The sequence below is a fragment of the Argopecten irradians genome, chromosome 15 (genome assembly GCF_041381155.1).
Source record: "Argopecten irradians isolate NY chromosome 15, Ai_NY, whole genome shotgun sequence".
NCBI classification, from domain to species: domain Eukaryota; kingdom Metazoa; phylum Mollusca; class Bivalvia; order Pectinida; family Pectinidae; genus Argopecten; species Argopecten irradians.
Window position 1 is genome coordinate 15,752,029 of NC_091148.1, and position 72,089 is coordinate 15,824,117.

At 34.1% G+C, this 72,089-nt stretch overlaps 2 protein-coding genes across 2 annotated transcripts; one reads left to right on the forward strand and one right to left on the reverse strand.

Moving 5' to 3' along the window:
* The first annotated feature begins 8,100 nt into the window (after window positions 1–8,100).
* On the forward strand, window positions 8,101–43,054 carry LOC138308621 (zinc metalloproteinase nas-4-like). Its single transcript, XM_069249663.1, has 10 exons — window positions 8,101–8,422; window positions 31,886–32,022; window positions 33,119–33,164; window positions 34,702–34,807; window positions 35,383–35,501; window positions 36,198–36,218; window positions 36,342–36,474; window positions 39,825–39,912; window positions 40,490–40,693; window positions 42,822–43,054. Exons 1-10 carry the CDS (start codon window positions 8,101–8,103, stop codon window positions 43,008–43,010), a joined length of 1,365 nt encoding a protein of 454 aa, XP_069105764.1. The 3' UTR covers window positions 43,011–43,054.
* Window positions 43,055–55,858: 12,804 nt separating this feature from the next.
* Window positions 55,859–60,664, reverse strand: LOC138309769 (uncharacterized). Its single transcript, XM_069250981.1, has 4 exons — window positions 60,551–60,664; window positions 58,484–58,770; window positions 57,048–57,188; window positions 55,859–56,058 (listed from the first exon to the last, which is right to left on the reverse strand). The coding sequence occupies exons 2-4, from the start codon at window positions 58,766–58,768 to the stop codon at window positions 56,011–56,013; spliced, it is 474 nt and encodes a 157-aa protein (XP_069107082.1). The 5' UTR covers window positions 58,769–58,770; window positions 60,551–60,664; the 3' UTR covers window positions 55,859–56,010.
* Between the last annotated feature and the right edge of the window lie 11,425 nt (window positions 60,665–72,089).

Here is a 72,089-nt window from a genome sequence, read left to right on the forward strand (position 1 = left end):
TTCGTAATGACTTCTTCACCAACTTTACATGGACATCAAGCTTACATCTCTCATTTCTTTATTACAAACTAAGACATTCACAATAAATAACCACAGCAGGCTACCGACTTAATGTAACGACAGCCGTATTTCTTATAGACATAGAAAACAAATAATAGAGAACAGGGCAGAACAAAATCTTACTAATACGTAAAAAAAGAGAGAAGAAACAACTCTCTTCCACAGAAACATGCTTCCATAGAAATTTTTAATTGGGAATATTGTACCCTTTCTTCAACATCACTACACAAATATCGTCCTGATAACCGGATTTTAATACCATCAGAGAATGTGTTGTTGATCGAGTAAAATTGTTGTACAGTCATTAGATGTGTAATGTACAACCAACAAAAGCTCAAGAACAAGGGAAACATGTCTTTTACATCAATCCCCATTGTTCATGGAACCAACGGTTGGCTAAATAAAAAATTAAGTTATTGTTATGCAAACATTGGTTTCACATTAAAATGATTTTCGCTTAAGCCAGGCTTTATTGTGTTTGGTACCTTTAAAGTTGTTTCAATATCATTAGTCCATTCTATTGTTCCTACTTATCGGATATGAATGTGTACTTACTGTACGACACTTTGGTGCCATCAACAGGTCTTGGAATCGCCTGATTTTTTGATCGTCGAATGTTTCGTCCAATGAATGAGTCGCACATCTGAAAAATACGGTTTTTTTTTTACTTTCAACTTTTCATTTATTGGATTTGGCTTTCTTTGTTATGCAAATATACAATATCTTATTGTCGGATTTTCTTTAACATTTACGCCGATAAGAAATGTTATACATTCGCACAAGATTAGCAACTAACGGATGCTAGAGAGGTTTAGTTAATCTAACCTAGATATTAGACATAGGAAATAGCCAACTAGAACTGATTTAGGAGAATTTTTCTAATGTTGTTGTTTTGACATTTGAATTGTAAATACGTTATACTATGGTTATCCATTTCCAATTGGGCAGCGACAAAACAACTTGTCTGCTTCAAACACTTGGGTTTTTTTTTTATTTTTTTTTTTTTGTATTTGATGACATGTAATGCTTTCCAGCTGTGTGAAACGGCAGGACTACACAAGAATATACTTGTCACAAACTTAATAAAAGTTATTTCTAGAAAAATTAAAAAAATTAAAAGTAAATACCACATTTTCATCGTTAGAGTTACAATATTATTTTGAATATACCTTCTTCTAGTTCTGATCCTAAATATGTTGGCTCTCCTCGGGCCGCTTCTTGCACTCTTCTTGTTATGATCCGGATAAACACACACATTAGTATCACGTGATCATCGGTCATCTGGGCCGCTTTGCATCTCTCTCTTTTGTCCCACGAGAGCTTTAAAACAAAGGAAAATAGAATTACGTTTGTAGTTTTACTGTTCATCTATTTAAGGTGGTGTCGTCTGTACCATACCCCGAAAGTGTTCTCGTAGTTCGTTAAAATTTCTTACACTTGTTTTCTATTAAGGTTATAGCCATGGTATTGCTGTCACAGTTTCGTAAGAAATTGAACCTGACGTGTTTTTTTTAAGTGGATTTTGCAATTGGCAATATTAAAACATTTTTTTTACATATTGATGGACGCTGAAAAACAAATCACAGTATTTCTGAAATGAACGGCTGTATTAATGCTAGTATTTCTAAAAACGAATAAAAAAAATATCATAACTTTTATATGGGATTAGGTTTAAAAAAAAAAATGTATTTTTAACTTGTAAACATGTAATTATTCACGTTATTTCAGCTCTATGGTCCTCTTACAAGATCATAATAGCTTACAGTTATGATATAATGCCTCTTCATAGATATAGTGATTAGGTATTTTTAAAACGGCAAATATGACTTTCCAATGTAATCTGTATTTTTTTATACAGTTCGGTTTTTGAAACAATAAATATAACTTTTACAACGTCCCACTTGACCTTGTTTCTTGTTTGATAAATCACCAAGGTTTTGTATTGAATATACCCTCAAGGGGTACATGTGTAATCTGCATCTGGGTGGCAAATTTTTATTAAATCGGAGTAATGGTAATTTTAAGGATCTGGTACCAGCTGTTTAAAATGTGATTACACTAAGGTTAGTTTAACCATTATTCTCCAATTCATGATGTTAATCATTATTTCGACAATATTCTGCTATTTTTGTATGAGTACTTTTTATTTATTTATTTCAATTCTGTACCCGTTCGAAAACATAGGTGAAAATGTAATTACAGAAAAATTCAGACTGAAAATTTTGTTACTAAGCCTATTTACCGTTAAAACAACTGGGGATTTGATACTGATAATCATTCTATTTCACAGGACATTCACTTGTAGGCAGATTACCGATATTCACGTTATTTTTATCCCCATGTATGTTGTTTACACAGACTTAACACAGTTTGTGTGGGAAACCAAAATGAAGGTGTTGATTTTCTGTTTTGTTTTTATTTTTCCAATTCGCACGAACCGAACTTTCTTTTGAGATAATGTTATAAACTGAAGATAAAGGCATTATCATGCACCTTTACAAACCGAAAATATGGGCTATTTGTGCTCTAGAATATGTTGCTAAATTTATGAATTTAACATGATCAAACGAATACAACATGAACTATATATTCGTAGTATAAAACATATCCGCATTTTCCACAATCATGAAATCACAAAAAAGTCTTCAAAAATGTTTCAAAACAGTAAGGATGTTCTACTTACAGTATTGAAAAAATTGTAGTGGTGGCCATAATTTATGCTGTAGCATGTCTTGCTATGATAGTTTTTGTGATATTGGTTTTTGTAAATATCCTATATTGCCGTGTGTCTTGATTATATTGTGTACATGAGGAATAAGAATGAAGGTCAGGTAACATTTCGAGCATTCTCGATATTCCAGGGGTTACTATCACTGTTGTTATATCCACCCCTGGACTATAACGTAGCAAAACTGAAGGCAACAGAACACACATGCAATTCGGTTCTTTGTTCTTCAACAAAAGAATATAATAACGGTATATCATATGTCTTTAAAGTTGGTCGTTAAACAAAGCCTTTTACTGGGCTATAATTGGTCAGGGTTTGTTTTCCCTGAACTGCCTTCAGTTTCACTATGACATAGCCCAAACATAATTTCTATGGGTACATTTCCGCGAACAGTATTCTTTTAGTTGTTTACAAACCTTAAGTAATTTTGTTTGAAATTGCATTATAAATTTTTTGCTCCAAAATCATTTCCATTATTTCGCTAAAGCCTTACTACCAGTAGCTTTGTACACATCAATCTAATAGTGACCTCAGCATGTCCCTAAGGTTAGTCTAACTTCAGCGTGTTGCCTACGTAAATCTTCGGTGTGGTTGATTCTCTCGGAAAATATAAACTAAATATTGAAATCCCGAATGTTCCCGATACTAGGCTAGAGAGTTCATCCAGCGGTGACCCGAACTGAGCATTGTTAGATCTTTTATTGATTGAAGCGTAACGTAGAGCATCATAGTGGAGAGAAAAACTATTAAGTCTTAATTTTTATTAGATCGTTCTATATATTCAACATATTTTCGTGTGCGACTAATTTCGCGCATTCTTCTGGTTATCTAGGCATCGCTAAATCATTTACAGCGGAATAAGTGTATATAACCATAGATCGCAAGAATGAATCTCGCATTAAAACGTTCAAGGAGAGAGAAATTGAATAGGCATTATTACTGGATGCCATTTTTTTTTAAGATTTTTTTAATTGAAATTGAATTTACAGTGTATTTTCATTTTGTTTTGGAATGAAATGACAAACGTCGTTTGACAGAAAAAACCCGTGAAATTAAATCAATAAGAAAAATAGCTTGTTTTACAGTATATCTTTCCATGATATTATCATTACCAGTTATAAGCGCTTTTAATTGGTAATACTTACTGAATCCGCCACTTGAGATCCGAATAGGCACAATACCTTTCGGCCATAGAGTGATGGAGCTCGGGTTAAATTCGGGTCTTCTGCTATCCTTCTGTCCCCGTCTGAAAAGGAATATTTATTGCTTATCTTCATACACATCAAACATTATATTGTCAACGAACAAACCAGTCGTCCCACTTCCTTCCTACTAAGACATATGCATGCCAAGTACATTAGCTATTGACCTATCATTTCATTATATCGCCAAATAAAATTAATCAAATATGACGCCATACAATTACTGTAAGCGTTATATTTTAGCGGATCTCTGATGAAAAAAATACTGCTCTAAGATTCGACATCGCTAAATGTGTTTTCTGTACATTGTTTTGTTACCATATTGGCGACTGCGCAAATTCATTGGTGCACTAACCAGTTCAATATCGATTTTGCGCTAGGACGGCGTGATTAAGTTTTAAAATCTATAAGATAGGTAGTGGGCCTTTAAGAGGGTAACTTACAGATCATTTTGGATGCTATTGGAGTTGGCTGATTCTTCCAGATCATGTCACCTTCCATTATTAGCGAATCCTTTGGTGCTGCTATGGTAGGTGAATTGAATATCTCGTCACCTAAAACATACCAACATAAAAAACACATCATTTTTAGTAGATTATCTTAAATGTAATATTGCTGAGTGAATTTGAGACTAGAATTTTGGTCCTATTTAATATTACTTGCTGTCAGATGTTCTGATATATCTTTTCATTATGCATAATGAGAAACATATTCAACACATGTTTTGCACTAAGAATAGGGCCGAATGCGCCCGCCGGGGTTGCAAATTCCACTCTGCAATTTTTTTTTGACAAGTTAATTTTAATTTGAAAAAATATTGTGGATATTATGTTATAATAATTTCCCATATGCTAAAAAACACCGTGTAATGCTTGTGCAGCCTCGGTATCTTAAATTTAGATAATTAAGTTGACATCTCTTTATTCATAGCCCCTCTTTATTATCGAATAATACAATGTGGAAATTGATAACAATCGAAAAATATCGTCACAACCAGTTATTTTACAATCTTGAACATTTTTCGCAATTTTTGATAAAAATAAGAATATAGAATTTTAGTCTTTGATCTAATTTTCGGAGATTTACATCCCAGCAAAACTATTCCCCCCGCCAAACTATCACCCCGCGAAAACTTTTCATCTCGCGAACAAAACTATCATCCCGTGAAATTGTCACCCTGCGAAAACTATCACCCCGCCCGAACGAAACAAGAGGACATATACGAGATTGCTAAAAGTCACTTTAAAAAAACAAAATTGTTTTGTATTCCATTAACATACAGTTGTAACACTTCCCGAATATGACGACCTTACTATCTTTTTTAATTAAGGTGTCTAATACGTAAACCCTACCCCACCCACCTCTAAGTGCGAGCTCGAGACTCTCATCGAATGTGTAGCTCTGTACTGACAAAACATATTTTCCTCCGGGTACTACTGCTTTTCTTTTAATCTTTTAACCCGCGAACGTTCCTATATTTCCGGAGATGGTCGAATAGGTGTAATAAAACAAATTAATACAAATAAAAGTCCCCGGTTTTTAAACAATGATTATCAGATGATAAATTACTTTAATAATAAAACATACTAATAGCATTCAGCCATTTCCCGGTCAATTGATCATGGCGCCCCTCCTCCTATCTGGAAGCTTGCAGCTGGAATGAAATATGAACGGTGACAGCTATAAATTACCTGATCTCAAAAATGTCCTTAGCCAATGAATCTCGATTTTCCCCCACAAAAAAACACACGTAAAAAACAGTAGAAAAAAAGAAAAAAAAAAACACCTCTAGACACAAAAACTGGTTAACTTTGTCAGCAATTTCTGCTGTTTCAGAATTATTTGTACAATTTTTGCTGTATTTCACATGTCCTGCTGTGTCTCAACTACGCACAGTGCCTAGATATTGTTTCTAAGTAAATCTTAAGCTCGCGAGCGTGCTTTAAATTTGATGAATTTGGGGGTCAATAGGGTGACATCAAATCATACTTAGCCCTTTTGTGAATATTTTGAAGTGATTGTAAGTTTTGTATCTAAAAATGAACCCTATTATCAACCTGTTCACACGTTAAACTTAATAATGATTACACTACAGTATTAACTGTTCCATATGTAATATTTTATTTTTAATGATCGTATGTATTCTTACATAATAAGCTACATTTTTAGAATAATGTTATATCTTTAAAACTAGCTATTAAGTATGCAGCATATTTATATGTGTCTAGGGAGACATCTACGGTATTTAATGTTTTTCAATTCATGTTATGAATTAAATTAATTATGTATAAAAATAATATTTATAACTCTTGCGTTGCATAACAAAACACCCGGAAACAGTGAGTAACCTCTGAAATATTTTTTCGTTATTCTTTTTCTGTATCAATGGAAATGAAACCTTAAGTGTGTCATGGCGAAGTTGACCCTTTTATAATTCACTGTGGTAGTATTCATTCTTGTCTACAGGTATTCTATCATACCACGTTACAAAAAAAAAAATACAAACATTCACACTTCAGTTAAATATCAAAGGGATAAATGTAGTTTAAATAGATACACCCAGATCTTATCATAAACGTTCTTTTACATTATATAGTTAATGATTTCCGAAATTTTATTGCTATTGTTTAATTGAATTAGTAGGACCATTAAAACAATTTGCCTATTCTACATTTAGATTATTGAATACAAAAATAAGACCATATTTTCATTATGTCTGTCATGTCCCCATCATTCAATTAGACCGCGTTCTTCATAAAACTCTGTTACAAACGTACTGAATAACACATTTCTTATTCGCGAGAACCAAATTTTTGCTTGATTTTCCTAAAATAGATCAAACGCGTAATATATTTTTAGTGAATACCGTATTGACCGGTTATTTCGCGCGGGATCCCAATTTTCGCATTTTAAAAATTAAAACGAGAAAGTTCAATTTTATCGGTTTTTAATTTTCGTAATATTTCGTTAAATAGCTCAAACGCGAAAATATGTATTTTTTTTTTTTTTTTCGCAATCTTCGAATTCAATCAAAATCGGTTTTGAATTTTTGCAATCTGGCGTCATGGTATATATGCTTGCTCATTTCTATATATATTTATGACGGATCAAATTTTCGCAACATCATATCGACCCCTTGATCGCGAATTTTTATATTTGTAAATATGTTGAAAAAATCAATGACGCGAAATTTGCGTCTTTGCATTCTTACATGTCTCCCTTGCGAGTTAGGTATCGATTGTTACGTCATTATTTTTGTGAACGCAATTCATGTCGTTTTCTCGAATACGTATGACGTTGCCCTTGCAAACACATGACGTCACAATCAATACTGATCAGATAAACTCTGTATTATGCAATATACATAAAATGCTGTAAAAAACCGCGAATATAAAGTGATTTAGTGTAATTTTATGAATATATAGTTAAGGGAATGCTCTCCAATATATTTTTTATACTCTTGAAATGATAAATTTTTCACGAAGGATTTTTTTTATTATCAACAGATCAATCAATCAATCAATATTTTATTTTAGTGTTAACGCATTATAAAAAAATATACAGTCACTGAGAAAATATATGCACAAGTAATTTTGAAAGAAAATAATTAGATCTATAGATCTTTTTTTATTAAGTGTTTAAATAGAAATTCAACGTATTGGTCTATAATTATCCTCACAAACATTAACCTTATATGCTCCAGCTGAAATCCATTTTCATGAGCAACGTTACTTAAATTTAAAAGGAATCCCTTAACTAAAAAATCTCCATGTTCCCCATAGGAAAACATACGATTTTTAAGTAAGGGCTCCTTTACTTAAGATTTTCCCTTGACTTATGTAATGCTTTTCTATGGGGAAAATTTAAGTTAAGGAATTCTTTTTTTTTTTTCTTAAAGTTAAAGATTAAAATGGCCCTGAATGTCCTTACACATAAAAGAGTACTAGAAAAGATGATTACAGCAAAATTTCACCATCACTAAAATAAGACAATATATTTATTTGGAAGCGAAAAAAAAATGTACCAATTCATCTCCAGTCCCAGGATCCGTTTCGCCCTTGAATACGGGTTGTTGAAAACTGCCGCGTTGCCACGTCCCACTTTTGTCCAATGACCAGCAATAATATCGCCTTCTCCGCTGCGGTCGGTCTGCATCGGCTTCCTGAAAGTGGAGACTGCACCCGTGTGGTCCTGGACTCGGTGCCTGCAATAGCCATAGAAAGCAAGAAGATGCTCCCTGATCCTTACGGAACCATCTGTGGACTGTCATTCCTAGACCGCTATTGGGGCTGCATGTGTAGAGGTTTTTCCAGATTTTGTACGGTCCTATGGACTGTCGTCTCGTGCGTTATGCGCGTGTGGGTACCTCGGAGAAATGAAAAACCGTCGCTATGGCACGCGGTGCAGCGACCTGGAATAGCCTGCTCACTTGGTGAGTGAAAGGTAAACGGTTCCAATAACACAGAGCCACCAGACCAGAAACAACACTGTACGATACACAAACGGCCTCCCTATGATAGAGATATAGATAAAAAATTACAACAACGTGAAAAACCAAGTTTAGTGTTTCAGCCAAAATAAAGATTTTAATGGTCACTACCTTTCTGAAATGACTTTTAATAAAATGATAATTGTAGAGTGGCGAAATTATATTAACACGTCAACGTTAATTACTGTGTGACCTTATCATCACATTCTGAAGAATTTAATTAAATAAATCATATGTTATTTGGCGTTAATTGCTAGGTCGTGTTAGTTTCCACGCCGCCGTCCCTAACTACCACGCGTTAGTAGAAGATGAAAAGTAAATATTCACTGTTAATAAAGATTACTCACGGGATTTCGAATTAGTTTTGGTGTTTTTGTGGAGCATCGATATAAAGCTTTTTAGGTTATCATTGGGTTTTTTTGTAGAAATTTTGGAATTTTTATTTAGGGAAAGGTATAGTATGGCCCTTTAAAGGCCGAGAAATTTTTGACACGACAAGCTAACGAATACCATTTGTAATAAATATCACACTTTAAATGAAAACATAATCTGTTTAGATACACTTGACTAAGCGTCTCTATATTAAATACATCTCTACTAAATATACAATTATATATATCTGTTGTTAAAAATATCTACACCAAAATCAAACTGTTTAAACACTAAAATATAGTTTGTGCAAAAAATACGGTAATATCATAAAAAATTGTAATATCATTGAACAGTCAAAATTTTTAATTTTCCAAGCCCATAATCAAAATATTTTCAACTGAATATGTTGATTTCTTGACGCAAACATTTGATCTTTCACAACATGTCAAGTCAAACTGTTTGTATCATGCTCCTTTAAAGGTATATACCTGAATCGGTAAACGTTTTTCATGTGTGTTAAAATGTAACTGTAAAAATTGTCATAATTTGACGGCCACAATCGTTTATTGACGTACCGCAAATATATCTTCGTGAACATCACCTTATCCGAACAATTTTAGAAATTAGATAACATAAATATACAATTTCTGTAATACATGTCGTCCTATGTTTTTCGTAATTACTTTACAGTAGTTTTTTTTTTTGACAATGCTAGCAAAACAGCGAAAGTTAACATATATCGTAAAAATGTGGATAATTTTCGCGAGTGGTTAATTTCGCGCGATTTGTATGTTTTAAAAACTTCCCGTGCCTGTGTGTTAGAGTTAGATACCACGTATACTTCGTATTTTTGCACTGGCTGGGATGATTCCTGCATGTTAGACGCTAGAACGTCATCTAACGCCACGAATGACTAGATGCTCTGTCGTTTATAAGTGTTATAAATAAACCTTTATATTTCTTATCTGAGAACGTGGTGGAGCTTTCAACAATAATGAACTTGGCACTTGTATTTCTACATTGTTTATTATCACATCTAATTAACAATATGAAGGTTGTTTTAGTGTAGTAGACACCGGTAAATTTGGTTCAGCTTACTACAAGGATGGGACACATTATATTATTATGCACCTATGGGGATGTCTTTGAAGTTGACAATGTTTTAATTGGTAACACAAAGATAATTACTTCGTATTTAATTGTGTAGTATTCTAATACCCATAAAGCATCTCAGATTCCAATGGTCTTAGAAGGTGACATCTGACCCTATTAATTATTAGTTTGAAAAGATATATTATAGAGAGAATTTTGGAACGTAACTTGATATAATGTTTTTATTCGTATATGCAGTAAAAAGTGATTGTGATTATGATGCTTCATTTCATTCTAATCATACACATCAAGGTGGTAGTCGATTTCATTTCCTGTTCAGTTCCACTAAAAATTCTTTAGTAAGAAAAACTTCACATCAAAGGTTTCATAGATATCACTACAAGAATTTTTTTTCTTATGCGAATTATAATGAGAATTTTTGGTTTCATTAATAAAACAAAAATGTTAAAATTAGGCAAGCCAAAAGACAATGCGAAAAAGCACGAGGAAAAGAAAAGCATCCTGCAGTGCCATTATTTACGATTATTCAATATTTTTCACGACCGTCGTTTTCTTCATTCTTTGATTTCTTATCCCCCATAAGCTATTGTGTTTTTAATCACCTTCACATATACTTGTACTAACAATATGTTAATACCAGTACTGAAAAGTATGTAGAAGGAAAGACGGTTTTAATCATTTAGCTTTCCAGAATTACGGTATAAGCGATTCAATAATTACTTGATAAATATTTTCTCCAATACCATGGGGACCGATCAAATTTCTACGATCTAAAGAAAATTGACCTGTCATCCTATACTTCTTAAGTGATTAATGACAGAATCGCATCTCCACGATTTCATTTTTAGCAAAGTACTTTGATTACAAAAACCAATGTCACACAACAGACTTTTCATAAGACCACGATTACAAAAATATACCAACCAAACCTTCCCTTAAAAATAGCCATCGATGAATAGAAAGATACAATCGTTCAATATTATTAATATAAATATATAAGGACAACATAACTACAAACTATAACAGAAAGATGGTCACCACACATATTTTCAAAAATACACGATAAAAAATATTATGCCACCAAACGCTGTCCAAAATACATGATGGCAGAATATGCCACCATATAATTTTTGAAATCATCGAGATGACAGAAATATATCACCACCACACTTTTTAAGATACGATCATAAAAGTACCACGAAGGAAAGCATTATGCTACCATCCACTGATTAGATACCACGATGGCAAATGTTCCACGATGACAGAAAATGCACCACAGTGTGCATTTTTTTTCGGACAAGGAAGTAATTACAACCGACTGTGGACAAAACAAATTGTCAAATTTTCGAGGCGGATCTGCTCTTATTATCAAGATACACAAAAGGAACACGGTTACATAATATGATACGTACAGTAATACTGGACAATGGAAGTAGCCAAATGATTTAACAGTGCCTTTTTAAAACACTAAAAATGACAGAAATATGCCACCGTTCAGTTTTTTAAGAAACCACGACGCCACATACACTTTACAGTTCCCAACTCACCATTGTGCTTGTACTGTACAGCGGTCCTGTAAACCTGTATGGCTGACTGCTACTCTCCGTAACAAGCTAGACAGTAGCCCAAACGCATCAATACTACTGTTATATATTCCTGTTAACTGTCATCCCATTTATATTCATCAGTGTGTTTAATGGTGATGAGTATGTCATTGATCTGGTGTCACAGCCAGCATTGTTAAGTGTCGTCATAGACAATCAAGTTTTTAATTATATTCTCTCATTTACTCCACCACTGATCAATCTCCCCCTACATCACATGGCATCGCACGTTATATAACAGTAAGGATCCACGTCAATCAAAGTTCAATCAAAGTTCGTTTAGCTTGGTTTGAAATTACATAATGAGGAAATCCAAAAAAAGAAAACCTTGTGTATTTAAGTGCCCATATAAAACGCTTGCATTTAAAAAAAAATCAAGTTTATTAAAGTTCATGTGAACGATTGGGACTTTTTTACAGTTGACAATCGTTTACATGAATTTAATAACTTGAAAGTCTTTTTTTGGAATGGGGCGTTTTTGATAGGCACTTAAATACACAAGATTTTCTTTTTTGGACGCAGGGGAAGATTGATAGGTCGTGGAGTAAAAAGAGAAAATTATAAAAATAAGGTTTTTTGGAATGTTTCGTTCGTTATTGTCAAAATGATCCCCTAGTTCCCTTATCTAGATAACAAGCATATTTTTATTATCGATTTTAACGATAACGATTTAGCTGTGTATTGACAGCGTTCGATGTATTTTTCGAATCTGTAACTATATCTCCCCCGCCTTTAAAATATTTAAACCAATATAATCAAAACAAACATAATTATATCAGTATCAGTGTAGTGAATATATAGCACTCCATAATTCAGGTATTTCATTGACAGGAACTTATGACATCCCTCGTAAGATATGAAATATAATTAGACAATTAAATCAAATCACTGTTTGAGTGAGATAATATTCTGAGGAGGCAAAGAAAAAAACCCGAAAAAAATTAAATCGCTTATTAATCGTTTTAAATCACAGATATAATAGAGCCATTTGACTAAAAATCCGCGACATTACTTCGGGAAATGATTCAACTTGGCATTTATCTTATGTTATAAATCATATTATATTAGTATCACGAATTACATTACTACACAACAAGACTTCGATATTTTTAAGTACTACACAACAAGAGAAGTCCATATACTATGAAGGTCACACTTCACTACGGGAGACGTCTGTATATTGTTAGGGTCACACTACACAACAAGAGAAGTCCATATACTATGAAGGTCACACTTCACTACGGGAGACGTCTGTATATTGTTAGGGTCACACTACACAACAAGAGAAGTCCATATACTATGAAGGTCACACTTCACTACGGGAGACGTCTGTATATTGTTAGGGTCACACTACACAACAAGAGAAGTCCATATACTATGAAGGTCACACTTCACAACGGGAGACGTCTGTATATTGTTAGGGTCACACTACACAACAAGAGAAGTCCATATACTATGAAGGTCACACTTCACTACGGGAGACGTCTGTATATTGTTAGGGTCACACTACACAACAAGAGAAGTCCATATACTATGAAGGTCACACTTCACTACGGGAGACGTCTGTATATTGTTAGGGTCACACTACACAACAAGAGAAGTCCATATACTATGAAGGTCACACTTCACTACGGGAGACGTCTGTATATTGTTAGGGTCACACTTCACTACGGGAGACGTCTGTATATTGTTAGGGTCACACTTCACAACAAGAGAAGTCCATATACTATGAAGGTCACACTTCACTACAGGAGACGTCTGTATATTGTTAGGGTTACACTACACAACAAGAGAAGTCCATATACTATGAAGGTAACACTTCACTACGGGAGACGTCTGTATATTGTTAGGGTCACACTTCACCACGGGAGACGTCTGTATATTGTTAGGGTCACACTTCACAACGGGAGACGTCTGTCCATATCACACTATACAAAGAAGGTCACACTTCACACTTCACTACGGGAGACGTCTGTATATTGTTAGGGTCACACTACACAACAAGAGAAGTCCATATACTATGAAGGTCACACTTCACTACGGGAGACGTCTGTATATTGTTAGGGTCACACTACACAACAAGAGAAGTCCATATACTATGAAGGTCACACTTCACTACGGGAGACGTCTGTATATTGTTAGGGTCACACTACAACAAGAGAAGTCCATATACTATGAAGGTCACACTTCACTACGGGAGACGTCTGTATATTGTTAGGGTCACACTACACAACAAGAGAAGTCCATATACTATGAAGGTCACACTTCACTACGGGAGACGTCTGTATATTGTTAGGGTCACACTTCACAACAAGAGATTATGAAGTGTCAACTTCACTACGAGGAGATATGTTTATTGAAGGTCACATTTACACACACGGGAGAAGTCCATATACTATGAAGGTGACACACTTCACTACGGGAGACGTCTGTATATTGTTAGGGTCACACTACACAACGAGAGAAGTCCATATACTATGAAGGTCACACTTCACTACGGGAGACGTCTGTATATTGTTAGGGTCACACTACACAACAAGAGAAGTCCATATACTATGAAGGTCACACTTCACTACGGGAGACGTCTGTATATTGTTAGGGTCACACTACACAACAAGAGAAGTCCATATACTATGAAGGTCACACTTCACTACGGGAGTTATCTGTATATTGTTAGGGTCACACTAAACAACAAGAGAGTCCATATACTATGAAGGTCACATTTCACTACGGGAGACGTCTGTATATTGTTAGGGTCACACTACACAACAAGAGAGTCCATATACTATGAAGGTCACACTTCACTACGGGAGACGTCTGTATATTGTTAGGGTCACACTAAACAACAAGAGAAGTCCATATACTATGAAGGTCACACTTCACTACGGGAGACGTCTGTATATTGTTAGGGTCACACTACACAACAAGAGAAGTCCATATACTATGAAGGTCACACTTCACTACGGGAGACGTCTGTATATTGTTAGGGTCACACTTCACAACGGGAGAAGTCCATATATTATGAAGGTCACACTAACACAAAAGAGAAGTCCATATACTATGAAGGTCACACTTCACTACGGGAGACGTCTGTATATTGTTAGGGTCACACTACACAACAAGAGAAGTCCAATATACTATGAAGGTCACACTTCACTACGGGAGACGTCTGTATATTGTTAGGGTCACACTACACAACAAGAGAAGTCCATATACTATGAAGGTCACACTTCACAACGGGAGACGTCTGTATATTGTTAAGGTCACACTACACAACAAGAGAAGTCCATATACTATGAAGGTCACACTTCACTACGGGAGACGTCTGTATATTGTTAGGGTCACACTACACAACAAGAGAAGTCCATATACTATGAAGGTCACACTTCACTACGGGAGACGTCTGTATATTGTTAGGGTCACACTTTCAAAAACGAGGAGATTGTGGTCCATATACAATGAAGGTCACACTTCACACTCAACGGGAGACGTCTGTATATTGTTAGGGTCACACTACACAACAAGAGAAGTCCATATACTATGAAGGTCACACTTCACTACGGGAGACGTCTGTATATTGTTAGGGTCACACTACACAACAAGAGAAGTCCATATACTATGAAGGTCACACTTCACTACGGGAGACGTCTGTATATTGTTAGGGTCACACTTTACAACAGGAGACGTCCATATACTATGAAGTTCACACTTCACTACGGGAGACGTCTGTATATTGTTAGGGTCACACTACACAACAAGAGAAGTCCATATACTATGAAGGTCACACTTCACTACGGGAGACGTCTGTATATTGTTAGGGTCACACTACACAACAAGAGAAGTCCATATACTATGAAGGTCACACTTCACTACGGAGACGTCTGTATATTGTTAGGGTCACACTACACAACAAGAGAAGTCAATATACTATGAAGGTCACACTTCACTACGGGAGACGTCTGTATATTGTTAGGGTCACACTACACAACAAGAGAAGTCAATATACTATGAAGGTCACACTTCACTACGGGAGACGTCTGTATATTGTTAGGGTCACACTAAAAAAGAGAAGTCCATATACTATGAAGGTCACACTTCACTACGGGAGACGTCTGTATATTGTTAGGGTCACACTAAACAACAAGAGAAGTCAATATACACTATGAAGGTCACACTTCACTACGGGAGACGTCTGTATATTGTTAGGGTCACACTACACAACAAGAGAAGTCAATATACTATGAAGGTCACACTTCACTACAGGAGACGTCTGTATATTGTTAGGGTCACACTTCACTACGGGAGACGTCTGTATATTGTTAAGGTCACACTAAACAACGAGAGAAGTCAATATACTATGAAGGTCACACTTCACAACGGGAGACGTCTGTATATTGTTAAGGTCACACTACACAACAAGAGAAGTCCATATACTATGAAGGTCACACTTCACTACGGGAGACGTCTGTATATTGTTAGGGTCACACTACACAACAAGAGAAGTCAATATACTATGAAAGGTCACACTTCACTACGGGAGACGTCTGTATATTGTTAGGGTCACACTAAACAACAAGAGAAAAGTCAATATACTATGAAGGTCACACTTCACTACGGGAGACGTCTGTATATTGTTAAGGTCACACTACACAACAAGAGAAGTCAATATACTATGAAGGTCACACTTCACTACGGGAGACGTCTGTATATTTGGGGTCAAACAATGAGAAAGTCTATATACTATGTCAAACTTCAATTTACGGGACGTCTGTATATTGGTTAATGTCACACTATTACAACAAGAGAAGTCAATATATTTTATTCCTACGGGAGATTTATTTTTATTTTTCAACTATGGAACACACTTTAATAACTCTTTTGATTTGAATTAAATGTATCAACACTAAAATTATCTGCATGAACTTAAAAAGAGTGTACTAAATGAATAAACATAAAATCTTAAATAAGTGTTCATTTCATAAGAAATTCTATGAAATTATTATTGCCAGCCTTGTCGAGTAAAAACTTAAGATTAGAAAATAAATAAGATGAACAAATATTCAAAATATTTTGATCAAATCACTACCAAAAACTTAAAACATAGTTGTGATGTCATCTATTGTTGTTTCTGTACTTTAACTCCAGGATTATGGGGCCATTACTTGTAACTGTCCTATATGTTACCTTTAACTGTCTTATATGTGACTCTAATATAAGACAGTCCCTTATAAGACAGTAAAAGGTAACTTATGGGAGAGTTACACAATGAGGGTGAGTATATGTCTCCGGGCATAATCCAATAATTATGTTAACACGTGCATCACACAACCTGCTGGAATATTCCATAATTTTTAAATCCAAATTTACGAATAAAATCCAAACACAATGAATATGGAGACAATTTATTTTCTCTTTTGATGCAGAATTAAACACATCCACAGAATTTCTGTATATATCCCATATCAAGTTTTCCTTCTTATTATGAATTCACCATTTAACACTTATCTACAGCATTAACTCCAATTTCCGCTTTCTGAAAACCTTGTTTTTGTACACCACTTTTGATTTTAAATTTCCAAATTATCTACAATGTAGTTTTACATTTCTTTTGATTTTGTTTCAACAATATTTCAAGATTTCACCTAAATCCCATCAGCTTGTTGAATGAAATTGCACATGGTATAAATAAATCCCAGATTGTCCCTAGAGAGGTCGAAGTTTTAAATCCTCTGAAAGCAATGTAAGTTCTGAGGGCACCGACTGTTTTGAACTAGCCTGGAAAATCACTATTGTATGCGATCATTTTAGCAAGACGCTTTCAAACAAACCCCTAAATTGCAAGTCTAGTTTCATGTCATTTCTTAACCACATCAGACATTGGACAGAAATGTCCTTTTAGCAATAAAAGTCACTTAAGTCACCTTATTATATCACTTAAATTAATATAAGAAAGTAATATCCTTCCATCACTGTCGGTGGACATGGTTTTAAAGCGAATTTACAGATAGTTGTCCAACCCAAAAGCATGCTTCTTGCATTCCGTTCATGAATGTTATTCATCACATATAACACAGGCAAAGGTAATTCTATGTTGCCATTGTCTATATTGGATTTGCCATGGTTGAATGCACATTGGTAGCATTACCTGAGCTCATAGACAAAGGCAAACAACTGGTTTATATTAGAAATAAAAGTGTACTTTATTAGCACAAAGGCTTGCTATGTTTTACGTTAGAGATAAGCCGAAAACTGTACAATATGTTGAAGAAAGAACAGATCTCGGCCCTGACGGGCCTCGATACAGTTCTTTCTCCAGCATATTGTACAGTTTTCGGCTTATCTCCATACCTTACATTTCAAAGAATCTCAAGTCAAAATATTTTGCGAAAAATTCAACGGAGGCCGCCATTTTGACCCACCCTCACGTCTTTTTCCTGACACCATTTTATTGTGTCTTTCTTGACGTCACCATGAACTTTCAGCCAATGAAAATCTCCCCAGGTGATTTTACAGCAGCTAGTGACATATACAAAAATATAACAGGGACGTGACATATACAAACATATAACAGGGACGAAATTCATGGATATGTGATTATGTGGTAATCGATTTATCTTCCACCCGGTTTGGGTTTATATCAAATTATGACCCATCTGTTATTTTTTTTTTATTTTCCCAACACTTGGAGGAAAAAAGGAAATATTGTTGACGTTTCCAACTTTCAATCGTATTGACCTCACCAGGTTCAATTAATTGAGCACGCAATATAGTTTTCTCCTAAAAACAAGCGGTAGCATGGAATTTTATTTATTAGAAACGATGACATGTATTTAAAAAAGCCTTATATTAGACCCCTACAATCAAGTTTGAAGGCGGAAGGAAACATATATATATATAATCATATTTAGATAAAAATGCATATTAATTTTACCTTTTTCGACTTCTTTTCGACTAATGTAATAACATAGCCAAAAATTAAAATATGATCGCCTTCAAAGCGTTCTGCATCGTCTTTGACCACAATAACAGGATGAAGGTCCATTCCTCGATTCCTATAGGGTTCCATCGCTAGGGAATACGGGTAAGGCCTCCGGGATAATTACAATAATAATCTCAAAGAGCTTAACAAAGGGAGATAACTACTGAGGCCTTGTACAAAAAATAAATGGATTAATATTATACAAGAGAGGTAACTCGTGATGTCTTGCTCACACTAAAATATCTGTACCTATTATGTCATACTGGTCATCCAAGAAAGAGTTTTATTGATACGTTATTCAGCACTTAAAATTAACAGGAGTTTGAAATTACAATATCTATAATGCAAAGGTTTTAATGTTACACAAATTCAAAATGGTCTATGCTTGTATTGCCAAAAAAATATGATACATGAGTACAGTTAGTGCAACAACGGTCAACCTCATCCTCGACACTCCATGGGGTTCCGATCACGTACGTCAAAGGGCTGAATTACTTGTTCTGTTCTGTTGCCTCCAGTTTTACTATGAGATAGTCCAGGGGTGTACATATCGTAAGTTATCGGAACCCCTGGAGTATTGAGGATGGGTCAGCCTAAGAAACTAAGATGTGAGCTAAAACATCTCTAATTTGAAAAGAAATATCAGTTATTGTAAAGCGTATCGTTAATCATTTGTCCATGTTTTATATAGTCTAACGTCAGTATTGTGACTTATGTTTACAAAATATTTATAGTCGTTTTGTCATTGGGGTATCTTTTCTGTCGATTATGAACGTTTATTATGGTAAATGATAGCAAAGAGTTATCTCTCTTGTATTGTTTAAATATAGGTACCATTTTTATGCTTAATACAACCATTTACGAAAACAACATATGAATGTCTTAAATGAAAATATCTTTTTTTATGAGGTAGAGGGAGAGAGAGGGGGAGGAAAGGAAGGAGGATAACCTCCGCATAAAACATTTTTGATCAGCTATCTTTATAATAATATATATTGCCCTTCTCTCTTCTTTATATTACACTCTAACTATTTATCATTTTCAACTCTTAAAAATGTCACTCGCCAAAGCTGAGATGATACAAATTATCATATCTTACTTTATAGCTAAACTGATGTGGAAGACATACCGTAGATCACTGTGAGTATGTTAATTATAACACTGTACATAATAGACTATAGTAAATTGCTATGCGACGTAGTCATCCCTTAATAGATCTGACCTACTCCTAGTCTAAGACTGTGGTGACTCAATAACTATAGTAAAACACTACCTTTGATAACTGCTACAAACGTTCTATTCTGTACTTACATATTACAGAGTTATCTGTCCGTGTGGGTAGGTATTGATTGTGACGTCGTGTGTTTGCAAGCGTAATGTCATCAATCTGTTAAAACAACAACAACAAAAATATATAGAAATGCAAAAGAGATTTGTTATACCATCATTTGGTTTACAAAACATCACCTGATGCGGCATATGATTGTTATTTTTTCCAAACCGCTAACACTACAGTTTCCTGGTGTCTTGGAATTTCCTGAATATAACATTGGCTATTGACGATTTATATCTTAACAAATTTGAATTTAAAGTTGGCTGAATATCTAAGTGGGACTTCAAAATAATCCATTTTCATGCTCGAAATTTTGTAGACTAGTAGCCTCTCAAACTGAATTATTACAGCAAAACGCTAACTAATAGCTATAGGGTATCAAATTAAAGTTCCGTAAATACCATGACACTTTTCGAAACATATTGTGTCTTTTAGAATGAGCACATCCATTGTTTATTTCCCGTGTATAACGCAAGATATAAGATGGTTACTACAGTGTTACATATTTCTTTCACTAGTTCTTAATGCTAATCATTTTCGTTGTGCGTGCTTTCTCGCCAGAGTGTCGTCTTCGACCTCGGTGACCTGATGTGACATTACATTACCGGGTTACCATCGTGGTTCTAACTTGTCAACTGTCCATGGTCAGAGTTAAGATCAGAAACATCGGCTTAAGGGATGTGGGAGCTTTTCCTGTTTCCAACCTAGTTTCACCTAGATTCACATATCGTATATGATGTACCAGACTTCCCCGGCATGATGGAAAAGACACCAGATCAACATTCTGCGGAGGGTTGAGTTGGTTCTCCTTAATTCGTATGAAGCACAATTCCTAATTCTTGTGAACTTCAGTGACCATAGGTGGCACAGGTGGATTCTTTGAGGTCATAATTGAGGTCTGCAGTGAAGTTTCACTCTTTGCCAAGTCTGGAAAGCACTTTAGAGAACTTTTTACTGGAGAGTCTTCAATGGTCTCTTTGCGAATACACCAGATGTGACACAACCAGCACCTTCAAGGGAGTGGGAAAAGTCATACCAATGAAAAACATTTAACATTTATGCCCTCATTAATGACCTCGATGATATCACCTGTGCCATTTATGGTTGCACGAGGGTCCACAAGATTGATGAATAGTACTTCATACGAATTATGGAGTTATGTGCTTAAGAGAACCAATTCCACCATTGGAAGAATGTGCATCTGGTGTAATTTCCATTATGCCGGAAAAGTCTGAAACAGCATATACGTACGATATGTTAGAATCTGAAAGAGATCCCACATCCCTGAACCTGTTGTTCCTGATATGAACTCTGGTCATGGATGGGTCATAAAAGGCTAGAACAACACTGGTAATGCAGTGTCACATGAGCTCATCGACATCGAAGACGTCGATCTGGCTTTTGACGAATTGGATACTGATATCTCGAGTACTCTGATTCGGACTGCATGTCTTCAGTGAATAGGTCAGTGAGGCGAGAAAGCACGCACAATGATAATGGTTATCATTGAGAACCAGTGAAAGACATATTAGTGACATTGTAGTAACCATATGACATTTTGCTTATGCTATGGATAAGAAATAAACAATGAATGTGCTCATTTTCAAAGACACAAACGCTTTGGGAACTGTTAATGATATTAACGGAAACACAGCCTTAGCTTAGGTTACATTTGTTACGCTATCAGTAGGTGTTGTGTTATTTTTGAGACGCTGCTAATCTACAAAATTGAGGGTATAACAATAATTCTTTTTTTGCATTTCTATATATTTTTGTTGTTGTTGTTTTAACAGACTGATAAGAGGTCAAATAACTGATTGTGAATAACAATTTGTTGTTGGGAAACAATTTTGCTGCGTCAAGCCAAATATGAAAAAATGCTGAAAAATTACCATTTTTGAGCTTAAAATATTTTTTTTTTCATTTCCTGCGTTCAAATCACTACATATATTGTCTTATTTGGTCACGACATGTATTTGTTGTTCTATTGTGGTCATTTTGATACCTCATTTGTCTACTTCAGTTGAAAAATGTCAATGTTATGACTATTTTTCATTTTTCAGTGAAATTCGAGATGGTGGCCATCTTGATGACGTCATAACCGGAACTTATACGATGTTAACATTGGTTTTGGTTGTTTTTGTTGCTTAAACTGATTGACAAGTGGTCAAAAAACTTATTAGAAATAATAGATTGCTGTTGGGAAACATTTTTGCTGCGTCAAACAAAATATGAAAAATTTGCTGAAAAATCACCATTTTTGAGCTTTAAATCCGATTTTTTCATTTCCTGCGTAGAAATCACTACATATATTGGATTTTTTGGTCCTGATATGTATTTGTTGTTCTATTGTGGTCATTTTGATACCTCATTTGTCTACTTCGGTTGAAAAATGTTAATGTTATGACTATTTTTCAATTTTTAGTGAAATTCGAGATGGCGGCCATCTTGATGACGTCATAACCGGAAGTTCATCCCAACTTATGCAATGTTAACATTTGGATTTGTGATCAGTGGGTCATAAGGGTTCAGAAAAATATTGGTTCGGAGGTTTGGGGGGGGGGTGCATGTGGGACCCTCCTAGCCCATGGCCTAATAAGACAACCTGCGTTATGAAAATCAACATTCTTTTTTAGATTTTAATCAAATTGTTCAGAAGGTGATGTTAAGTGTAGTATTATCGGTAAGTTGATTACTTTTGCGACTCTATAAATTATCGACCTCGTTTTCCATTTCCATTTCAAAAAATAAAAGTGTTTCGGAAAGGTAGTGGGTCTTTAAATTATATGAATGTTTCGATATAAATTAACCGTTTGCTTATCATGACAATTTGGTAACTATTTCTTTGATTAAGTGAAAAGGAATGCTCGTCAAATTAAGTTCAGATTTTAAAATGGCATACATCGTTTTTTTAAATTTTTTATTTCATGATCGTTATCATCAATTATATTAGCGCCAATCATAATTATGGAAAGTCGAAAATGTCTACATATTTGTTGCAGTCTATTAAACTAATATGCATATAAAAAGGGGATGATATTTGTTTTTTGGACCATCAATTACAGATATTAGATTATTCACGACTCTAATTTACATATTTTGTGTCATACTGTATAGTTGTTTTGTTTGCAAAATATCTCGATTTACTGCATGTAACTTATTCGCAGGGAAATATTTTCGCAACCCTTCTTAAGTCTTTGAAAGTGTCGTTTACGGGGTAGAAGTTGACATGTCAAAACCATTAGCGAGTTATTAATTTTCGCGAATTCGTCTGGAATTTATCGATGTTAAAAAATCTCGCCAATATTTGCGACTATGTAGTATCTCTTCATTTACTACATTTCTTTATAAATTGACCTAATGAAGATATAAGGACGCGATTTGTCAATACAAGGACATAGTTTTGACAGTATGATGGAGAATAATGTAGTCCATGTGTTTATGATATCAAAATACGTATACGGATTCCAGTCAAATTACTTAAAAACAAAGCGACGCTTAACGGGAGATTGATAGTATGCTATCGACAGTGACAAAATGATACCTTTGCTTACCTTGCATGACTTCAAATTACAAATATATTTATTGTTTTGCTTTACTTTCCAGGTAAACGTTCCCTAAATGATACATTCACTGTCCTATATCTCAGCTCTTTTATGTCCTACTAATATCCAGTGTCATTCAAGTAGCCTAAACAGCACTGACCAGCGGCAAGTACTTGGCAACAGCTCCACATGGGATTCGAACGCGCGACCCAGAGGTGGAGGGCTTGTGGTAATATGTCCATGATGTCGCGACACACTTGGTTTTGTTCAACTGCATGAGGCCGCGATGGACAAGTGGTTAACGTTACCCATCATGTACTACTTCCTACAAATCCTCCACCCCTGAGTCGCGCGTCCTAATCCCACGTGGCAGTTACCAGGAAATGCCCCCTGTCGGTGGTTGTTCTCAGGGTACTCCGGCTCTCCCTTCTAAACCTGACACGTTCTGAAATGACCCTAGGTGTAAAAAAGGACGGTAGACAACTCATACCAAACAACCCATTAAAGATTTGTTACTACATGTATAACTTTGTGTTAAGTATAGGTCATCACCTGAACATCTATTCAAGGTTAATGACGAGACGAATGAAACGCTCAGTGAATAAATGAGCTTCCCAATCTGGTGATGAATGCTAATTATACTAATTAACAAACACTTCATTATCACTTACGATAAATTATATGGTGTTTGTAATTAATATGAATGTAGTTAACTGCATTAAAAATCACAACTTATCAAAGATGCGGTATATTAAATGGTAATTAAACCTAATTAGCATTTGTTGACACCTAGAGGAATTTCAAAATAAATTCTAGTTATGCATTCTAAATATACTGGTCGTTCAGGTAATTGAAATGAAACTGTATATATGTTCTTAATTGTATGACCGTTAATACCGAATAATTCCTTTCTCTTCCTGTTTCAACGACTTGAATTTTGGTCACAAAACATTGGATATCTACCCTCATAGCAGAAAATTATGTAATGTGTAAAGATGAATATGTTATACCGCATTGGTAGAGTCCCATAAAATAAGATGGCGGAACTCATTTTCAAGGGGGACTTGGATTAGTATATGCTTTGTTTTAAACTTTAACAAATGAACAGGTTAAAAAGCGATTTTCTTTGAAATACCTGCTTTTACAGTTTAATTTAATTTTAGTATTTTTAGCAAAATGAAATTTCAAATGAAAATTCAGAATTCTAGTATTTCTTGTTGAATTTCACAAAAGAAAAGTTTCATTAATTCACATTTCATAAATCCATAAATCTCTCAAGAAAGCTAAATGGCGCGTGTTACTTTGAACCCTTCAATTGGACGATCAAACAAAATGCATTGTATATTTATGATATACTGAATTCTAACTCTATCATAACGTTACAAATGTCTTAACAACATACAGCTAATTTGGAATGTATTTCACTTTTCCATCTATCTTCCCATTTTGTAAATTGCTTATTTTATTTACGATTAGACTTGCCATATTCCAATTTTAAAAACTTAAGCATGAATTCCAATTCTATGATAGGGGAAAATAAATCAAAAACAAATCCCTTACTATGCCAATTTGATATGCATTAATATATCTTCAGTAATCTAATGAAAACTATAATGTTAAATCATGAAAATCATTCAAAAGGCTTCAGATGCCTTAAAACCGTTAGTTACAACACAGCAATTATGTACTGTAAAATTGTTGTTTTTATGCCTTAGGTATGTCTAGATGTAAACTTTCTTGCAGAAATCAATTTAAAATTACTAATAACACTGTACAAATGTACATGAAATTGTAGACCGCAATTTGACTTCATGGTCTGACCGTAGGTACTCATTTCGCTTCACTATATATGTACATATAATAATTTTGGCAGTACTGCTAAAAATAATTTTCTACGTCTTTTTGTATTTAAAACCAATTCATTAAAAGGGCTGTTATTTTCAAAATGTTAGTAACTTTTGGTGATGAATAACACATTTAAAATGTAAACTCGATTCGTGAGTATGAAAAATACGGCACATATACATGTATCTTTAAGTCGTTCTTGTTATATGTTACAGCTATATATTTCTGAGTAAGATTATCTCGACATTAAAAACCTTAGCTTCACGGACATGTTATTGGGAACGATATAAGCATATTTCTTTCGATTTCTTTCGTATAACTCTCTTAATTTGTTAATTTAGAAGCATTGTATCATATTTCGTGAATAACGTAATATGTATTTTAACTCGCCCATTTTACATGAGAATTGATTAGTAGAGCTATCTAGACCTTAGATTCACGATATAAATACACTGTAAGCAAATTCCTTATGATTTGCGTTTGTATAACTCACTTAATCTGAATTTAGAAGCATTGTCAATAGTTTCATAAAATATTTTAACTCGTTCATTATACATAATATCGGCGGGATTTGCTGAGTAGAATTATCTCGACATTAAAATCCGTGGCTTCAAGGACATATTGAATAGACCATATATGGAAACTTCTCACGATATTTTTAAATAATCTTTATATATTAATATTTTGGTTTATTTAATTTTTTTTACGTCCTATTAACAGCCAGGGTCATGTAAGGACGTGCCAGGGTTGTTGGTGGAGGAAAGCCGGAGTACCCGGAGAAAAACCACCGGCCAACGGTCAGTACCTGGCAACTGCCCCACATGGGATTCGAACCCGCTTCCCAGAGGTGGAGGGCTTGTGGTAATATGTCGGGACATCTTAACCACTCGGCCACCGCGGCCCCATTATATATTGATATAGAGGCATTATAACATTTTATGTGAATAATTGCATAGCTTAGCTTTCTCATATAACATATTACACGTGCAAATAGATAATGTAAGGAACTTTCTCACGATTTCTGAATTCCAATTTCAATGTTGGACATTAAAACCTTAGCCTCATATATCATTGAATAGACAATGTAAGGAACTTTCCTCATAATTGTTTTAATTCAGCTTAATATATTACCACTGATGCATTAAAGCGTATTCTGTGAATAATTTAATAGTTTAACTCTCTCATTTTACATATTACACGTGCGAAGTGCTGAGTAAGACTATCTCGACAGTATGTAGACATGGTTTATCTAAGTCATCAGTTATCCTTTGCATTTAGATATTGGATACAATCCTACAAGAAGACATATTGTGTAATTAAGAATGAAGGTACTTTGTCATCGTAAATCCTCTACAATTTGCTATCGTCTCATTTATGTGTCAAGGAACACTTTGAATTAACATTAATAAAACATTGGGAATAATTAATTACTGATTAATGTGCGAACTAAAATAGGTATCTTGTGGCATTGACCCAAGAGATGTATACCGTCCCCAAGGATAGGAAGTTTCTAGTACCGGATATCGAGAAGCATAAGCCAATTGTAAGCCAGCTTCTATAGCGATGAGATGTAATGTTAAAGATGCTCCACCGCTGACAGAGCATAAATGATGTCCATCACTTGAACAATAATTGGTGTTTAATCGTGTATATATATGTCTTCTTAATATATAAAATAATTTATTTTGCCTTTGGTCCATGCGCAATCAGTTCTTCATTCCATATAGGATATAGTGCTACGGAATTTTTCTGGAAGCAATTAATTATTTTTTGTAATTTTAACTTGAAGTAAAATGAGAAGTTCAAACTTTTCAATGGTGGTAATGGTGTAAAGTAAGTAACTTTTGTAACTGATGAAAAGTACTAAATCGTCTGCTCCTGATTTTGATAATGAAAAAATACCACTTGTCAGCGGTGGAGCATGTTTAAACTTAGAATGTCATGAAAACGAACTACTCAGCTTCAATATCAATTGAGTGTAGCGCTACGAGATGGATGTTGTCTTGACAACAAAATCACACGGCTAACATAGTTAGATCATCGTGAGAAATAATGACTAAGCATATCTGTATGAATTTCTTCGTGACAACATAACTCGATTGAGATATACAAGACTTTAAAATTTCCTCGAGGTCACGAAAACTTTCGATTGATTATTCGATGACTGTGACCATGATAATGCATTTCCATTTAGTAGGATTTAATTGGCGTATATTTAATTACATTTAAATCGTGAACAACTACATGTATATCATTGATTGATGTTATAAATGTGTTATCATGACAACACTGAACCTCTTGTATGAAGTTAATGCAAATTATTAATCAATGTTTAATCTTTCATGGTGATATCAAGAATTCTCTAGACACGTTTAAAAAAAAGTTAGAAATTTTTGCGATGTAACAAGTTAAACCAGGTGTAATATCTCATTATAATTAATCAGAAGAAATTTATACAATTGTGCAATTGCTATTTAACAAATACCGTTTTAACAAATTAATGTATAATTAAAGTATATATTAGTTGTCACTGACATTTTCTGAACGTTACGCCATGAAAGTTTGTAATCGACTTTCCACATATTGATATTAAGCTAATTAAATGACCATCTTGGAAAATATGACTGAAAACAAAAAGCAAAAACAAAACAATACATGCTAATATAGGTTTGTCCCTTATTGAAAGTTTATTTTCTGTTTTTTTTGTTTTTGTTTGTTTTTTTTTTAAATTATAATTACTGTATTGATATTTTATAAAACTTATTTGATATTTTGTAAATCAACAAACCAAACTAAGGCATGTGCGTAAAAGTTGTTTAAGCTTGATGCATTTTCGATAACATTTTTATTTTTCTTTCATTAATTTTCATGTCGATGTTCTATATAACATAATGCTAATTTTTTCTGCCTTATTAGCATAAATGCGTGCTTTCGATTGCGACAGTGTGAGGTATATTAAAGTCATATGTACCTTAACTTGGGGAAAATTTGACAGGTTATTTTTCCTTCGGTATTCTATTGAAACCCATAAGGTTTGATGAATTAAGCTGTGGAAATCATTTAAATGGCTGCAGGTGCCTTATAAACGTTAGTTACATTAAGGCATTTATATAACTGTTATATATAACTATGTTTAGATGGAAACATCTGTGCAGAAGTCACTTTAAAATTAATAATAACACTGTAAAAATGTGAAATGAAAGACCAAATTGTTGCTTCATGGTCTGATCGTATGTAGTCATTTCACTGCACTGTAGACGTACATATCACCAAAACTAATTTTCAGCTCTTATTTTAAAAATTATAACCTATGCATTGCAAGTACTCTAATTCTCCAAATATTGATAACTTTTGGTGATGAATAAATTTTCTTGATGCGTGAGTACGATAAATACGACACTTGTAACTTTAACAATCCATAATTTGACAGATACAGTTGATATTTCATGATCACCTTCACCTGCATAATCATAAAATGTTCTGCACTGAACACCAATCACTGTTTTCTTTTTTAATAATGAAATATTTTATCGACAATAAATATGTTATCAATTCAATGGAGATAATAGTCAATTATTCGATACTTTGTTCCTTTTTTCTGTTAATTGTTAATTATTTTTCCAGCGATAATTATATTATTTATTTTATCTTTTCTTAACAATGTCTAATTGTTGTCGCCAAGGTTAACTAACACCTAATATAGCTTTCAATGGATCACGACATCGCCGACCCACTTGTCACTACCAGTGACAAGAGCTTACTTCCAATACAATGTGTCAAAGTTAATTTATTCACAAAACATAACTGCGTGTACGCATACACAATACACAATAAAATACTTCAATCAACAAAAGAAAACTCAAATTATATAAAACAATGTACTTTGATAATAATGATAAAAACTTTTCGCGGCTATCTGAATCACATTGACTTATTTAAGTTGAGGAAACGCTAGCGTTCTCTATTTCGGAGAATGTATGCGACAAGATCTAGCTCGTGACGTCACGTTAGATTTGACACATTAATTTACACCTGGTGGTTGATTGGGCTGATTAAGACGTTATCCTGATCACAGGTTGTAGAGCTTCTGAGGAAATCACCGGTGGATAAACGAAAACTATATAATGACGGTACACTGAACGACTATTCGACAAGAACATCACAAAATTTACTGATATATAAACTTAAATTAAAGGTAAGTTAACACATTATGACTAAAATGTGTTTACACAAAACTGATCTTAGAAACTATTAATTATATCTATAGCATCGCATAGTGGTTCCAAATGGGACATACTATACAATATTCATAGTACAAATTAACGGTTTTTATACTCCAAATTTTCGGCCACATATTTGGAATAGAGACAGTTTATATTATGAATATTAATGGTATATCAAATTGATTTTAGACATAATACTCATTTTGCAATGATGGTATTAGTATGTAAATTGTGTATCGGGAAATTTTACACATAAGGCAAATTGATATTGAAGTCGTAAAAGGTTAGAGAGACGGTTTTTTGTAGAAACATCTAACGCGTTTCTGATAATATTGTCGGATTTCTCTGTAAAATATGTAAAGAATGCTTTTTTGTTGAAGGCTAATGTAATATTTGTTGACACCAAACAATCAAACAGGCGTATGATAATTTAGTTCCCGTATAAAGATGACGGATTGCTTCTGAAGTATATTTCACGATAGGAAATCAAAAACATATTATACATTATTTTTTTACGATTAATTAACCTTAATTGATATGACTTCAAATGAAATCTTAAAGATATTGACATGGAAAGCAATACATATTCGTGACTTTTATTATCTTATTTGACACGGTTTAAATACTGTTGTTATTGGTAGATATATGCATTAGATTTCAAAAGACTTTTTTACTCTTATAATTGGATCACAAGTAAATTATTTTAATACAGATTAGTAGTAAAAAATTACTTTAAAACATTATACAAGATCAAAACAGATTGGATATGAGTAAACTTTGTTTTTACAAAAAGTAGTTTTTGCATATATCTAATTGTACCAGTTGAACTAGATTTCCACCATTTAACTTTAATAATGTCATACATATCACATGATTGTGATGACGTCATGCGAAGGACAACTCGTTGTCATGACCCCAAAATGGCGGAACCACGGAACAAATTCACACTTCAAAATCTGCCACATTAACTGTTTATTACATTTTAATCTGTTTTGTGTCAAACTGGTCTCATGAATGACACCGAATTGTCCATTTGCTAAAAGTTGCCATGCATTAGGTGCATATTATTTTGAGAATAATGAAGTTTAAATTTTGGGATTTTAATGCTAGCAAATATAAAACAAACATTAAATACATAACAGGGATACTCCGATATCTTAATAAATGAAAACTTATCAAATATTATTTTGTATTTATATAGTATATGTTTATAACGAACACGTCTACAATTAATTCGTGGTTTTCCATTCCCTGTCAAAGTTCCTATTCCGTACTTGCATATTACAGAGTAGTCTGCCCTTGCGATCAAGAATTGATTGATTGTCATACTTTTCCAGTTTTTAAACAACGTGAGTTGCACTCACAAAATAATGACGTAACCATGGGATACCTGCCCGCAAGGGAGGTAACTCTAGATCTATGAAATGCAAAGACGGAATAAGATGTTTTTTTTTATTATATAACGAACTATGGTTATAAGGAAATATTTTTCCCAGTAGTTGTTTGTTATAAATATACTTACATGATAAGGAGTACTTACGTCAGTTAATACAATATCGAGAAACAGACTTGTGGGTTCCTTTTTGTCAATAAATAACTAACGATAATAGTACGTAAAACACATGTATAGAAGTGAGTTTTATTCACCACAACTTGCGACACCTACCTGTAAAACAATAACAAAGGTGCACCCATATTGTTAATTGATTTCACTGTGTACACACGGTCGTACACGCGGCCATAGTGTGTGTAGCTGATTGCCTGTCAGTCGGCAGTTGAGCACCTTACGAAAACAACAGAATTTGGCGATATTAACGAGGTCATTATAGTGTTATTTTAATCATTTGTTCCGCAAATGTGATGGCGGATGGCGGTAGGCGGGTTTGGCGGTAAAACGGGTGTATTTGTATGGAGGCAAAACCCTTCTGGATAAATTCATGGCGATAAGCGAGTTTGGCGGTAAAACGGATTGCAATATAACGGGGTTTCACTGTACTGTACTACAGCAGTGATAACTCAATACAATATTGTGATATTGTCTTATGTACCGTATTCGACTACATAAGCGCCCTGTGCGTTTAAAAAATTGGGAAAAAATAACGAAATGGCGCTTATAGAACGAAATTGTTGCAAATCTATACAATTATGTGTGGTTATGGTATTTAACTATGCTTGGGCAATTGAAATAGAGGCCTCGAAAATGGGGAGGGTCGCTGATAGGAACATGGCCGCTTATTGGGGAGAACACGGTATATAAAATAACTAGTAATATTATGTAAATTCCCATACAGATCTGTTTTTGTTTGTTGTTGTCTTCCATGCGACCATTGAGTCGATTTAATGTTATGATTTAAAATGATTTTGTTCATTGTTTTTAAAATCATTTTTTCAGAAATGTCTACGTCACTTCTATTGGCTTTCTTATTGTTTATGATCTCGTTATTACCCAATCAAACCACCAGTCAAACTCAGAGGTCATTGATACAGCAACTATTACAAGCTCTACGACCCAGAGAAACGCAATTTCAGGTAAGTCAAGCACAGTCGTGACTATGATGACCGATTATTCTGCATTTGCATATTACAGAGTTATCTGCCTTGCGGGTAGGTATTTATTGTGACGTCATGTGTTTACGAGCGCAAAGTCATATTTTTCGGAGAAAACGATGTGAACTGCGCTCACAAAATAATGACGTAACAAGGGAGCTAACTCTGTAATATGAGATTCAAGATATTAACTATATCTTATACATGATAATGTATGTGCTTCAAAATATTCATCAATTTTTTCAGTACAAGTGAAGTATTGTGTCTAGTTATATAATCCTAGTTTTAAAAAGTATCCAAACTACTATAAGTAATCATATAGTAAAGGTATCCACTAAGTGATAACGGTATCCACAACCAGTGAAGGTAATCAAGAGGCATCACCACAAACTATTACTAGCTTCTTTTAATGCGAAGTTCAGCAAAAGTTCAGCCAGAGGGAGTATAAGCGTTCCACACGTTCTAAACAATTACATAACGTCGTCAACATGTTGCGTAACAGCGCCGTGCATTGTCGATGATGTCATCCATTTTAACGCAGAACGACGTTTCTGTAACAATGGCTCGATGAAAAAGCTAATAAAGCAACTGAAATTTCTTCATTTGTCTACGAAGTATGGATGACATATAATCGAAAATGGACATGTCAGGAGGACAAGGATATCTCAACCTTCATGTAAGTTTTACCTTTAGGATTAAGATTAATAGAATCTTACATAGGTCGGCTTGAGGATTGCCGATGGTTGACGCCCAAAATCTTTCACGAGGGTTGAGATATCCCTGTTCACTTCACAGACCCATCTTTGATTCTTTTTCTCCCATACTTGGTAGGAAAAAAATGATGAAATTCTACTTGGTTTCCAGTTTTTTCATCGCACCATTATCGCAGGAACGTCGTTATGCGTAAAAATTGATGACGTCATCTACAATGCGCACCGCAGTTACGCCGCATGTATTGATGACGTCACGTCATTGTCTAGCGCGAGTGAGCCGGCTTACACCTCCCTGTGTAAGATTCCCAGTAATAACTTATTGTGCTTTATATATTTTTTTCTTTTTATTCCATTTATGTTTTAAGGCTGCAGCACCGCTGACTATAGATGAAGAAATCATCCAAGCTGTAGGTACGAAATGCTTATTTATTAAATATTATTTTCAAATTTTCCCCAAGAATATATTTTTTTCTTGAATTGTTATTTAAATTCAATGTAATACAATGTAACAGCTTATGTTCCTCTCTTTAAATTATAGGATACTAAATATGCTCCATATCCGGTCATGCGAGCAGGGGTCCAGGATACTACTATGTTCTTTTCTAAATGATTTTTTTTGGAGAGGGCCGTGATTTTAAAATGACTCTCCAACAAGAAATCGGAGAAGGAATATGTGTATGGATATTCGCCTTTCGACTTTATTTTCGAGTTTATTTTCCTACTAAAACAAATTCTTCTGATTTGCTATATGTATTAACGTGAGTCTTGGCTCCATGATCATGAAACAATCCTAGACTTAAATTTAGAATTCAATCAGAAATGACATAACTTTTTGTAATGTCATCTTTGATTGGCTAAGTCTAAACTTAAAATACTTTTTTATGATCCTTAGACCTGGACACATATTCATTTTTTAATATATTAATATTAGTTATGTTCGAAATATTTGCTAAGGACTAATAAAAGCCCTTGAAGTGATCAAATTTATATCGGTAATGCAGATTTTTCTTCATAAAATGAAGCAGTTTGAGTTTTGTTTTATAGATATTACATCTTTTGGAAATGGTAGGAAGCATCGATTTCCCTTTTGTACAAATCTTTTATTACTGAGATTTTAAACAAAACAAAAGTGCTTGTATTCCACTTATTGAACCTAAATCACAATAAAATACAGAAAAAAACACAACTGCGACCTAAATTAAGTAAATTGGATACCACAATCTAAAGGTGAAACGTTGATTTTCAAGGTCCAAATGTGGTGAGATTTCGGAATTAAGAAGAAACTGATTAAGATATAATCTTAATGAGATAAAGCGAAAATTAAGCAGAAGAGAATTTATTAAATAGAAAGTTTGATAAGATAAACTGTATGTTAAGCAAAATAAAATCAATCAAAACCAAATTCTAATGAGATAAAGTGAAAGTTAAGCAGAATACAATAAATCAAAAAACAAAGAAGTTGTCATAAATCAACGACGCATGAAAAATTGCTTGGGAATTACAAATATATAAATCCTCTAAAACTGTTAACTGATCACTAATTGGATTGTTGAACGGCGAGGACGTTTTACAGGCACATATTTGTTGACATTATAAACACCGGTTGTTCACCTCGGGCTTCGGCCTCAGAAAACAGTTCATCGAGTATTTCCAAACATCTCGAGGAATGGGTATGAACTGCTGATGGCTTTAAACGATTGTTTACTGTTATATGGACCATCTACTAATACATTCCGGCTTTGCATAATACCTTGCAGGTATCCATTTTGTGAAGTCAGGGTTTTGTCAGCGAAATTCACGTCGTTTCCTCTGAAAGTATGACGATATACTCTCAATAACATGGCGTCACAATCAATACTTACCAGCAGGGGAAGATAATTATGTAATATACAAAAAACAGAATGTATTTTCCTTCGGGACAATAATTTATTTGCTTTGTTTCTTTCAGGGGCCGATGTATTCAATAGTGATATGAGCGACCCAGAAACAGGCACAGTAGTGTTTCAGGGCGACATTGTGCTTAAATATGGTGACCTTAACGGCGCCCTTGTTCCGTAGGTCTTATTTCCTATTCTAAGTGCATTGATTTTATGTCTAAAAGTGATAAAATGATCTGTATATCTAATTGGCCAATCTGTAAATAAAATTGAACAATAATTATTTACAATATTTATGATTATTATTTATACTATGATTCATGAAATTTACAGAAAAAATTGCAGGCAAATGATTTTTTTTAAAGTTTATATTGTTTTATTGTAACTGTTTTTTAATCATTGTTTGCATTTAAGCTCCAAAAGATAAAAAAAATATATTAAAGTTGATCTTATATAAATATATATATAAAATTGTGAAATTCCAAATTTCATGAAGGACTTTTTTTCAATGAAATCATTTCGCCGTTTTTTAAACATTCAAAGACGGTGTTACAAACGCCAATATATTTCTGACACGTTATGAAATGATGACATTGATTTTTAAACCAATGAAAAATCATGTTACAAGCAACAGTGAATTATAAAATAATCTCGAAATAACTACATATAACGTTTGTACGAAAGTCTATATCAACATTCAGATTGAATTCTTAGACGTTCACACATCGAATGGTTTTACATTTAATTAACAGAGAAGAATCCGTTAACGATGTCACTTTACGACGAAAAAAGAGAAAGACAACAAGTGACGGAACTAAAGGATGGCCGCGTGGCGAAATTTTGATCGCCTTCGATTCTAATGCTCAATTTAGTAAGTAATTGTTTTGATATTTCACTTCATGCCCAATTTAGTAAGTTACTGTTTTAATGTTTCATTTCATGCCGAATTTAATAAGTTACTGTTTTGATATTTCACTTCATGTTCAAAATAGTAAGTTATTGTTTTTATATTTCACTTCCTGCTCAATTTAATAAGGTATTGTTTTTATATTTCACTTCAAGACCAATTTAATAAGTTAATATTTTGATATTTCACTTCATTCCCAATTTAGTAAGTTATTGTTTTGATATTTCACTTCACGTCGAATTTAGTAAGTTATTGGTTTAATATTTTACTTTGTAAGCAGACATATGGCCAAGCAGACAATGCAAAATATAGTTGTATCGTTTTGTTATTACCGAAGTATAGTTAATATGTATCCAAAATAAATAAAGGAAAAAAACTAACAGAAACATTCAATTTGGCGAAACAATATAAAACTTACTTGTAAGTATTGCGTGTCTTCGATACAAGTATATAGATATACAAATACGATGATTTCATGTTTTAAAATTGCGCCTGATTAAACCTGTTTTATATAAATGACTTCAAAGCATGCGTGTATCAATCAATGTGTTGCTTATGAAATCTTCTGTGTGGCTGAATCTCTTGGAAGTATAAACGGCTACTCTATGGACCGGGTCACCTCAGCATGACCTCCGGCCTAGATTCAACCACACCGAAGAGTTTTAAGCGACACGCTGATTGGTTCCCTACGGGGAGTTGTTATTTGAACATAACGTAGATCCACGTAGTGGGGCGGAACAACAAATCTAATGTTAATTTAATTGATTTTTTCGTATTCTTTAGCGGCCTTTTAATTTATTTTAGCGCCTATGCAACGCCAAGAATTTCAGGAATCTTTAAACTCATGGCAGCAGAAAACCTGTGTTCGTTTCCGTACACCAACAATAAATGACATACACCAGGGAAGATCATTCGTTTTCGTTCAGAATGGCAGAGGGTAAGTAAATCAAAAGTGCTACACTACCGAAAAATCATGTTTTATCTATCAAAAAGCACACAAATTATTTTCAGTATTGTGACGTCATTATTTTGTGCGCGAAATTGGCGTCCTTTCCTCCAAAAAGTACACATGGCGTAACAATCAAGTAACTCTGTAATATGCAAATAAAGAATAACATTATTATCTTTGGAAAGTTTGTAACTCTTACTTTAAAATGAAAGTATCTAAAATAGTTCATTGCACCCGAGAGAAGCCATGTCCTATGTAGATTGCGCATACAACATATACAAACAAATGACAATTTGAGACCTTGTAAAACTGGTCTTATAATGCAGGTGGCCTTTATACAAAGGTGGTCGTTAATGTAGCTGTGTAAAAGTAGATCCAGAAGCATATATCAAAACATAAAACTATAGGAAACAATACATTTTCCTATAACATCCAAAATCAGACCATTAAAATCTCACAGATTCACAGTCTCTTAAGAACTCGTGGACTATCTATATGAACTCTAGCACAACTATTAGAAAAAATCTAAAAAGATGAACGGCTCAAAAACTCAACAATGAGAACTAACAAGAGAGAGAGTCCCACACTTAGACCTACAATTAAGGATCTGCTTCTGACGTTTCAGTCCCGTTGAAGTCTCGTTTCGACACATATCACAGAAGTTTTGAGATTTTCAAGTACATTTTCACAATTCTGTAGCAAGTTGCCGTTTGCAAATTTTGCCAGCAAATTACACTTCTATGCCTAAAAACGTGCAAAGGTATAAATAAATGCATCTTTGTATTGATTATTTTACATCTTTAATGTTCTACTTCGTATATATTTTGTTTTAGCTTGATTATTCACTTTCAACACCAATGAAATGTGTCGAGGGCAAGACGGTCTCGCATGTAAACCTATTATACCTTTCAGAATAAACGACTTCGAAAATTAGACATGATCGAAAATTGGCCGGTCCTGAAAATAAACCTGGGATTTCCTACAAAAAAAATATATGTCGCGGCTTATTGTCGAGATTTTAGGGTATTAGAATATTAAGAGTTCAGATATTCAATATTAAACCATACCTTAATTTATCAAAGAGGCTGTGGGTGTAGGATCTTGACCAACTAAGCCCAACCTTACCCCCAACCCCACCCCTCCATGACATCATACCAATTTTAAAATCAGAATGTGAGACCCTGAGAACTGGACAAAACAAATCCGTATCTATAACCTCATATTCATCTATAGATCAGAACCTTAAACCCAAGGAATTGGACACACTTACTCATACACGACATTTCCGCAGTATTATGTACCAATAATGTAATTTCATACGTTAAACTATTTTTTATTGGTTAAATCTATCAGGTTATTTTTCCATAGACCGAAAGAATGGTTCGTCAAGTATTATGAATTCATTAGTACCGAATGTTTTCGCGGGATATTTTAAAAGCCATAAAAGCCATTGACCATACTGAATTATTGGATAAGATGTCAATGCGTCACAACTCAATTTGTTTTATTGTAAAAGTAAGTAAAATCATAGAAATTGTCTAATAAATACCTGATTGAGTGAATTAAATCAAGTTATGAGCATTATTCTTATTATTTTTCGGGTTTACGACGTCATAAACCCAAAATACATTGAGAATAATGCTTGAATATATAAAGAACAGTTATGTATATACATTTTATACACACATCAACTATTTTTTGATATGAAAAAAAATACTCTTTCATTTTAATATTTGAAAAATAGGGATATACTGCCGTCAAAGTTACTTACTTAGGTATAACTTTGGAAGAGTCTCAGGTTTTACATGGTTTAGTAACACCTTAGGTGGAATATCCTTACACTTTAAACCCCCAGTGAAAGACTCATCACATACTGTATAGTTGTTAATTTTCACGGGTGGCAATGTTCGCTGTTTACTGTTTGGAACGTATTCGCGGGGTTTTATTTTCGCGAATTATCGTTGTAGCCTTTTTAAAGCGTTATCTTACGACAGGATATATAATAATATGACTGAAGACAAGGTCTTAAAGGGCGCAGCCAGATGTTTCAGTAATAAAACCATTCATTATACAATGTTAAAAAGTTTAATTTAGGGAAATAACGGAGCCTACCTTATTTTTTGATTATTTTTTATTCATATATTCACACTCTGTCCTTGTCTCCAAATTCCCATTTGCGAAGGAAATCTACATTTTATTTCCGTAACAGATATTCCGTTTTGGTTAGCTGATTATATTGGAAGTGATCTATCACTTGAACGCTTGCAAAATAATTGAAAATTAGGTTCGTCGGATCATAAAAGCTGATTATATAATGAGCTGACTTCAAAGCATCTCATCACGCTGCTGGGATTTTTTTACAGTGGATAAAACAATGGCGGCCACAAACTGAAGCTGTCAGTGTGTTGGATTGAATTTGAAAAGATTGTTTTTTCTTATATTTTCGTGTATGTGTTACCTTAGAAGTGCTTCGCACTTGGTGCCCTTCGGCCACGAAGGGCTGCGCCCTTATAAATCATGATATTGAAAAATTTCGCGAGATCTTAAACTTCGCGAATTTGTGTGGATCCGCGAATTTAGCGAAATTAAAACCCCCGCAAATATTAGCACCTATACAGTACTAGTGTATATGTATAATGGGTCATACTTTATAACAGTGTGTGGCCACAGCTTTGTCTAACAGAAAGTATTGTGACTGAATGAGGTCCGTTGTTTGGCGTATTTTGCAGTATTTAATTTTTTGTTAATGCACTCTTGATACTCCAGGGGTTCCGATCACTTACGATCTTTACACCCCTGGACTATCTCAAAGTCAAACTCAGCTCAGGGGAATAAATCTGAACCAATGACAGGCCTGCAAATATTTACTTTGAAGGCTACAGATAGAACGACGCTCAACTTCAAAGCCACATAGTCAACCACAGTGTACTGTTATACAGCTCTTTTGATGTGCATCAAATGACTAAATTACCTGTTATGTTCTGTTGTCTCCAGGTTTACTATGAAATAGTCCAGGGGTGTAGAGAAAGTAGGTGTTCGGAATCCCTGGAGTATGGAGGATGTATAAAATAGAGTTCGTTACAAAGATACACTACAACAGCACATACCAACCCCTCTAAACACTCAAGTCCTCGCTTATCGCCACACTCCACATACAGCAGTAACCTTATGCATTATATTATTTTTGCATTTTGCATGCATGCTTCGACATTTGCTCCGACATTTAATAGGTACACATGCTTTTTCGAGCACGAGACGCAACCATAAAGTGCTAAACGGTTTGTTAATTGTTTTATGTAAATGAAGCGATTTGATTGTTCAACTCTTCTTTTTCACAGATGTTCATCGCCTTTGGGAATGAATCCGATGCGACAGACTGGAATGTTCAAGTACCAACCGCTTACTCTGGCACCGAACTGTAGGAAGGTAATTTTTCCCTTAACATTTACTGTGTCTCTGGTGACATGCTACAGTGGGATATAACAATGAAATGGGCAAGAGTTTAACCATCCTCGATACTCCATGGGGTCCGATCAGTTACGATCTCTACACCCCTGGACTATTTCATAGTAAAACTTGAGACAGCTTAGAGAAGAAAAAAAATGAAACAATCTTAGGCCAACACAGATTAACCTTTAAAGACTACAAAGAGAGCGACTCCCAACTTCAAAGCCACACAGTCAACCTAAATGTACCGTTATACGGCTCTTTTGATATGCATCAAAGAATTAAATTACCTATTCTGTTCTGTTGCCTCCAGTTTTACTATGAGAAACTCAAGGGGCGTAGAGATCGTAAGTGATCAGAACTCCTGGATTATCGAGTATGGAGTTCCACTGTTAATATGTCACAGACTTTGAACATGATTCTCTTATGACATAACGCATAGACCGGTTCTTTTTCCTTAGTTGTCTACTCTCCGCCAGGCGGCACTCCGATCACTCATTGTAGCTTCCGCAAGGGAGATAACCAGTCTACAGAATACATTAACTATATTTTTCAGAAAAGGATTATCATGCATGAAGTCGGTCACGCCCTTGGTTTGATCCACGAACAGTCTCGGTATGACAGGGATAGATATGTTTTGATCCAGTGGAACAATGTAGATATATCCATGCGCCACAACTTCCAACAATTTACCCATCAAGTCACAGACAACAGGGGTACAGACTATGATTATCAAAGCCTAATGCATTATGGACCGAAAGTAAGTATCTCACCAGTATCTCACCAGACTGACATCAATAGAAAGCCTAATGGCTTGTTAGGATGTATGGTTATAAATATATATATTGTTATTTGCATAAAGCACTGTCGTCTGACCATGAGTGTAGATATTGGCTATGACGTCATTATATGTGAGTGAAATTTGCGTCGTTTTTTCTCCCTAAAAAATGTATAAAGTTACTTAAATAAAAACAATGTTTTAAAAAACACCTATCCACAAACAGATAACTGTTAAAGGCCCACTACCTTTCCGAAACGGCTTTTAATTTTTAAAATGGGAATGTAAAACAAGATCGATAATTTTGTAGAGTCTTATTAATTATTAACTTACCGTTAATACTACATTTATCATCATCTTTTGAACGATTTGATTAAAATATATAAAATGTTTATTTTCATAACGCGGGTCGTCTTATGTTTCCCGCCGTCGTCCTAAATACCGCGCGGTAGTTGACTATCACTGCGCCAGACGGCAAAACAAAACTTATTTTAGGTCATCGATATGCATTTTCTGATGTTATTAATGTTTTTTAAGAAACCTTTATATTTTGCTCCGGAAAGGTTATGGGCCTTTAATAACTAATAATTAATATTTTTAAACTATTTATATACAATGTATGTGAGGCGTATTTAGACTAGTCTTGGAAAATTTTAGCTTCTATGTACAATATTCCGCCTTTGAGTTACCTTTCTGAGTAGTTATCAACTTTATAAATAGAAACAGATTTTGACATCATTACTTTGTAGACAAAACACCGCATGACGTCACGATTAAAACACATAACAACACAATCTATATATCTACCCGCTGTGGCAGATGTAATATGAAAATACTGTACTCATAACAGTGGTAGTTGGTAGTTGTAGTTTGATTTGGACAGCATTTTGTCGCTAAACAATATAATGAGGTTTCCAATGTATAGCTTTATCACATTAAGACAAAAGATGTGATGGTTTTTTTCTTGTCGATTATGGGGCCTAATTTGGTATGTCCCTAAAATCGTCACTATTGACGGATGGTGATAAACCAAAGAAGAAGAAGTCCTATATAAAATAAACTCATGTGTTCGGTTTCTGAATTTATGAAGTCAGCAGGGCCAAATGGGTTAATATTCATACAATTTCAATTACATTGGTAACAATATATACCTAAATGGTTGGGATTCAACATTGTGCAAATAGTTGAGTTGTGTTCCGGGAGCCTGGGAAGTGGGACCAAAGGAAACAATTTGGCAGTGAATAAAATATCAAAAGCTCATCACGAGTATGAACACTACGGCATATATAACTTTAATGGCTGTTCTCTTTTATGATATACACCATCCCCGATACTCCAGGGGTTCTAATCACTTACGATCTCTACAACCCTGGACTATCTCCTAGTTACACTGGAGGCAGCTCAGTGGAAAACATTTGACCAATCACAGGTCAGAAAAGATTTCCTTTGAAGACTACAGAGAGAGCGACACCTAACATCAAAGCCACACAGTCGACCACCATATACCGTTATTCAGCTCACTTGATGTAGATCAAAGGACGGAATTACCTGTTCTTTTATGTTGCCTCCAGTTTTACTATAAACTATGAGATAATCCAGGGGTGTAGAGGTCGTAAGTGATCGGAACCTCTGGATTATTGAGGATGGATCTACACTGACCTTCAATTATTATCAACTAAACGTGCGTCTTTAGTTAGTATAAACCAACTTATATTTGTCATCAACTTGGAGCCGCGATGGCCGAGTAATAAAGATGGCCAGACATATTTCCACGCGCCTTCCACCTCTGGTTTGCGAGGTCGAATCCCATGTGGGGCTGTTGCCGCTGGTCCGTGGCTTTTCTCAGGATTCTGTGGGTTTTTCCTCCAAAGCGAACCTGTCACGTCCTTAAATGACCCTGGCTGTTCATAGGACATTAATCTTATAAAACAAAACTACATTGGGGATTATTTTACTGTTACAGATTTTATTCCACTCTACTACGATGCTCTACCATACGTGCTAATATTGGAGCATAATTTTACTTAGATTGACACTTAAACTACATTTGTTCATGATAATAAATTTAACTAATAAAACCATACTAAAATAACCTTTTATTACATTACAGGCTTTTAGTACCAATGGAAATCCCACACTGCAAACAGTAGACCCGTCATATCAGGATCGGATTGGCGCATATACGGAGATCAGTCAACTTGACGCCGAAGCAATCAACAACATGTACAATTGTCGAGCGCCTATGCAAACTGTTTTTCATCCATTTTTTGGTATGGTGCACGGTAAAAAAAAGAAGTAGGCATTTTTTTCTTTAATGGTATTAGCATACAGAAAAATATTTATTAATTCAGTGTAGTTTTTATGTTTGGATTTGAAAATACAGAAACATATGTATATAAATATATTTAATTTCGTTATAAATAAAACATCTTTCACATTTTTGTCATATTTTTCTCATAGAATTTTGTCCTTTTTTATTATAGAGCTACATTACGGATAGGTATCGATTGTGACGTCGTTAGCAAAAATAACGTCGAAAAATATGACGTAATGCTCATGATGACCTAACAACCCGTAACTACGTGTATACGCAATGGCAGATAACTATGTGGTATGCAATTATAGAATAGAATTTTTTTTAAATACAATGTGTTTGAATGGTTAAACCTTTATACCACGCAGCAGTTTTAGAATAGACTTGTGGAAGCAATCTACTGGTGCGTTGTGTAAGCAGTGGTTTGTTTTTCAAAAGAAAACAAACCAACAAATCGATATACAAAAACATACTTAGCTTGCAATTGAAATTTGAAAACGCTCTCAGAAAAAAATAATAATGTTAATACACAATTTAAAGAAATAATCGTTTTGTTTTTCAATTTGTTAGCACTTAATGCTAACCCTAAGAACTTTTACAGTAGATTCTGTGTCGATCTCCATCAACACTGGATGATTATCTGTTCCGTTTTCAGTATAATGTGACTGGGTGGGGTGTGTTGCTTGTTGTCTTCTTTGAAATGCTTCAGTGATATAGCACTATAAAAAGGGCGAGAGTTCCACTATACAAAAAAACCATAACACTAACATACTGCAGTCACCCAAAACACACACCTCATACATGGGAGGCCGTCCTTGCCTGACCCTGGCTGTTAAAGGGACATGAACCTAAATTAACCATGTAAATTTGAGTAAAATACATATTTAGGACGTGTCAGATACCTTACTAAGTGATATATATCAGTTATTGTGCAAATGTGTCAAATAAAATCATTATAATGGAAATTCCATCTTTCTGTATTTTGAACCGGCCCGGTCGAGTTTTGTAACGATAGTATAGTAGTGTTTAACTTTAGTGACCTCCCACAATGCACTGCACAAATTAAATGAATGTAAACAAAATGGTGAGTAAAAAAAGTGGGTGAAGCGAACACAAACGAATTCCGATAGAAAACAGTGTACGACAAGACTCAGTGACGTGCGCGATTGGGAAAGAAGGAAAATATAAATGGATCGCTGAAATGCAAGAGACGGGAGCAACTCCCCACTTTATACTTGAGTGATGTACATTCGTGCAATAAGTCACGAACCTCCCTTCGCGGTGCCCCGTCGAATGAAATGTCTTGTTTGACTTTTAACTTATCATTCTTACGCTAAATACAAATTGTTTTATAACAAATATGGCTTAAACTTCATTTGTCAACCATCGTAAAATAATCTTAAAATGTGGAAAACTAATATTCCTTGTCATGTCAAGTTTGATGTTCATTATAACCTCGCTTTAGGCCAGCTTTCGTTTTGTGTTCCAAAAATTGAATATAACGGTCTACTTCTATCATTTTTAAGGTAAGTATTCCCCACGATTTCCTGTCGTTTTAGATAACCAATCATTGTAATTCAATAAACATCTGAAGACCATATCTAATCATACAGAACAAATTATTTAAGGTTCATGTCCCTTTAATAGGACGTAAAAATCAAACAAACAAAGTTCAAATCGACTCTCGTCGACATCAGTCATCTGCCAATAAACAGTTCAATCCATATGTAGATTTTTACGTGAGCAATAGGTCAACCTTCTGTAAACCAACTATCTTTTGGGGGCACTTAATGTCACGATTTATATGTTCCAAAACAATTTCGCAAAGAATGCGTTTCTTGGATCCAAAACGGAGTGGAAATACGTATAAATTACTTGTGTAAGAATTGCAGAAGACATTAATTTGCGGCGAAAAACTTTCCGGAATATACCTTAATAGCGAAATTCGCGAAACATAAATTGCTCGCGAAAGGAAGTTGGTTTACAGTATTGTATTTTGGAACAAACTATCCCAATTTGTTTTATTATCCATATTCGTTGAAAATGTCTGTAACAAAAGCAGAGATTATATTAAAGATGCTCCACCGCCGACAGAGCATAAACGGTAATCAGCATTTGAACTATAACTATTTATTATATATATATGTCTAATTAACACAAAAATATTATAAAATGATTTATTTTGCTTTTGTTGGATTCACAATCAGTACTCCATTCGATATAGGACATAGTGCCACAGAATATTTTAGGATGCAATTAATCATTCTTAATATTTTTATCTTGAATAAGAGGAATCTAAGTGTTTCCATTGTTTATTGAATAGAGTTAGAGTTAAATGCTTTTTATTGATATATTTTTCTAATTAAAATAAAATCAAGATCTCTCTTGTGACAGATGGTGGATCATCGTTATAGTTATGTTAACAAAATTATATAATAAAAATTATGTGTAATTTATATAGCTGAAATTATTTTAAAAACTCAAAGGTCCAACTTGGCCGACAAATTCATAATAAAAAACATAAGATGGCTTCCATGGAAACACAATTAATATTTTGTAATAAAAAAATTTGAACTCGTCCGATTTCACTCAAAATTGGTATACAGTTGGTAATTTGGAACAAGGAATATCAGTATGATTGTTTTGAAAAGATAATATACTGCGCTTATCCGTTCTGACGGACGCCAATTTTCCAGAGGCATTTTCGACTGTTTACTACTCAGCATTATATTGGACTTCGAAGTTTTTTTATCGCTTTTCTCAGAAATTAATGAGATATATTCCTAAAAAATGCTCAAAAATTCTAACTTAATACCACTATGAAACAAAATCAGATAATGGTTTGACGTTATGTTCGCATACACATGATGTCGCAATCAATACCTACCCGCAAGGGGAGGTAACTCTGTATTATGCAAATATATAACATTTCTATGTTATTACCCGATAACCACGACGTGGCAAAATATGATTTTTTGTGTTTCTGTAAACGAGATCCAATATCATAGTAAAACAATCTGATTAGAATACAGATTCTTATTATCACTACGTTGGATAAGAGGATTTGAGAAAATCCTATTAGTCATGTCCAGGTGACCGTTGGAAATTGGCCAATCAAATTGCTGCTTGCAATCATTGACAGTGAATATCAGGGGACAAAATAGTTTGAAAAACTGTCAGAAGTATTCTCGTAGTACGTAGTCGTTTCGCCCAAAGAGCACAACAAAGCTAACTGTATATGTATAGTGGGACGAAATATCGTTTGCTGTAGCGAAAAGGTGTAGAAAATGCATGTGGTATAAAGGTCATCTGATCATGACCCCTTATGGGATGATGACATATATTTAACTGATTGGTTATAAGATCTGTATTTTAACCAGATTGATAATAAACTCATTGAAAAAAGAACTAAATAACTACAGGAAAGCACAGCCTGTTTGCCATTTTGACGTCTGTATGCGCAAGAGTGATATAGACCTCATACAATAGTGACGTTACAAAAATTCACTTCAATAGTGCCTAGGGATGTGTGAAAAATTCCGGCATAGTACTCATGTAACCAATTAGAAGTCAGTATTCTGCCACGTGATGTACTATTAATACGTAAAATATATTAGACAAGCTTTACCGAATGATTCTTTTTGAAAATCGGCAAAGATGACGTCTGTAAAAATTGAATTGATATCTTATTTCTTAATTAAGACTCTGATAACATTTAATATAATTTACCTTACTGTGGATTCCGGAGTGTGTTTTGAGAGACTACTTAATATCCATGTTGTGTCGTTTTGTAATGTTGGACGTTTATCCAAAGTGCGATCTCGCCAATATCTCCCAGAGTTCAATGCATTCCCCTGAATGGCGGGACACAATAGACCCTGGGAGAGATTGGAATCTCGCGTCCTTTTCTCTGAAACATATAATGCTACAATCAATACCTACCAGCAATAGGTTTGGTTTAAGCTTTATAGTTTAACGTCCTATTAACAGCCAGGAAATGGAGGAAAGCCGGAGTACTCGGAGAAAAACCATTGGCAGTAGTCAGTACCTTGCAATTGACCCACATGGGACTCGGCCACCACGGCCTAACAAGTACAGATAACTCCCTTTAATATGAAAAATATTTCTGTCACTGAAAAGACCAACCATTGAAAATTACTTTTTTAATCAAAATATTATCAAATTCAGTTAAATGGAAAATTAACAATTTATACAACAGGACTTCATATTTATCAATGTTGGTTTTTGTTGGAAGAGAAGATCAAGATAAGACTTGAGACATTGATGTGTCTTTGAATGTAGTACTCTGTATTCTTGATCTTAAATTCTTGTCTATTAAATGTTATATAGCAACAAAAGCCTCGTCAATCCTTCATTCAAACTTGATTCCGTTTTCTATTCACACTTTTTAACTCTTTCACCCCTATGTAACTTTAGTAGACTCTACCATCCATCGATTTGGATGAGTCCATTATGGCCTACAGTGGTGAAAGGGTTAAAAGGTTCCGAAAATATAGTGCAATGGTTCCGGATAGCTCATTTAGCAGATGCATTGATGTTAGTTAAAACAAATAAACAAGTCAACATGTAATTTGAGACTGTTTTATGAATGAAATATTTTAATTTATGAGTTTTGTCTGTGCTCTGAGTAAAGAAAGGTTTCATTGAACTAGTTCTAGAAGTTTTATAAGAGTAAACATCTATAAAATCTGCAGTAACAATGGTTTCGATACCAATTAACACAACACATCTTGACAACAAGTTACTTAAAGTGAATAGTCGGGCTAAGAAAACCAGTCTAAATGCGTTCATTGGCCTTCCAAAAGTTCTCACATATTAATACGACGGTCAAGTTCTGCTTAGTTTCCCAGTTCTGACCATTAAAGTAAAGAAAAGTTGAAAGCATTGAAAGCGAGGCTGTGTGGAAATGTAACCACGGACATAGTGAGCCGGGAGGACGTTTTAGAATTCCCATACTTTAAATTAATTTCTTCGTACGCAGACAGATTTTGACGAGAGATTTTATTTTTCCATTTCATAAGAAATTATACTGGATACAGTCACACCATTTTTACCGACTTTAGCCATCCTTGCCCGACTGTTCACTTTAATGTTTAAAATAGTATTATCAGCCTCATTCCTCTGTCCCCTATGCAATATTGGTTATAAAAATAATTCCTTTTATGTTGGGTTGTCATGAACTTAAGATTTTATGACAAAGTCTAAAAAAAAACCTCTTTGGGGCATTGATTATTTCATTTTCCTTTAATAAAGACTAAAAATAATCGACATCCACTTGACTATATTAGCCAATAACAACAGAGTGAAACATTAAACATATATAATATTTATGAAGTAATGACCTTTTTTGAGGTTAATTTCGTGTTTGACATACCTGGTAGAATAAAAAATGACCGAGGTCGTCGTATTTGCAAAACTGTAATCAGAACATGCCTGATAACTTTAGTCCCAAATATAATTAATGATTGATGAATCAAATGTCAGCAAATAAACAATGTTTACAATATCGCTTAAGACGGCCTCCATGAATAAAACGTTATATGATTATGTAGTGGAAAACCTTCTGATTTTGCGCCGAAGACACCAAGCAACACACCCCACGGTCACATTATACTGACAAGGGCATCCGAATTATTTTTGCGTATTTTGAATAAAACGATTTTCGCATCCGAATTATTTTTGCGTATTTTGCGAACGACGTGGTAATTGCCACGAAAAAGATTAAACTGTACCTGTAAATTGCGAGATTTAATAACTATGAAAATTGTGTTGAGCAAAAAAACGCGAAACCTAAGTTACCTCCAAAAAAGATGGTTTATAGTAAAACTTTCCTTTAGCAGAAGCTATTTCTATTGTGTCTTATCGGTACTAAATTATAATTTGGCTGAACTTCGCATCAAAGGAAGTTAGTAGTAGCTTGTGTTGATGCCTCTTGGTTATCTTCACTGGTTGTACTGTGGTTGTCACTAAGTGGATAACTTCACTACTTATTACTTTTTTTCTGGTGTGACGTATTTATACCGGTAGAAGTTTGCTTACTTTTTAAAAGTTCCTTTACAAACAGTACAACATGATGCATCACTTGTACTAAAAATAATGAATACTTTGATACGAATACATTTACTTGTCCTTTTATAGTAATACAAGTCCAACAATGTTTCCGAAACAAAAATAGAAGATCTGTCAATAAGACATGCATTATCAGAACATATATATTCATGGTCTGAGATGAGGCTACAACACCACACAAATGCAAGATTCCTTATATGCAGATCAACGTTAACAATGAAGGTTATTTCTAGCGAATGGTTCAATATATGGCTTGTAAAATTGAATCATCTCCATCTATTATCATCATCTAAAAATGTAACAATGAATGAAAGCAAAAATATAATAAATAAATAACCGATTAACTCACTCCCTATTTATTATTAATATCACACTACCAGACGCCACATGTCACAAACATCTTGGTATCACCCTATTATTCATGATACTCGGAAATCTCAAATTCAGCCTTGATAGAAAATCTCATACTTTATACTGTTAGACCATTGAGACTATTATATAGATATATTGTCTGCGATAACATAACATTAGGAAAAAGCAATATTTTAGAAAACATCCAACTTGAAGCATCTAGGATCATTACCGGTGCCACCAAACTCACTTTATATACAGAATCTTGACTAGATACACTTATCATTAGAAGGTGAATGCACAAAATCATTAAATTCCATCAGATTGTTCATGGTCAGTGCCCACTTTCTAACTAACACGCTGCCATCTCGTCATCATAATATTCACTCATACAACACCAGGGGAGCCGAATCTTTCAATCAGCCTCCATGACGCACTAAGTTTTACAAAGATTCCCTTCTACCTTCTGATAATCTATGGAACTCGCTTCCGGACATTATAAAATTTAATCCGTCTCTTATTTGTCTTAAAACTTGCTTAGTACTGATATCCCAACCGTCTCTCTCTATTATCATTGTAAAACTAGATATGGCCAGATTCACCACTCCCGTCTTAGAATATAGCTCTCATCTATATTATAGCAATCTTGTGTTTAAACTAAGGTTAATTTCATTAATTTGTCGCGTGGTGTAGTAATACAGTAAAACGACTCTATAGCGAACCTATCCACATCAATCCGCCATCTTAAAATTTAAGAGTTATCCTCCCCCTTTATCGGAGAAAAGACTTCCGGTTTTCATTACGCAATATAGAACCTGCGAAGTAACTTCGTTATAAGCATAGTTCATTAAATACATATACTTTGACGAGAATGAAAATTACTACGTTATAACCTTAACTTCTTTGTAACCATGTTCGTTATAAACGTGTTTTACTGGACGCGGACGACGACTGAAAGCATTAAACAACAGCTGTTAGAAAACTTAACATTTAGTTTATCTATTTACGATTATTTAAGACATTATAATGATTCTTATACTTACGGTAATCTAATAACCAAATTCCCAATCTTCATTTTAAAGTTAAATTAAAAAAAATAATAAGAAAAACACATTTCGGTGGAGTATGTACCTTTAAATGCAATTGTTTTCATATATCACATGAATTGATCCGCCTCAGTCTAATCTTCGTTTACGTTTTGTCCATAAAATAAAACCTCTCTGAGTTAATTATTCTGAAATGCATGTTAAGCAATGCGATACGATTCACGCTCTATAGACGGTATTTGAGACAATAACTCAGTGTCATTTAATGCCGTTAATATCGATGTGTAATGGTTACGCTTCACTGACGAAAGTTCCCAATACGCCGATCCCATCAATCAGACCAGGCTAATTTATTCAGAATCACCACTTAATTCAGCAGCCATCCGTCACTTTGATTTATTAAGTAAATTTTAAAGGAAAAGGCGTGTATTGTTTGTACGCGCCACACCATTTCCAAGTATAAAATATTTACGTGCATTTTTGCCCATTTTTATTGGAGTAAATTTTCTGTGAATGTGTGTTTTGATAAGAAATAAATGTGTAAAATATACAAATGTATGAACTGTTAATGGTGTAACCCAGAGACCACAACCTCTCCGGCCCTAGGTCTGGGACATTAAAATAATATTTTCAAGATAAAAAGATTTCATGACATATTACCCTCCACCTCTAGTTCGAATCCCATGTTACAGACTGTTGGACGATGATTTTTCCTCCATCTTCTAACCCCGGCACGTTCTTATCAAAGTCAACCTATAGAGGTACAAAGTTATGCCGACTAGTTTTCCCACGGAATATCCCTGTGAAGTATGAGAGAAATAAGTGTCCTTTGCAAAAGCACAAATGATATTGATATACTTAAATGCTAAACAAAACGGCTTCCAATTTAAGAGTAGTCACAATGGAAATGTATTCCGAAGTCAGCAGCTCTATGCCTTTCGGATTGATTAAAAGGTGTCACGGAAGAGTGTTTATCGTTTTTAGATAGCCTTGTCACGACATTTCAAAATAAAGTTAAAAAATTAATATGATAAAATGACAAAGTCGATAAATTTGTGTGATAAAATGATAAAGTCAATAAGTTTATGTGATAAAATGATAAAGTCAATATATCTTTGGGATAAAATAAAAAAGTCAATAAATTAAATGTTATAAAATGATAAACAATAAATAATATGATATAAATATTTGAACGTCTAAACACATAGCATAAGCTCACTGAGAAAGCTCATTGTGAACTCTCGACTTTGAAACTTTGAACGCTGGCGCCAGGTGGCGTTGTTACGTCACTCGAAGGAGTATATATAAATATAAACTTTATTTATTTTACATCGATTACGAAACAAGTTATACAACTTATGCAAATCACTCTCGATGACCCTGATGTAAGCGCGCGAGGGATCTTAGTGTGAGAGGAAACCGGAGTGCCCGGAGAAAACCCACGTGATCGGGCAGGTGACCCCTAACCTTTTCATGTCCGTGCCGGGGATCGAACCCCGGCCGGCTAGGTGAAAGGCGAGTGGCTTAACCACTACACCACCCGATCACTCCTCGAAGGAGTGACTCAACCACCCATGACTCTGACATTTAAGAAATTGTAAACAAAGAAATACAGATGATTTTAATAGGCATTATTATATGACTGGTGCTTTTGCTGTATTTTGATTGGCCAATTCGTTTCAGAAGTAATATCTTGTAAATTTCATATAATAAAATAGTTATCGACCTATTTTCAGGTGGATACGGTGATTTATCAACCCTCGAAAATGATATAACCCTCGGCCTCCGGCCTCGGGATATATCATTTACTCGGGTTGATAACTCACCGTATCCACCTGAAAATAGGTCGATAATTGTATAATATTGGCGTGTAGTGTGGTGGGTATTATCCTTAACCGATCGACTATATTAATAAAAACAGTACTATCTTAAGAATGTTATGTTTATTTCGTGTGAACATGCATTAACCAACCTGCATATTTAATGATGCGCACTAGCTGACAAATACATGATATATAAAATCATTTATACATAAATCTACAATTTTGTAGATGAAAAAATGAAGTTGTTTAGATAATAACCGTTTACGTCTGTTTTTGATAGAGAAAACATATCATTTGTTAGCGGTGTATATTTCTATAACATATAACAAGGATTTATTTTATGATAGCGATTAACATATTTAATTGTCGTTCTATTATGGCGTCATCGGATATCACACAAAAACGTTCTGTAAAATATTCCGTGAACGTTCAAATAACAAAACTTGTGTGGTAGCGATGTTAGAGGGACAATTCGGTCAAAGAGTACACTAAAATTTGCACATATATCGAATACAAACCAGTTCTAATGAAAGTTTGATTTTAACTGTGATATGTCAGAAAGGCCATCTTGATGACGTCATAACCGGAAGTTCATCCCAACTTATGCAATGTTAACATTTTGATTTGTGATCAGTGGGTCATAAGGGTTCAGAAAAATATTGGTTCGGAGGTTTGGGAGGGGGGTGCATGTGGGACCCTCCTAACCCATGGCCTATATGGTTAAGAAATGTATGGGAAATTTTCAAACTCGCCGGCTGTCCGCCATTACACATTGTGGTCGGACGCATTGTATGCCGAACTTGGCCCTTGACAGTAGACTAAAGCAGCATATGTCTAGAACTACTCAAATCGCTCTAACAGTAGTGTGTTTACCTTATTAGGTGCATTTGTTTGCCTGAAAAATATGTTCATCAACTCCTCATAGGTTAGGTATTGCATTTGTTTAACCTGCGTAACATTGACTCGGACAGAGTACATATTGTACCTGCTTATAAATCCTATTGCTATACGATTTGTAATTCCAGCAATAGCAATTAAAATACCTAGCAATGTCGAAGAATTATTTGATATTATTTTATGTTCTGTTTTTGATAAGGAATGTAGATCCAATTTTTATGCCACATTTTGCTTCGTGGTTATGTAAGATAATTAGCCTCATTGAATTGTCCCTTTAAATGTTTTTAATGGAATAAACAAAACTATCATGATATAATGATATCATGAACAAGACGGGTGTTTTAAGCCTTAAATGTCCTTCTTGGGGGATTTATGGTCCTAAAAGTCTCCCATTGTGGCAAATAAATTAAATACCGCGCGTTTATTTCACAAAAAAATACATTTAACATTATTTGTTTTACTTTTGTTGTCTGTTTTAATCAGTACCTCATTCCCGATAGAACATATTGCCATGCTTTCAAAATGCAATCAATTATTTCAAATAATTCAATTCTGAAGTCAACTCTGAAGTACAGTCTTTTAAATCGATACATGTTCCATTTCAAAACCGATGAAAAACTTTAAATAAACCACGATCTTAATAAAATCAATATTTTCATTTTCGTTAACAAATACTCAAGCAACAGTAAAAATACATAAAATACACCTGATTCCTGTGAAGTACTCCGACCAGGAATCGAATCCTGGTCTGGCGTGTGTGAAAAAACTTTAGCTCTACCGACTGAGCCAATAAACATGACCCGTATGCCTTAGCCTTAGTTAAACAAAACGGTTAATTCTGTTTTACAGTCTAGTCATTCGATAATAGGCATATTGATAGTATTGATAAAATACGGCTATAATTACCAAAGTCAATGACCATAAACAGTGGAATTTGGAGACACCAATAAAAGCTTCTTTAACAGAGTTTGTATGGCAAGCGGGATTGCTTCAATTAGTGTTAATTTCCCATTTCTGGATGGTAATATGATAGTCCACTTAACCTACCTGTATTATCAGACTTTTTGTATTATTTTTTTTATTTATTTTTCATTTATTTTTAATTTATTTATTTATGTTTGTTTTTACCTAATATGTATGAGGCCATTTTTTTTAGTTCAAAAAAGCGTAATAGTATAGGTAGGTTTAGCGGACTAGTAATATGTATATATTTGGTGTTTACTACAATCACATGATAAACATGAGAGGTGTTCCTGAATGGCCTTAGCTTTAATCCATTTTTCATACTGATGAATCAATATATTCTATATGTTATTTACCACAAAAAGCTTCCAACATTTTGAGAATTACAATATTTACAATGCTTAGGACTTAATTTTACACGGACAAATAAGAACTCAAAATAGATTTAAGCAGTACTGCCAAAAATCATTATGTTTACAGAGCAGTGAATGAGTACATATGGCCAGATCATGAACCATATGTGCTCATTTCAGATTTTACAATGTTATTAGTAATTGTTAAGTGACTTCTGCAGATATATTTTCATTTAAACATTAATAAAGCATAAAATATAATACTTATATTGTACAAAAATCATGTGTTGTAACTTATGTTATATGACATTATACATTTTTGCCTTTGAATGATTTTCACAACCTACTTTATTAAACCTTATAATTTTCAATATATTACTGAAGAAAAAACCACATGTACATTTCCCCCCAGTTATGGCAGATATAACTCTAAGCCAATGCAAGCTACTGCTATGAGAATGTACCGTATAGCCGGTCATTTTTCATAGGGATGAAATTTTCGCGGTTTCGCGGACAATTGCAATGATCGTGAAAAATTTGAACCGCGAAATATAAAGAAATTGTTGAATCATTTCTACCCTTAAGCCAGATCGCGAAAATTCCACGCAGCTAAAATTATATTCTCTAATGTCTTGGATGAAATCGCAAAAATTTTGACCAGCACAAATATCCGGCTATGCGATATTAGAATGCTAAGACGTTCCAAACCTTTAAGGCATGCATCACGATTGTATCGACAAATGTTTTCGATGAATATTGTGCCAAATATAGCCATTCTTGTATGAAAAAATATCAAAGTGTCCACCTCACGAGATGAAATATTACTGGTAATCATCAAGAAAGAAGGAATAATCTATTACATCTGTTTTCTCGCTTGCATTTACAGAAGATCATCACTACTAGTTTCGCTAAGCTAGGTTATTCCACCATTGTATTGTACAGATTTATTTTCCCTTGCTATTACTACGTCGTAAATTTGTAAGCATAACGTCATATTTCTACACAAAATAATGACATCATTTTTGTGCAACAACTAATGACGTAACAATTAAAATGATATTTTCACTGTCAATATTGCCTTTCGATTGGTCAAAAGCGAGTGAAATTGATATTTTTACTAGAGTGAAATATATCACTTTAATTTTCACTATTAAACCTTAAATAAATTTCACTGCGCAAAATGTAATAAGAAGAGGATATTCCTTGTTTCTTGATGAAAGCCACTTATATTTCATCGATTGAGGTGGACACATTGATGTTTTTCACGAGTGCGTATATACAAACTATATAAAAAACGACAAACATTGAAATAAAAATGTAAATTATTTCCTTTATTTTTTCTCAATAATTAGCATTAAGTTATCAGTGTTATTGTACATAGATGCGTGAAGTGAGAGAAACTTTCTTTTAATTCCTTTGTAATGATGTGCGAGGAGAGAAATATGATTCTTTTCTTCCTTCCTTACTGATAAATCTTTCCTGTAAATGGATCTTTGGGATTGTAGAAACCCTGTAGACAAGAAAACAGCCAAATTAAAATACAGCATTAGAGACACGCTACTTCTCCGAAACGGCTTTATTTATTTTGATAGGAATGTAGAACGAGAATGATAATTATGGTAAGTCGCAAAGGTGATTAGTTTCCCGTTAATATTACACTAATTATCACCTTCAGAACCATATAATTCAATTATAACAAACGCCATATTCTCATATACACCCATACACTCCACACATACTCCCATTGACACTTATCTATTTCAAACTGTACATAAGCAAATAAAGAACGCAGAAATCAATACGTCATCAACTTTGTGTGTATGACGTGTCGATCCTGTTAGGCTTGGTCTGATGACTTCTATAAATTACTGTAAACCACCTGTGTTTCGCATCTACTTAATTTCGCGATTTCCGTATCAAACATTTTCGTGGAGATAAAGTTTGGCGGATTTAAAATTGAATGGAGATATCTTTGAATTCAATGATGCAAGAATTATCTAAGATAGGAGCTACATCGATCTCGAGATTCGCGAAAATATATCTTGTGGATTTCAATATAAGTTGTTTTGCAGTAAATGTGAAGTTTTGTTTCGGTCCATATGATGTTATTTCGCCCTTGTAGCATTTAAAATTATGACCTCGAGCACACTTTCTTTAACCCTAACCCTAACCCGAGATCACAAAATAATGTAAAAGCCCTCCACGGGTTTGGATTGTACTATATTTGTGATCCATTGGAAGAATATCCCTCGCCTTCCTATCTACATGGTGCAGTGAACACTCGATAATCCGGACACCTTCAATACCAACTTTAACCGTTCGGATTACCAAATTCCGGACTGCCGAATTTTGCATTTTAGTCAATATGAAATGTTACGGTAATCCGTTCCTTGACATTTCCGTTAAGACTGAGAGTTTTTAGAACTAATCGGGGGCTCAATGGAATTAGTACCATCAATGTGTTCTTGTTAGTTAAACAAATGGTTATAGAAACCTTACCTTAGATCCAAGATCAGTTTGCGTTGGGTTGTTTACGGGATGGTTTTGCATTTCACCACGTTTTTCGAAGTAAGCAGAAGATTGTCCATCATTTTCAAAGGGGCTCATGTAATTCATGTTAGCTCCGTTTACTTGAGGGTTCTGCAAATCATAATATAACATTAAAATTGCAAGAATTCTAACTGTTGAAATTATATATTAGAGAATTCTAGCGCAATAACACATTTGTATATTTGCAGAACTTGCTATGATAACGTCAAACAAAAAATGCATAGCGCAATAACACATTCGTACATTTGCAGAACTTGCTATGATAACGTCAAACAGCAAATACATAGCGCAATAAGACATTCATAAATTTGCAGAACTTGCTATGATAACGTGAAACAGAAAATAAATAGCGCAATTAGACATCCGCACAAACATAGCGCAATATGCCATTCTTACATGTACATTTGCAGAACTTGCTATGATAACACTAAGTCGAAAATACAACTATAACAAATGTTTGGTTATCCTATAACTGTGCTAATTTGATAACGTATAGCTAGTTTGAAAAGTAATAAGAAAATATGGTTTATAATTATATGGTAAGCAAAACCAGACAAGCCAAAGCCTACACCAATAAAACAAATATTTGTCAAATTGGGGTTGATTTATCCTCGGGACTGCGGGAGGTATTCGTTATATCACCACCTGGACTGTCTCATAGTAAAACTGAAGGTAGTTCAGGAGAAAAAAATTCTGACCAATCACATTCCTACGGAGACTGCCACTGCAGACTATATATTGAACGACGTTCAACTTCAAAGTCATATAGTCATCCGATTCTTTTGATTACATTAAAAGACCAAACTACCCGCTCACTTGTTGTCGCACACATATCCTTCAGTTTTACTAAATGTAGTCCAGGCTCCAAGATCATGAAACAGTCTTAAGTCTTAAACGGTCTTAAGCTTTCACTTAGCCAATCACCGATGATGTAACAAAACGTAACGTCATTTTGATTGGCTAATCAAAAACTTTGGTCTATGACTGTTTCATGATCTTGGAGCCAGTGTGGAGATCACGACAGTGATAGTAAACCCTAGAATATCGAAGATGGGTCAAATAACAGTTCTAACAATAAGTTGTTGGTAGCAACGAAATCACAAAACAAAGTAAAAAACAAGTTGAGCGTCAGGGCCCAGAGGATGATAGGCCAATCACTGTTTAATGACAGTTTTTTAATCAAGATAAAATAGTTTTTCATAAGAAAATTTACAAAATTATATATAAGATCTTAATAACTCCAATTTTTACTTATTTGGTGAGTCTAGTGAAGATATAATCACAAATATTGCTGTAAATGAGAAATGAAAATTTTACTAATCATGTAATTAAGCTAACCATGCTTTGAACAACCGGGCCGGGAACTCGCGGACTTATACACTCACCGATAACTGTGGTTCCGACATTACTGAGGGGAAATGTCGATGAGCAGCTTGAGATTGCATCTGTGACACATACTGCTGCAATCCCAGCCTGAATCTTTCAATACCGATAATGAAGCTGCCAGCGTCCGGGGTACGAGTTACTTGTCCGAATGTCTTTTCCCTGACTCTCAATGGGGCGTACAAACCATTTCCCATTTTAAGATAAATCTTTTCCCCAATTCCCTGGACACATGTGGCACTGATACATATGGCCAAAACACAGAAAACCAATATTGACTGCATCATTTCTGAAACAGAATGGGGAAAAATCATTATTCGAAAAAAATCAAAACAATATCATACGAGAGATCAACTATTTTTGACTCTGTATATCAGTTATTTATTTTGAGAGAAATGAACAAAAGATTGCGTGGTTGGTGTTATCAAAATGATATTTTTATTGTCATCTTTAATTCGGGGTTTTTTAGACCCAAAAGCGACTTGTGGAAAGTACACTTTACCGTCCATTGATTCCACCATCCGGCGATTGTGACGTCATAAAATACACGTCAATATATGAAGTCATAATCAGCAGAAGGTGGTATTAATCAAGGCACATCTTTTCCATATTTGCATATTACAGAATTATCTATCCTTGCGGGTAGGTATTGATTGTGATGTCATCTGTTTGTGAGCGTCATACATTTCAGACAAAACCACATGAGTTCCACTCACAAAATAATGAAGTCACAATGGTATACCTACCCGCAAAAGGAGGGGGGGGGCTTTAACTCTATAATTTGCAAAATCGGAATATGTAGGCCAACATTCGTTATTATAAGATTGTATAACGATGTTGTTACTCGTGACAAACATATACAAACAATAGAATTCGGTTATATTAATGTCATTAGTGGAAAAGGGAAATATCGTCAAATTATCCAGATTTCAATATAGCCAAGTCAAACTAATTACTGCATCTGACCAGGGACAATCAATCATTTCAAATTAAGCAGTATTTCAATATATTGAGTGTCCCACTGTAATTATATTGAATAATCTAACTTCATAATCGGACTCTCAGCGTCGGGTATATTTGTTTGGAAATGTTAATGTTAACAGCCTTTATATCGATATCATTCATGTTTTAAATGATCTCATAATAATTTCTCACATTAACAGTTGCAATTTATCTTATGTTTAACATTTGTTCATTTTTGTTTTCGGTTATTGATCAAACTTTCTCCGATATGAAAACTTTTATATGAAAGCACTATTCATCAAATATTTACGAAATATAACAAACAATTTTAAATGGCTCGTTTGTCTGAGGAATAATAATAATACATTCTAATATGTTTTGTTAATGCATTTCATACACACAATCCTATGATTTACGTCACGTAGATAAGATATACTTGAATATGAATATTAGAGAGAGAGAGAGTTTCATAAAAGTTGAAAAACAATCACATTGTATATAACATATTACAATAAAATAAGTTTTAGTTTAAACGAATATGACGAATCTTTCTTATATCTCAAAACAAGTCAATTTTCGAAGGCCACACTGAAACAGCGCAATTTACAATTATTTTCGTATATATCGACTTTCCTGAAAATCACTTGCTGGCTTCAGGACATCGATATATGTCTGTTAATGTCTGTGATGTAGCAAACTTAGTATATGGTAATGAGATTACAATAATACCTCATAAGGAAATCAAATGACCTTGTGAGCTGATCAAAAGCAATAAATGTCAAGTAAAACTAACGGAAAATTTGATAATGTAAATATGATCGATTACAGACAGAAAGATTTATTTTATTTCAATAAGAGAGCGCTTAAGTTTGATTCATTTGCTGTCAAGAAGGAAAGGATCAATTTTTAAATGATATCCTTTGAAATTAGAAAATATTTTCATTTTAATATTTATTTTTATTTTTATACGAAAAGAGATTTTAAATTCATTATGTAAGATAGGTACGATAATTATTAAATAACAAATATCAACTCGTAAATAAAAATAATGATTATAATGTATCATTGCAAAATCAATTTCTAAATTCAAAATATGTTGTACTTACATTACGTGCGTATCCGCTTCTTTCTCCTTGTAAAATAATGACTTAAATACACCTGGTCGATTTGTTTATATCTAGAAGCAGAAGATGGATGAGCATGCGGGCACGGTTTGTCATGCGCATTGTGTGAGTTGACTCGACCATGCTCTCGTCATAGCCCACTAAAACAATGACGTAATATAAACTGCGATACTTCATGATTCATAGGGAATATATTATGACATAATGACATTTCAATGGGAACACTGTTATTTTGTTAGAACAATGACGTTATTAAATTGACGATACTTCATGATTCAGAGAGAATGTCTTTTGAAAGACTAACATTTCAATTAGAACACTAGTCAGTTATTTTTTCTTAGAACGATGACATTACCACATTTACGATACGTCATAATTCAGAATCAATATATTATGACATGTAGAAAATACATATTTTAAATATTTGAACACATTGTCACTTCAGATGTAACAAAATATTTACATGATATTTTAAGGCATCCCCAGTGTGTAACCCTACCAGACACAGATGGCATTGTTCAGCGCATGAACTGCCATTCGCTTACTTTGAGGTCATGATGATAGACATAATATTATTATTATACACGTGGATATATTCGCGATTGTTTAAATTCGCGATTTCCGAGTGTAAACATTCCGCGGTGCTGTAATTTTTGCGATAGATATATCTATTAAGTATTCTCAACATAGCAATATATCACATATACATATAATTATATGATATTATAAAAAAAAATATGCGCGGCGGAAATTTCTCGCTATAAATTCATTCCTGTAAGAAGCATTGGTTTCCACGTTTATTATAATATAGTATGCTGTGTGAAGTTACGACCTATCTACTTCAGAATGGTACTCTCATATAAAATAATTAGTAACTGTCAGCGTCTTGATTTTATCGATTCCTATTCATTAGCTAGAGGTGCACTATTCGGTGAGACGGCATTGCAACTTTGACAACTGTCTGGTTAATACTGAATCACTGTGTCATAAACAATGTCTAATTCACAGGACAAAAGCATCGTGACTTTCACTGAAATAGTACAATATAATTTTTCAACGATTTTAAACTTTTGCAATTTGGCTGTAAGAGTATATATAATTAATCTATTTCTGAATATACATATAATTATATGATATTATAAAAAAAAATTATGCGCGGGGGAAATTTCTCGCTATAAATTCATTCCTGTAAGAAGCATTGGTTTCCACGTTTATTATAATATAGTATGCTGTGTGAAGTTACGACCTATCTACTTCAGAATGGTACTCTCATATAAAATAATTAGTAACTGTCAGCGTCTTGATTTTATCGATTCCTATTCATTAGCTAGAGGTGCACTATTCGGTGAGACGGCATTGCAACTTTGACAACTGTCTGGTTAATACTGAATCACTGTGTCATAAACAATGTCTAATTCACAGGTCAAAAGCATCGTGACTTTCACTAAAATAGTACAATATAATTTTTCAACGATTTTAAACTTTTGCAATTTGGCTGTAAGAACATATATAATTAATCTATTTCTGAATATTTCGCGGTTCAAATTTTCACAACTATAACAATATGCTGCGAAATCACGAAAGAAAAAATCTTTCCCGCGAAAATAATTGACTGAACGGGGAAAAACATCTATATATATGCAATTAAAGGCCCACTACCTTTCCAGATCAAAATGTAAAGGTTTCTTTAAAAAACATTAATAACATCAGAAAATATAATCGATGGCCTTCGATGATGTTACAACTCCAAACGTATTCAAGATTTCCTGAGTTATATATCAAAACGGGAGGCTGAAGTTGGTTCCGAGTCCCGAGTTCCGACTTCCGTTTAAGTTAAACAAAACTCGGAACCAGTTACGAGTTCCGTTTAAGGATTTTGTTTTTTTTTAAATAAAATTTTATAAATTCAGTTTATGTAATTTGAACATATTAAAAATGTTCTCTGTTGTGTTTTGCCATAGATAATTTGTGATAGAGGTAGTTTAAATACGTTATCGAATAACATCTATTTCCGTTTATGTAAAACGGAACTCGGAACCAGTTCCGAATTCCGTTTAAGGAAATTTTCTATCATTTTAGATAAAATAATTCTATATGCCTTAGACATATGAGAAATATTGCCTGTTGGCTTTTTGAATGGATTAATATTGGTAAAATCACTTTAATTTAGTTTTCGATCAACTCCCATTTCCGAGTTCCGTTTAAGTAAAACGGAACTCGGAACCAGTTCCGAGTTCCGTTTAAGGAAATTTTCTATCATTTTAGATAAAATGATTCTATATGCATATGAGACATATGAGAAATGTTGCCTGTTGTCTTTTTTCATGGGTTACTAGTGATGAATCCACTTTAATGTTTACAAGTTTTCATGCGAAATATAATTCAAATGAGATTGCTGCAATGCATGTATCAATAAACCAACTTACTTTCGCGGCTACTAAATTTCGCGATTTCCATTTCAAAACAAGTTCGCAAAGATTAACGTTCGCGGTTAAAAAATTTTAATTAGCAAATATTCAAGTTAAACTCGACTCCGATATTGTTAGTATTTGTAGATGTAGTTGAAATTAAGATATATTAAAGAATATTTATAATGTTTTTTTAATAACTTTGGTACAGCAGTTGTTGAAAGTCGATACATGTAAACATGCCTTCATTTTAAACTGGTCGCCATAGAAGTTACGATTATTGCCGAACGGAAGTCGGAAAGTTCATGACCCATTTTCGGAAGAGTTCGGACAGACGTTACGTAGTTACGGTAGTCACATGACGTTCTCGGCAACGACGTTACAATGTCGGCTAACTTCGGCTTGTTTGACTAAGTGGGACCCACCTAGCGATGTTTAATATTTATTTGATTTTTATCAAAATATTCCTAATCATAATCGCTCATCTTGACTTCGATTTAGTCCCGTCTCTGCATGATTTACAATAGGATTCTTTTTTCAACATTCTTCTAAATCATAAAAAAAATAAGAAAGATACGGATATTGGGCCTTTAACGTTCGCGGTTAAAAAATTTTAATGGAAGATCCAATCAATATCAATGTTGTATTAGTTCATTGGCGGTATACACTTTTGCGAATTAGCTGATCGCGAAATTTGCGAAAAATAAATCGCACGCGAAAGAAAGTTGGTTTACAGTATATGTCTAAGTCATGTCCCTCAAACTTGTCGGCTGATATTCCATCTTTGCATATTACAGAGTTAGCTCCCTTGTGGGTAGGTATCGATTGTTACGTCATTATTTTGTGAGCGCAATTCACGTCATTTTCTCTGAAAAGTATGACGTTACGCTCGCAAAAACATGACGTCACAATCAATTCCTACCCGCAAGTGCAGATAACTCTGTAATATGCAAATCCGGAATGGATAAAGTTGGGTGTGCCATAGCTACAAAGCAAGCGAACTACACATTTATTGTATCAAATTACTAAAAACTCGTCACTTAGAAAGAAAAAAAAAACACAATAAATCATTATAACTAATTAATCTTGATTAACTTGATGAAAATTGTAATCCAACAAAAAATATGTTTACATGTTAAAAAATGTGTAAATATGTCATACGTTCTTGCGAGTTTCTTATTTTGCTTTAATTCGTCCAAATAGATATTGGTGTGATTAACATGTATTATTAATATATTTCATCATCAATTTATTTATACGTAAAGTTAATTCATTCCCTTCATAAAGACTCATTTAGACTCTTCTAAAGCAAAGGCTAGACTAGTCCATTATGAAAATTCAGGGGTGATTGACTTATAATATAAAATATATAATTGTTCTATCCGAACGGTGCTAAACATTCCTGGTGTCTCTGGGTTCTGATCCCTAGCATAGACACACCATAGTCTATAAAAGTCGTTGTTTCAATTCCTGCTTAGCATTCAGCATAAATGGAGTGGGACGACTGGTTTGCTCGTTGCCATTATTATGTGAAAAAAGGCGGTGTGTGTTGTTTGGTGTCTTTGGCAGCATGCTTCAGTGAGATAGAACTACAAAAAAGAAAATGAGATCCACTAACCACTGTCTCCCATAACATAGGGACATATTCAAACATACAACACGTCGCATACAGCGCCATTCATAAATGGTCATGGACGTTAAGGCAAATCAACCAACCAACAGACAACCATCCCCGGCGTTTTTTGTTGTTGTTTTTTTTATGTCTGTTTTTCATCAGAATGATTGACGAGACCGATTTAAATTATCCAGTAAGTTCAGAAGATTTTGATGACATCATTAATCCCTGCATACAAGATACAAGAGCACTGTTCTTAAAATCAAATTTGTAAAACATCTTTAGGAAGAACAGTTAAACAAATAAAGAATTTTCAAATAATTCCAGAGAAAACAAATCTCCAGGGAAAACATACATGTCTCTTGTGATGATGCAGGTGTCCTTTATATAGAGGTGTCCTTTATATAGAGGTGTTTTATATACAGGTGTATTTATATACAGGTGTTATTTATATACAGGTGTTATTTATATAGAGGTGTCCTTTATAGACAGGTGTTATTTATATACAGGTGTTATTTATATACAGGTGTCATTTTATATAGAGGTGTCCTTTATATACAGGTGTTATTTATATACAGGTGTCATTTATATACAGGTGTCATTTATATACAGGTGTTATTTATATACAGGTGTTATTTATATACAGGTGTCCTTTATATCAGACTTAACTATGTCTATAGTATCCTTTCTTGTTGCAGCTGTTATACCTTCTATCATTATCCTATACCAAGTTATACGTATAGCTAAAACATATGTGGAAAACATACAAGTATACGTGCGTTTAAAAGAACTGCAGTGTAAATTAAGTCGTGTTTCCATGCGATAGAGAAAACCCTTATTTATTTCATGTTGCTTCTTTAAAGTCACGTACTACTTATATTATAGAGGTGCCCTTTGTAAAAAAAGTTTACTTTGTCTATAGTACATTTATACAATATTATTTTATCATACTTTGACCATATTTTTAAAGTTGAAAATGTTATACCTTCAAGAATTGTTCCATTACAAGTCATATATATATAATTAAGGTAGTTTGTGTAAAACATGGAAGTGCAGTTGTGTTTGTAGGAACTGTGATAAAATTAAGTCGTGGCTCCTTGCGATAGCGAAAACGCTTATCTACTTCATGTTGTTTCTTTAAAGACACGTGCCACTAAAGACAAGGGATATCATATCAGTCAAGTTTTGGAATCCCAGCCTATAGAGAACCAGACCCGGTATCATACTTAAATCCCGTTCTATCATCCAACACACTAAATAAACAGACCTTTTTATTGAATTACTGCTATTTCCTTCGTACCAAAACTAGGGCAAGATTCGTTTGAAACAGGGTACTATGGTGCGTTTATTCTATTGTTTGGGTACAGTGCTTGATTGAGAGTTTTGTGAATTTATCAGCACTTTACGTTTTCAAGTACAGAAAGTACAGAAAAAAATGTTTGCTCCATAACATAAAAATAACCGCTTTATTTCGATAACAATGGAAATGTAAATATTAGGTTTCAGTTTTCGGCATGACGTGAAGTGATATATATCTGTATTTCATGAAAGAAAAGGAGATCATCAATAAGCTGGGCACATAAATTGTGTTTCAAATCTATAGTGAAATATAAAACCCTTCATGATTTAAATCATCAAGGAACTGTCACTATAGTAAACATACTTAATCGAATCTGTGCATGAAAAGAGAAATAAAACTGCATTTTTAAGTTTTTATCAGAAACAATGGAAGCTTGTGTTCCTGTATATTCATGATGCTTGCTTTGAAAAATTACATAATAGAAAAAGATTACGTATCTTATACAAGCTCTTTACTGGATTTCATGAATAAATATCAACTGTGTCTTAAGAATTTACAGATCATTTTTTTCGATCATAAAAATACCCCGCAAAATCGTAAAAAAACAAACAAAAAAACAACCACATCACAGGTAATGTGCTTAGAATCAATTTTGCAAATTTTCTAATCAGTATTAATTCGTCAGTATCTTTATTTGTTTCAAATCCCAACCCGAGTTGGCTGTTGTTTAGTGACTTTGACAGTAAATTCAGTGATATACAGCACTCATCCGTATTATTCGCCACGTGCAAAACATGTCAGCACGAGAGAGCGCCCATAAATAATCTGCGTGGAAATAGAACGTTTAGCAAAACCAACCAACCAATTAAGACAAATCGTAATGAATACCCGCTAACAGCTAGAATGGATTTCACACAGATGCTGATGCAGACGGACGAACAGACCGACGCCGAAAATCAAGCCATGGCATGAGATCATTATTCCACCATTTACCTCGTCTCTCCGGCCCCTGAGAGTCAAGAACTTAAGTTTTCCAATGTTTATTTTCTATGGATGCGACAGTCCAACAATATCAATCCAACCATTTTAACTCTTACAGCAGAAGGATACAAGTCTTGAAAAAATCCCATTAATTTTGGTCCCTCAACCTCTTCGCCCTGTAGACCAGTCATAAGGTCATGGTTTATACACGTTATTTAGGCCCATTACCGTAGGATGCTTCACGTCAAGTTTGGTAATAACCTACTCAGTTGTTAATGAATAGTACCGATTTAATAAAAAGGAATCTCACAGAAGATTGAATTATGACTGACGAACGATCCTTCGGATCAGATGAGTTCTAAAGAACTACAGTAAAACCCCTTTAACTTTAATTGCATGGAAACAGATCAATAGTTCGAGGAATGCGGAATATTCGACACATAGGAGGTTGGTCATCGATAAACAGAAATACACATTTGTACCGATCACAATTTATGACAAAGCTTATAAATCTATAACGATTTAAGTATATTTTATGTGTATGCATCGAACGTAGAAAAAGTGTTACTCGAATCGTGGGAAAATGCCTCACGATCCTAATTGATAGCTTGTTCTATTTCGACTTGATCTAAATATCAGAATTATAAAGGAAATTTAAAAGACCGACAGCATCATTGTTGTGAAAAGTAAATATAGTTGATATTATTTAGTCAATAAAACGCTAACTTCGGAGATCAAACAAAAACATATCAATATGTTCCTTCCGCATTCGTAGGTCGGATAAGTTGATTCGCTCCACACAACAACCGATTAAAGAAACATCTCTTCGGGATTTCCCCAGCCGAACGTTTTAAGTTTTATCTTAAACTTTTGATTTGATTTAGACTTGACGAGGTTGAAACAGAAGATACTCAACTTACTTACGCATCCAGGTATGTATCTAAACTGTTGTTTCTAAGCGATAGTGTTGTGTCGTTTTCGCATGGTATGTCTAGACGGAATATACTTTTCGATCTGAAATATTAAAATAATGAAATGAAAGTTAAAAAACAAGAGTTTTCCTTATGCTTTGATAATCTGATAATTAATTTAATTGATGACTGTGTGTAGATCAAATCCGTTGACCTTTAGATTGATGTAAACATCTATTTTCGATATAAGCATGGTTAAATAAGATATAAATCTGAATAGCAAATCATTATATATGACTTTTTATGAATTTGTACTTTTGTTTCTCATATTTCAATAAACCCTGTTGGTATACTGATAATGTCGAACCTGAGACGCTATAGTAACTGTTTACAGAAATTCGATTAATCAGAATGAAATTGGGATTGATTGTGATTTCTGGTGTGAGAGAGCGTCTAAAAGTATGGAACAATACCATTAAAATAGATTCTAGCTATTCTAAACCAATTTAGTTTTACGGCGATTTAAGTTTGCGTATTAATTATTCCAAAGGAAGTTTTTCTATATTTCTATAGTCCTACATGTATACATGTATTTTACAATTTCACGGATATTTATTTTGCGCGAAATTAAATCGCACACGAATATAAGTTGGTTTACAGTAAATTATTTAATCTACTTTCAACAAAAACGGTGTTCAGAAATATTCCCCACTACCTTTTCGGAGCAAAATATAAAGGTTTCTTAAAAACTATAATAGGAAATGAAAATATATATTGATGGCCTAAGATGAGGTTACGACACCAAGTATGCCAAATTTCCTTTGTAATATATGATAACAGTGGAGAGTCATTTCGCGGTTTTGCCTTCTGGCGCAGTGATAGTTATACAAAAAAATGTCTGTTTAGGGTTACATTGGCCAAAAACTAGGGTCGGTAGGTCTGGAGGATTTTTTTTCGGGTAACCCTAAACAGACATATTATGTTTTTGGCCTCATGGAAATTACATTGTATTTATTTGAATTGAGTTGTTCAAAAGGTGATGATAAGTGTAGTATTGACGGTAAGTTAATAACTTTTGCGGCACTATGAAATTATTGACGTCGTTTTACATTCACATTTAAACATAATAAAAGCCGTTACGGAAAGGAAGTGGCCCTTTAGGAATCTTTATCCTCTCTTTCAGGATGTATATTAGACAGAGCAGCTTATGTATTCTACTCTACAGACTCCTGATTCCAGAAGGTATGTAAATGTTTATAGTTACATCAATGATTATCTTTCCTACTTAACCTTAAACCATATAGCCGAATATTTACCGCACTGTACTAGGGGGGTACTCCTAATTTTCAGGGGGAAAAGTCGCCACTTATACTCCGGAAAATACGGTACTAGGATCACTTATGCGACTTTAGATATAAAGGAGAAAATTAAATAAGTGATTGGTTTTTTTCGATCAGTAGATTTCAATGTATATATGATTCAACCATGTTTTAAATATTCGCGGATCAAATGACGCCTTTTTCACCCAGAATCATAGAATTTCTTATTTCAGTTAATGCCTTTGTCATTCCAAAATGATATCATTTCTGATTCCATTGGACGTTTTGGTAATCCAGAATGATATCATTTCTGATTTCAATGGACATCTTTGATAATTCAAAATGATATGAATTCTGATTTCAGTAGATCCCCTGGTTATTCAGAATATGATTTATGATTTCAGTAGATCCTGTGGTTATCCAGAATATGATTTCTGGTTTCAGTAGATCCCCTGGTTATCCAGAATATGATTTATGATTTCAGTATATCCTGTGGTTATCCAGAATATGATTTTGGATTTCATTAGATCCCCTGGTTATCCAGAATATGATTTCTGATTTCATTAGATCCCCTGGTTATCCATTATATGATTTCTGATTTCAGTAGATCCCGTGGTTATCCAGAATATGATTTATGATTTCAGTAGATCCCGTGGTTATCCAGAATATGATTTATGATTTCAGTATATCCTGTGGTTATCCAGAATATGATTTTGGATTTCATTAGATCCCCTGGTTATCCATTATATGATTTCTGATTTCAGTAGATCCCGTGGTTATCCAGAATATGATTTATGATTTCAGTAGATCCCGTGGTTATCCAGAATATGATTTATGATTTCAGTAGATCCCGTGGTTATCCAGAATATGATTTATGATTTCATTAGATCCCCTGGTTATCCATTATATGATTTCTGATTTCAGTAGATCCCGTGGTTATCCAGAATATGATTTCTGATTTCAGTATATCCTGTGGTTATCCAGAATATGATTTCTGGTTTCCGTAGATCCCTAGGTTATCCAATATATAATTTCTGGTTTCAGTAGATCTCCTGGTTATCAAGAATATGATTTCTGATTTAAGTAGATCCCTTTAGTTATCCAGAATATGATTTCTGGTTTCAGCAGATCCCTAGGTTATCCAAAATATGATATGGATTTCAGTAGATCTCTTAGTTATTCAGATAATGCTTTCTGATTTCAGAAGATCCCATGGTTATCACGAAAATGCTTCCAGTTTTCAGTAGATCCTTATGGTTATCCAGAATATGATTTCTGATTTCAGTGGACGCCTTTGGTAGCCCAGAATGTATGTCATCAGATAGTATACTGGACCACCGTAATGTCGGTGACGTGCTGGAGAGTCTTTACCCGGTCGGTATTCAGCAGTGTGTTGGACAGTGTAGATCCAGAAGTTCGTGTATCGGTATCAACTTCAACAGGGAACAACTCCTCTGTGAACTTGTAAAAAATACTACAGCCGTCAATCTTATACCTGTTTCTGGGTACACCTATAAGGATATATATACCACTGACGCCTTTCCAAATGAGGTATTTAAGACATATTCAAACAATCATCCTTACAGTGGGGGGACATATAATTTAGACAGTACATATATCTCTTGGAGATACATGGAAAGAAAAAACAGCTATGTAAAATCCATATTGAACTTCTTGACCATATCATTAAGTTTTGTCAATTTGAACTGTTTAAAGTCAAATGGATTCAAACATTTAATTTGTTATTTCAAAATTCTTGTGCTTTAATTCATCCTCAATGTTCCAGTGGTTACTATTACTGTCGTTATATCGACCTCTGAAATATTATTTTAATAAAACTGAAGCAGATCAGGAGAAAAAAAAACTTACTAATCACAGACCTAGAAAATATTAAGCGACGCCCATTTTCAAAGCCATATTCTGTCTTTGCATATTACAGGGTTAGTTCCCTTTTTGGTAGGTATCGATTGTTACGTCATTATTTTGTGTGTTCAGTTTACGCCGTTTTCTCCGAAAAGTATGACGTTACGCTCGAAAACACAAGCAATACCTACCCACAAGTATAGAATGGTCTACTAGAGTGTACCTTTATTCGATTCTTGGTGTACGTCAAAGGGCTAAGCTACCTGTTTCATCCAGGAGTAGATAAAACGACAGTGATATTTACTCATGGAGTATAGAGAATAGTTTTACTATGTATGTTGAAAAATAAAGAACAAAATGTGTTGAGAAAAATATTGAAAACATCATGTTTTGCATATTCTTTAAAACCGCAAAAAAGAAAATCTCTAATATTAACTTTTGAGTGTAAATTTATTTCTTGATGAAATAGCAATTTTTGGCATGGGTCCCATTTTTTTAAATTTTTAAAATTCAGTTAGGTATTCTTTTCTAGACGTGCTTAAAATGCCATGCATTAAACCTCGCTCCATAATGCAATCAATTCTGCATGTGATATTAGCTATCTTTTTATGCTAATTTATGCGATTACATGAAAACGTTGTCTATTTATTACCTTTTCCAGTTCGGCTGTCACGGGGAGCATTGTCCCGAACATCACATTTGCATAAAATTGCATAATGGAAATGCAACATGTGTAGCAGATCACAATGCAGGTAATGTCCCATGTACGCCAAATACTGGCTGAGCATAATACATATCATACATTGGTTAAACGAACATGACTTAACCGAAACGGATTTTAAAAAAATGAATTGGAAATGTAAAAACTTTTTTTGGAATTTTGTAGAAACGCAACGTAATCGTCTTACCGTTAATGTTACACTTTCCATCACCTTCTGAACAATTTAAATAAAACAATCAATTGTTAGTTTTCATAACGATGCCTAATTACCGTATCACCGCGACAGTCGGTAGTAAATTTAACTTAGAATCTCACATTTGCTCAGTGTTGTGGCCTTATCTCAAGCCATCAACATACATTTTCTTGTGCTATTATTATTAAGAAACTTTTCATTTTGTTTCGG

What these genes read in the sequence shown, in the direction of transcription:
- LOC138308621 (XM_069249663.1), top strand. Translation starts at nt 8,101, where the DNA reads ATGACCAGCAATAATATCGCCTTCTCCGCTGCGGTCGGTCTGCATCGG. An exon ending in CCAGAGAAACGCAATTTCAG is followed by an intron (nt 32,023 to 33,118) that starts GTAAGTCAAGCA and finishes TTATGTTTTAAG; the next exon opens with GCTGCAGCACCGCTGACTAT. An exon ending in TAATGCATTATGGACCGAAA is followed by an intron (nt 40,694 to 42,821) that starts GTAAGTATCTCA and finishes ATTACATTACAG; the next exon opens with GCTTTTAGTACCAATGGAAA.
- LOC138309769 (XM_069250981.1), bottom strand. Translation starts at nt 58,768, where the DNA reads ATGATGCAGTCAATATTGGTTTTCTGTGTTTTGGCCATATGTATCAGT. An exon ending in TGTCGGAACCACAGTTATCG is followed by an intron (nt 57,189 to 58,483) that starts GTGAGTGTATAA and finishes TATGATTTGCAG; the next exon opens with AACCCTCAAGTAAACGGAGC. An exon ending in AAACTGATCTTGGATCTAAG is followed by an intron (nt 56,059 to 57,047) that starts GTAAGGTTTCTA and finishes TCTTGTCTACAG; the next exon opens with GGTTTCTACAATCCCAAAGA.